This window comes from Zingiber officinale, chromosome 4A (assembly GCF_018446385.1).
Source record: "Zingiber officinale cultivar Zhangliang chromosome 4A, Zo_v1.1, whole genome shotgun sequence".
In the NCBI taxonomy this organism is placed as follows: Eukaryota; Viridiplantae; Streptophyta; class Magnoliopsida; order Zingiberales; family Zingiberaceae; genus Zingiber; species Zingiber officinale.
The window spans coordinates 112,689,089-112,760,108 of NC_055992.1; the positions used below are offsets into that span (position 1 = coordinate 112,689,089).

Sequence of the window (71,020 nt, forward strand, 5' to 3'; positions counted from 1 at the left end):
TTTCCAAATTGTTTTTTTTAAAAAAAAAAATTGCAGGATTTTTTTTATACGTTTATTTTTAAAATTTATCTAGGGAGGGAAGGAATTATTATATAGGGAAATTTTCGTTTTGGTCCCCAACTTTGCCTTTTATTACATGCCCCTGATCTAATTTTTTTTTAAGAATCAAAAACACCATCACCATAGCAACAAGTTACAAGTGAATCAATCAAAGAAAGTTAGATTTAGTTGAGTAGAAGGATAAAAAAAAAAACCAGCAGCAATTCAGTTATAATTTATCGAAGAATTCTTTCGCATTATTTAGACAAAAATAATGCATCACTGTAATTCATTTGAGCTGAAAATTATTACAAAGAACAGATAATGTTTACTCGGGATTGCCATTTCCTCCTTCAGGATGAGCTCCTTCAGCTCCCAAACAAGCATCTGCACATTCGAACCATGTCATTCATCCCGAGCTTCTCAACATCTCCTCGCTTGCTCTCGAAATCAAAAACTAATGGTATGATTGCACGGTGACAGGTGCGAACTGAAGAAGGATTTCCAGGACTGTTTGTTGGTCGTCACTATCGTAAGATTCTGCATCAGATGAGTTCTTTTTCTTCGGTGAGTAGATGATTCTTGTCAAGCTCGGGCAATCTGTCCAAAAAAAACAGAAACCTAGTCTAGTACAAGAACTAGTAATTTAAGCTACAATTGAGTTGGTAATTAGTTGGCAATCTTGACTTGCTTTAACTAATGCAAAGATATGTTGAAAAAAAAAAGAAAATAAGATGTTTGCGGTCGATAAGATTACCAGGTTAGAGGTGTTTTTGTTCTTCATAGTTAATGCCACTGCCTCGGCAAAAGCCTGAGCAGCTTCTGCTTCAGCCTCTGCAGCCTCTGCTTCCCTAGCTGCTGCTTCGGCCTCTGCCATGGCTGCTTCTGCCTCGGCGACAGCTTGAGCAGCAACGGCCGCAGCCTGCTGCGCCGTCATGCTTCGCATCCGTGCCAATTCAGTGTCAACTTGAAATCTTGAGGAAGGTTTTAGATCATCCCTAGTTGTTCCTGAAGGCTCAGTTTGTCTAACTTCTGCGTTCAGAAATTTAGATGTTTTTCCTCTTGGAAAAGCTGAAGTTGGTGCTATCCTATACTTGCGCTTCACCTAGAAAAAAAACGATTGAGAAAATAAACAATTGAAAAACACCATCTAGTGCAAAAAAATTGATTCTTTTAGAAACATAAAACTGTAACTTTGGCATTGAGACAATGATGTATAATTTTCAGCTAACCAAACAAAATGAAACAAACCGAAGATTCATAAACAATCAGGCCACAATTAAACAAAGTTCAAAAACCATTGGTTGAGAAAATTTAAGTAGAAAATATAAGTATCAAGGGCAAAGGACTACTACCCTAATCAATCTCCCGGTAGCAGTCAACTCCTTCAACTTATCTGATAAGAGTTCTGCAAATTCTGGTGGAGGCCAATATTGGTCCTGCATGATGCGGAAATATAAACAATTGTGATAAATCCAATAACAAATATATGATTAAAACTTTTTCAAATGCTTCTTTCAGGCCTAAACATCCAAATATGGCTACAACTCCAAAAGCTTGAAGAGACAAATTGAATTATTTTTGCAAGCTTATAAGTTCCTGAAATGTGTGAAAATCTGAATGTAGTATAGATATCATGAACTCATAGTCTCTTGTATGAGCTTTAGCTAGATGAGTGATATAATTAACAAAGAGTTCAGAATGATCAAACAAACTAAGGAATTGAGTCAAAGGAATGATGCCAACCTCTATATAAGTGGCAATAGCTGTCTTGTTAGATCCAGTGGCCTCCTTCAGGTCTGCTATGGCTTCCAATATCAGGTTGTCTATCCTACACAAAGGAAAACAAAATTAATCCAAAATCACTATCATCCAAACAGAAATCACTATGAACTAGTAAAACTAATGAAGAACAGTAGCACCAATGAGTCTCCAGAAAAGGTTAAAAAACTACTAAAAGTTAAGTTATACATTAAAAGGGTAGCTATATTGTTATCGCTTCCAGCATCGGGTTGTCTATCCTCTACAGTCTTCACACTTTCCTTAAGCCACTCTTTCATAACTTGCCAAACCCCATGAAATAGAAAACTGAATCAGTTCAGTGCTACATGTCTTTGCCAATCTTCGACTAGTATCATCCATAGTTAAATTTCAAATTGCCATATTAAATTGCTCGCTCTAGAAACAATCCAGAATATATAAATTTCTTCATAATGAGATATTAATATTTTCCTAAATATTGGTAACCTTGAATGCAGATTACAAGTGCGAAAACAGATACTGATAATAGAAAAAATAATCAAGTCCACACTGTTTTTCTAGGAAAAATTAAGGTTCATAATAGTGAATAAAAACACAAACATAAAAGATATAAGGACGCGAATAAACAACAACACACATGACAAATGAATGCAGATTTAGTATAGAAGAACTGAAATTCACTAAACTTTTGGAATAAAAAATAAATCACTCTAATGACTAATCTGGAGAAAGACCTCTTTTCACTAGTTGTGGCAAGAGACTTGCTTTCCATTAGTTCGGCATCAACATCTTCATACATTGCACCAACAGCCTTTGAGCTACCATCGTGTTTGAGAGTTTGTCGGCTCCTTTTAGAGGCTCTAGCCTTCTCTCGGGATCCCCAACCATTTGCATTGACACTCAAGTTACGCCACTTATCCTGTCCATCAAAGATTCATCAGCTACAAAAACAAAAGATCATAATTTTAGCATTCATTCTTCATTTAGTTTGATCTTAATACAAACAACCATGATTCCCAAGTCAGTATGTTGCAGAAAAACATTTGTCAGAAAATCCTCCAGTAATATATCTGATTAAAGAACCTTTTGTCAGCAAAAGTGCATTAGCACTAACTATAGAATTTGAGATAAACTTTACCTTCAGGTCCACATTTGACCTCAAACATAATACACCACTAAATTCTGGATCTTTCAATATTGTGCACCATTTTCCAGCACCATGCTTCACAACTCCAGCTTTGAGAGCCGCCTCCTCTTCTGCTGTCCATTTTTGCTTGGGAGCACCCATTTACAAGCAATAAAAGCTTTCTGCAGTGTAACCTGGTATTCACTTATCAATCAACTACTGGATCTGAAAATCAAACAAAAAACAAAGCTGAGTTGCAAACACTAAATCTAGTTTCATTGGTTAACTTTATGAGTCCTGGTAAAAAAAAAAATCCCAAACAAAATAAAAAGTATGAGAATTAGTGTCTGGGTACCAAATCATTGTTTAACTTCATGGAGGCCAGGTAAAAAACAAATATGGTAAGACAAATTTTTTTAAAAGAATTAAAATTTGTGTCCAGATATCAAATTCTTCTAGATGAGCATGAAAGGAAAAGGAAATGAAATATGCACAATCCATAGAACTATTTAGATTGCTCCTAATAAATCTTAGATTTTGATGCAAAAAGTGTAAACTCCAAATTTTCAGATTTACAAATATAAGAGACCTGAGGAAAATCTATATTCATTAGATTATTTAGAATGCAGGGAAGATATAGCAAATGACTTAGGACAGAAACACGTAAAAAGAAGTTGACATCATCGTGCCAGCTCAGGGATCAAATTCTTCCAATTAAAAACAAGAAAAAAATGGCAAAATTCAGACAATTGAAACTGAGATCAAATACAAATTTCATTTTTTCCTCGTAAAAATACATCAGACAAAACAATTAGGCCCATCAACTACAATCAACAGTAAACCCAATTTAAAGGCGAAGAAAGACCAATTCAAAAAAGGTCAAACACGGAAAGTTCTCACAGAACTAGAAGAAGAAGAAGATTTCACGTAATTCAGCGAAAACCCAATTGGAAAGAAGAAAATATAGCAAAAAGAAGTAACCTGTTGCAAGAAATCTTAAATATTCAGACAAATCAAAGAAAAATTAGCCCTTACTCAACCATAATCAAAGCAAGGGAGTTACTAGGCGAAGAGGAATTAGACAAAGAGCAGGCCAACCTCCGTCTTCATAGTCACCTTTGGGATGGGTTTTGGTAGGTCAATCAGAGGATTTTCAATCCGACAAGAAGACAAGAGGGAGATGAACAACGAACCCTAACCCTAAGTTGATGTATTACAAGATTAGGAAAGCCCATTGATCGAAGTTCAAACCCGGCCCGGACGAAGACAACCGGTTTGGTTAAACCAAACCTAAATTGCGGTACACATCCAGTTCAAATGATAATCCACCACCCTCAAACCCAACAAAGCTGACACGTCAGATCCGAACAATATCTTATCTGAGTGGCTTACACTAACCAGAATCCGCCACGTCAGAACTCAGAATCTAAATATTATCCAGGTGAGAGTACCTCAGTCCACAAACCCCGTGTGTGGTCTAGAGCACAAAGGCTTCTCCTTTCCTTGTTTTAAAGATGTCCCATCCATTGAAGACATTAGGAAGAGGGCATCACTTGAATTCGATCCTGTTTCTGCTGCAGCAGCACAAGCCATGGCCACCAAGCTCGCCTCTCCGGCCGCCGCCATGACCGCTCTCCCGCATTTCAGCGGCCTTAAGGCCCTGCCGTCTTCAAGAGTGAGATAGAACCTTCAAACGTTTGTTTTCCTTCTTCAAAATTCAGAAATTTAGTAAGTTTCACGAATCAAGAAGAGCACCTCTGTGAACAGGTGACGATGCTTCCGAAGATCCGGCGAGGAGGGAACGGCGGAGGCGCCCTTGGGGCTCGCTGCGATGGCTTCATCGGCTCGCCGACGAACTTGGTAAGTCTCACTCACACACATTGTTGCGCATGCTGAGAGAGATGAATGACGGTTGAGCTCTGTTTAGATAATGGTGACATGCACGACCTTGATGTTGTTCGCCGGGAGGTTTGGGCTGGCGCCGTCGGCGAACAGGAAGGCCACCGCAGGGCTACGGTTGGAGGTGCGTGACTCCGGTCTGCAGTCCGGCGACCCTGCCGGGTTCACCTTGGCTGATACTTTGGCCTGCGGCGTCGTCGGGCACATCTTCGGCGTTGGAATTGTCTTGGGCCTCAAGAGCTTGGGCGTCATATAAGAAGAAACAACTGTTTCTTTATCGCTGCCTGTGTTGTGATGTCCCTGTTGTGTAGTAGCTGATTTCTTATATATTCTCCTGCATTGTAAAATTCAATCTCAAGAATAGAAGCTGAACTGAAGCAGAATGAAATTGCTTTTTTACAAGTACATGTTCAAGACGAACTATAATATTTTTCAAGCATCAAAGAAACATCAAAACAAGAGACTATGTTGTGAATGAGACATTAGTCTCACTAAAAGTTTCAAAATATTGAGGTTGATTTATAATGTATGCAAGCATTGCAGTGTTAATGAACAATATATATTAGTGAATAATATTTATGAATTATATTCATTAATAAAATTTTTATCATTCAAGAAATTTTTAAAATGAATATACAAGTTTGAATTATTAATCTAAAAAAACTAAGCTCAACCCAAGTTCAAGTTTTCAAAAATAAACTAAGGTCGAACAATCATTTTAATGATTTGGCTTAGCTCATTTTAGGCTCATTTTGACTTGACTTTGTTACCTTATCAAATAAGTTTAAATACCTCAAACCTTGGTTTGTTTACAACCCTACGCGCAAGGGTGCAAATCTAAGACTTGGATTATATTAAACCAAAGGTGATTATGCGCAAGGGTGCAAATCTAGGAAGTGTCGACTGTCTGACCATAAAATCGATTTTCAACGGAATGAAAAAGACATATCTAGTAGAATCGTAACTATAAAATACAACCCTAATCGAAATACATACATTTGTCTCATACATTATAGGGATGGTGAGAAGAGATATATTTTACATCCTAGAGGGCTATAATGGGAGATGTCATTATTTATGGTATAGAAGTTCCTATATCAATGGGAAATATCCTATCTTTGAGTGCGATTTGAACTATTGATTTATGTAATTACGACTCTCTGACCGATCAAAGTAAATTTGCCAAAGTAGATCAATTCAACCATTGATGGTCGATGACTAACATTCGAGCTGGGTGAGTAATGACCTTTATTCGGCAAGCTCGTATATAAGAATGTTGATCGACTCGGGAAACCTTCCACGTACTCGATAGTTGGGCGGCTTGGCATCTTGACTTGGTGCTCATCTACACACTTGGGGCACTCGATGGCAGCTTCGCTAACTCGAGAGTTAGCTAGTTGGGTGCTCGACGACACAGGCAAGTCGCTATTTACCATTTGACCCTCCCAACTCAACAGCTTGGTAGTCGGGTTGCTCGGCTGACTAGCTAGGACATCGACACTACTTCCCAATAGGATAACTTGAAGCTCAGACGAACTAATCCTATTTTAGCAGCTTGAGAGTATCAACTTAGCCATCAAACAGATAACAGATAAGATTGAATTTTGATTCTATAATTCCAAATTAATCGGACGAAGATTGTATACCTGCCTTATTGTGGTTGTGCCGAGTGTCTATATTCTCAAATACGACAACATCACAACAATATACTGTGAGATGCAACAATTTGTGACTGTTTTCTTTCCAACATTTTCCAGACAGCAAATCTCACTGAATCTGTTCCTGTTACCAACTTTTGACATGAGTAGGCGCTACTCGCAGTCGTTCTTGTGTATTTTTCTAGAGCAAAAAACTTGTTTCGATTGAATGCCGATTGCCTTTCCATCTCAAACTTGCATTAAAAGCTTTCAAAAGCAACTCAACAACAATCCTTGCAAGAACAAGACTCGTCTGTAAAATGGCACGGAGTTCCAAGCACCTTGCGCGCGGTCCCGAACAACCCTCATACCGAGTAAAAGTGGGCGTGGGTGTTCCGAACGAAGAGGGAGACGACTGATGGAGACAATGAAGAAGAGGAGGTGAGAGAGTACTGATCTCATCCGGAAGTTGAGTCAGACGAAGGACGATGACGATGATTGGAATGTTGACTGAGGGAGGACTATAAGGTATCACAGGCTCGTGCGCTAACCGCCTTGAAAAGAAGGGAGGGAGAGGGTCCTCGTCGAAGGTACCACGTGTTAGTACCCCATAGTAGTTTTGATATGATCAACCAAGTTAAGTTAGGTTCTGTTATGTTTTGATCCCCTGTGTTTCAGTGTGCAGAAACTTATGAGCACAGGAGGTCGAGCGAAAGATGCAGCTAGCGAGAAGGATGACACGGGAGAGAGCCGACGGGCTCAGTGCGCCTGAGGGACAAAGCACTGCGGAAGAGTATGTTGGCGGACAAGCAGAAAGCGCGAAGCAGTTCTGAGGGACGAGAAGCTGGAGAGGAAGGACGCTCGAGAAAATCAGAAAATGGGTTCGGATGAACCCTATTCCAGATGGTCGAAATCACCCAAGCGAGCGGAGCTAGAGCTGAAGTCCCGGAGGAAAAGTCAACCGGAAGTCCGGGCGCTTGGACCGCCCGTACCCAGGGTGCCCCAGGCTCGCGCCCAGCCCTAGTTGAGCCGGTTCAGCCCGGTCCGGGCGCTTGGAGTGGGTCCAAACGCCCAGACCAGAAACTTTATCAAAATACCAACTGTCGCGATTCGTTGCGATGATAATAAAATTGTATTCCCTCCAGGCGCCTGGAACCCTTCCAGGCGTCCCGTAAGGGCTATAAATACAGGTTTGATCCCAGAAGCTAAAAATAACATTTGTAAACGATTCCATTTGAATTTATCTTTGTAATTGTGAGCTTTGATTACTATAAAAGGATCGATTCTCTGCCTGAAAGAGACTTTAGTGGACTTTTCAACTTCTTGGATTAGTAATCCCCTGATTGCAAACCAAGTGAAATCTCCGTGCCTTTAAATTTTTTTAATTAGTTTCTTAATTCATTTTATACAAGTGTTTATTTTAATCAAGCTGTAAAGTTCAAGAAATGTTTTGTTTGTTTTATTTTGTGCAGGGCAATTCACTCCCCTCTTGCCGACCGTAAGGCACCAACAATTAGTATCAGAGCTAGGACGCTTTAAGAGGACTAACTGCGGATTGAAGCACAAGAGATGACCTGACCCAACATCTATCCACCGAAGTTCAAGGGGAATTTGTGACCTGGAAGAAAAAGATGGAGATATTCTTTAAGACAGATTTTGATTTATTACTAATTATGAAATTTGATTTTGTAGCATCAGAGGGTAAAGAAGAATACCAATGGACAAAAAAAAGAGCAAGTCAACTTCGTGGCAAACGACAAAGCAGAGTTTCGTCTGTTTAGCATTTTACCACCTCAAGAAGTCAATCGGATTGGAGCCTACGAGTTAGCCAAGGAGTTCTGGGAGAAATTTCTAGAACTACACGAAGGGACGGGATCTGTGTTGGTGCAATATCCCTCAGGTCAAGGTTGACCTGGGTAACCAAGCTGAGTCTTGGTTTGGGTTTAGATGTTTGACAATAAGATATTGATTGAAGAAGAGTCAAGTAGGTCAAGGTTGACTGGATACTTGACTGGGAAGTCCTAACTGGGATGTTAGGCAAAATGAAAGACCTAGTGAGTGAAGCTAGGCAGTATGAAAGTCCTGGTGAGTGAAGCCAGGCAGAATGGAAGTCCTGGTAAGTGAAGCCAGGCAGAAGGAAAGTCCTGGTAAGTGAAGCCAGGCAGAAGAAAAGTCCTGGTGAGTGAAGCCAGGCAGATGGAAATCCTGGTGAGTGAAGCCAGGTGAAAGTCCTAGTGAGTGAAGCTAGGCAGATGGAAATCCTGGTGAGTGAAGCCAGGTGAAAGTCCTAGTGAGTGAAGCTAGGCAGATGGAAATCCTGGTGAGTGAAGCCAGGTGAAAGTCCTAGTGAGTGAAGCTAGGCAGATGGAAAACCCTAGTGAGTGAAGCTAGGTGAAAGTCCTGGTGAGTGAAGCCAGGCAAGGGAAAATCCAGATGGATCAAGGATGATCGGACATCTGGTGCTGGGAAGTCCAAGTAGGTCAAAGGATTGACTGGATACTTGGCATGAAAGAAAAGTCCAAGTAGGTCAAAGGGATTGACCGGATACTTGGCACAGAGAAAAGTCCAAGTGGGTCAAAGGGATTGACCGGACACTTGGTAAGAGAGTCCTAGCAGGTCAAGGGAGTGACTAGATGCTAGGCATGACATACCAACAGGTCAAGGTTGACCGGATGTTGGTTTGGGAGGTTTGGGACTTGGTTTTGGACAAAAATCAAGTGCTGGATCGATCAGTGGATCGATCCAGACCTGTCCCAGCGAACAGAGAGCCTCTGGATCGATCCGTGGATCGATCCAGAGGTCCCAATCGATCAGTGGATCGATTGGGACGCGGCTGCTTCGCGCGATAAGCGCTGGATCGATCCGTGGATCGATCCAGGCGCGTTTCCAGAGCACAGAGGCGCTCTGGATCGATCCGTGGATCGATCCAAAGCCTCCCCGATCGATTGGGAATATTCGAATCGATCGGGATCCGACCGTTGGCGTCGTTTATAGCTGCAGGCGTGTGATGGCTGCGGCATCGCTTCTCCAATTCACTCCAGATTACTCGCCAGCTCCTCCACAGCGCTCTCAAAGATCAGATCGCCAGTTCTTGAAGGATCTTGGAAGCTTTCCAAGTCAAGAGGCGGATCAAAGGCAAGAAGAGAAGCTAGAGTTAGGGTTTATACTCATTGTAAGCTTGTATTTCTTGTATCCTTTCCCTCTCTTCTTGTATTGAGTCTTGTAGGGCTTCTCCGCCCTTGGTAGTTACCATAAAGGAGAGTTTTATTTAGTGGAGGGTGTGTGTGTTGGTGTGGATCCTTGGATTAGTCACCTCTTGTGAGGTGGATACCAAGTAAAACCAACCGTGTTAGCGTTGTGTGTTTGTTTCTGTATTTTCCGCTGCACATCTTTGAAGGAACAAGCAACGCCGAGCACCGAGCGAACGCGACGAGCTATTCACCCCCCCCCCCTCTAGCTACTTTTGGTCCTAACAATCTGCTCCGGAACCCGATCAACAACCTCCGATTAGAAGAAGACGAAATTGTTGCACACCTTCACTCAAGGATCAAGGAACTCATCACCGGACTCACGAATCTCGGAGAAAAGATAATCAATTTGTTAGACTGCATTGGCCGGCTAGAAGGGGGGTTGAATAGCCTGCACAAAAATAAAACTACCCTTCTCGAACTTTCAAAATAACATTTGCATAATAAAGTAAACAAATAAAACTAAAAGAAGAGGCAAAGGGATTTTACTTGGTTACAACCGGGGAGATTGTTAATTCAAGGAATGAGTTGCACTAGAATCTCCTTCAGGCGGAGAAGCCTCTTACAGCAATGACATACAAACAAATAGAAGCTAAACTACTAAAAGTAAGTGCACAAGTGTTGAGTACACAATTCTTGAATTGATGAAAAGCTTCTGGACCAAAGTTGTATTTATAGCCTTGGTCGGGGCGCCTGGAAGGGTTCCAGGCGCCTGGAAAGGGATAAAGTTTTATCCCCAATGCAACGGTCAATGTCTATGTCGCAGTTGATAAATTTTTGGTTCCGAGTGGCCAGAAGGATTTCGGGCCCCCACTGCTGGGGGCGCCCGGACCCAACCGTCAACCTTTGTTGACTTTTTTGGTCCGAGCCCTTTGCTCCAGTTCAGCTCACCTCGGTCCAAGTCTTTCGCTCTGGCTCCGCTTGCTTGGGTGATCTCGGCCATCCGGAATAGGGCTCACCCGAACCCAACTTCCAGTCTTCTCGAGCAACCTTCCGCTCCGGCATCTTGTCTCTCGGAAACGCCGAGCGCCTCCTTCTCGTCCACCCGCGTACTCTTCCGCAGCACCTCGTCCCTCGGACACACCGAGCCCGTCGACTCTCTCCCGTGCCGTCCTTCTCGCTAGTTGCATCTTTTGCTCGACTCCTTGTACTCCTAAGCTCCTGCACACTTAGACACAAAGTTAAAACACCACAGAACATAACTTAACTTGTTGATCACATCAAAACAACCCTGGGGTTCCAACAATCTCTTCTTTTTGATGTGAGCAACCTAAGTTAAGCTAGGGTAAATAGACAAAAAAATGAAATAACTAATATTACAATAAAGTGCAAAAAGATAGAAAAAATTAAAAAATTGTAGTCTACCTCCCCCTAGACTAATACTTTTCCTTCTCCCCCTTTGATCACATAAAAAAAACGGGATTCCATGAAAACTCTAAGGGAATAATTTTGAAAACTTTGAAAAAAAATTCTAAGTAAAACAAAATTCTAAGTTAGAGAATTTTGCAAGAAAATTATTTTTGAAAATAAGTAAAAAAAATTGAGTAAAATTTTTAAGTTCAGAAAAAATTCTACCTTTAGTCAAATTTTTTAAAAAAATATTTTTGAGAGATTTCCACAATGTTTAAAAAAACTTTTTAAAGCATTTATCTAGTTTTAATGTTTTATCAGAAAGTTAATTAAACATTTCATTTCAATATTTTGACTTCCAGACAGTGGCAAGACACTAGGCCTTCTTAGTTATTAGAGCAACAACCACTTTCTTAGACAAAGCCTCATAAAGAAATTTAACGTTTAATTTTTTTCGCTGAAAGTGCTAAGTCTAATTTTAAATTTTAAGTTAGACACGACTTTGGAACCCAATATAGGTTCCAGCCAACTTGATTAACTAAGAATTTCTTAGGGATGTATTTCTTTGAAATATTTCTAATCTGTCCGACTGTCCCTTATGATATCTAAAATATTAATTTAAATTATTAAATTTTCTAAAATTTGTTTTATTTGAACATGCATGATTCTTCAAGTCATTTACATGTCTTTTCAAAATTTCATTTTCTACTTTTAATTTGTTTAACTCTTCTAATGGACAAGACTTAGCTAAAATTACTTTTAAATTTTAAATTTCTTTTTCAAATTTACAGCAATCCTTAGTTGATAATTTAACAAATTTAAATAATTTGTCGGGAGGAAGAGATCGTACCTGACTTACCTTGTCGATCTCATTATTTGAGTCTCCCCCTGAATTGCTTCTTTCTTCTGACGTAGCTCCCCCTTCATCGATGCTCTCGATGCTCATTTTGGACGAGCTTGAATCATAGTCCTCGTCTTGATGACTTGCCATTAGTCCAAGTCCGGAGAAAGCCTCAACTTCTGATTCGGACGACGTATCATCCCACGTCGCCTTTAAGATCTTGTGTTTTTGGACAGACTTCTTTCCTTTGTCTCTGTCCTTGTTCCGTAGCTTGGGGCAGTTGTCCTTAACGTGCCCTTCTTCGTTACAGTGGTAGCATCGGATCGTCCTTTTCTTTCTACCCTACGGGTGGTTAGTTTTTCTAGATTTATTAAGTTTCTTAAAACGTCTTACCATCATAACCATTTCTTCATCGTCGAGAGAGGACTCTGACTCAGGTTCGTCTCTCAATGCTTTGAGGGCAATGTTGTGCTCTGGCTCCTTCGTACCTGCACATCTTGATTCATGCACTTCAAATGTGAAAAATAATTTCTCTAATGAAATAATTTCTAAATCCTTAGAAATATAAAACGCGTCTATTAGTGACGCTCATTTTGAATTTCTAGGAAAAGAATTGAGTGCGTACCTCAGCGAATCTCGGTTACTTACCTTTTCTCCGATATTTGAAAGTCCGGTGATGATTTCCTTAATTCTCGAGTGCAGATACGCAATTGTTTCATCTTCTTCAAGTCGCAGGTTGGTGAGCTAGTTGAGAAGTAAATCCCGTCTTGCAAGCTTGGTTTCAGACGTCCCTTCATGCAGCTCAAGGAACTTTTCCCACAGTTCCTTTGTTGAGTCGTAGTTGCCGATCCGGTTGACTTCTTATGGTGGAAGGACGCTCAACTGATGAAATTCTGCTTTGTTGTTTGTCACGTAGTCGACCTACTCCTTTTTCATCCACTGATATTTTTCTTTACCTTCTGGTGCTATAAAACCGAAATCCATTATTAATAATAAATCAAAATCGGTTTTAAAAAATATTTGCATTCACTTTTCTAGCTAGCGAATTCTCCTTTGAATTTTGGCAGGTAGATGCTTGGTCCGACCATTAATTTGGTGCTTCGTTCGGCGGCTAGTCCTCCTGAAGCGTCCTGGCTCTGATACCACTTGTTAGACCGCGTTGGCCAGCTAGAAGGGGGGTTGAATAACCTGCACAAAAAGAAAACTACCCTTCTCGAACTTTCAAAATAACACTTGCATAAATAAAGTAAACAAAAAAAACTAAAAGAAGAGGCAAAGGGATTGTTACTTGGTTACAATCGAGGAGGTTGTTAATCCAAGGAATAAGTCGCATTAGAATCTCCTTCAGGCGGAGAAGCCACTTACAGCAATGATGTACAAACAAATAGAAGCTAAACTACTAAAAGTAAGTGCACAAGTGTTGAGTACACAATTCTTGAATTGATGAAAAGTTTCTAGACCAAGGCTGTATTTATAGCCTTGGTCGGGAGGCCTGGAAGGGTTCCAAACGCCTGAAAAGGGATAAAGTTTTATCCTCGATGCAACGGTTAACGTCCATGTCACAGTTGATAAATTTTCGGTTCCGTGCGCTCGGAAGGGTTCCGGGCGCCCGGAGTCAGGGCCCCCCACTACTGGAGGCGCCCCTAGTCGGAGCGCCTGGACCCAACAGTAAACCTTTGTTGACTTTTTTGATCCGGACCCTCTGCTCCGGTTCAGCTCACCTCAGTCTGGGTCTTCTGCTCCGGCTCTGCTTGCTTGGGTGATTTCGGCCATCCAGAATAGGGCTCACCCGAACCCAACTTCCAGCCTTCTCGAGCAACCTTCCGCTTCGGCTTCTCGTCCATCGGAAACGATGCACGCCTCCTTCTCATCCACTCGTATACTCTTCCGCAGCACCTCGTCCCTCGAACGCACCGAACCCGTCGACTCTCTCCCGTGCCGTCCTTCTCACTAGCTGCGTCTTTTGCTCGACTCCCTGTGCTCCTAAGCTCCCGCACACTTAGACACAAGGTTAAAACACTACATGACCTAACTTAACTTGTTGATCTCATCAAAACAACCTTGGGGTTCCAACACAATTGAGATTCACTAAGGTACGCAATTAACACGTTTCCTAGGACTTCTGAATGGGCATCCTTAGTAGATGTCTATTACATCTCTAAGGATCTAGAGATAAGTACTTTAGAAGAGTTATTTTCTACATTTGAAGTTTATGAAACTAGATGTGCAGATATAAAAAAGGAGTCGAAACACAACATTGCCTTAAAGGCAAAAATGGATGAACCAGAATCTGAAACGTCCCTCGACGATGATGAAACGACATTCATGGTAAGAAAATTTAAAAAGTTCTTTAAAACAAATAATTTTAATCAAGTGCAGGGTAAAAGAAGGAAAAGAAGAGTAAGATACTACCACTACAATGAAGAAGGATGCATGAAAGACAACTGCCCAAAACTAAAGAATAAGGACACAAGCAAAGACAAGATACCAATAAAAAAAAACACAATAATCTAAAGGCAACGTAGAATGAAACTTCATTAGAATAAAAAATCGAAGCCTACGTCGGACTTGCGCTGATGGCAAGCTACCAACAAGAAGAAGCTGAAGCAAGCTCTTCCACAATGAACATCGAAAGCATTGATGAAGGGAGAGCAACGTCAGAAGAGAGCAGCTCTACAGGGGGAGTATTAGATGATGAGATTGACAGGTAAGTCAGGTACGATTCTGCTGCCTGATAAGTTATTTAAGTTTATAAAAATTCTGTCTAAAACTTCTTGTAAATTAGAAATTGAGAATAAAAAATTATTAAAAGAAAATAATGATTTAAAAGGAACCCTAGCACCATCTTGTTGATTAGAAAATTTTGACAAAATGATAATAGAAAATGAAAATTTAAAAGAACAAATACAAAAATTGGAAAATTTTGCATGTTAAATTGGCATTTTAGACACCATAAAGATAAAATTAGAAAATTATCACGTAAATATGTTCCTAGAAAATTTTTGATCAATCCAGTAGATAGAAACTTATATTGGATTTCAAAATCATTCTTATATTAAATGCATGCCTTATTTTTAAATTAAATTAAAAGTTTTTTTTCAAATATTTTCAAATAAATGGCTTTGTATGATTTCTATTAAAAATTAATTATTTCGAGAAACAGGATTTACTCATCTGTAGAAAAAGTTTCATAATTTTTTGAACACTATATTATTTTTTATGATTTTTCTAACAAAAATTGTATTCTTCAATTTAAAATCATTTTGTTGAGTTATTTTTTGTAATTTTTTAAACTCTTATCATGTTATTGATCAAAGGAGAAATTTTTGAATTTTTTGGCCATTGCAATATTTTTCTATAATTTTTCTTACAAAAATTATATTTTAAATATTAAAAATTCAATTTTCGTTCAATTTTCAAAAAATAATTTCTCTCTTTTTTTGTTACATCTTCAAAAAAAATTTCCCAATTTTTTGAGCCTGAAAAGTATCATTAAACGTTTTTTTTTCTAAAATTAATTTCTTTTGGAAATAATTTATTCCTTATTAAATTAATTTCATAATTTTGTGAAAGTTTTTTTCACGGCTTTTGATATTTCTACTTCACTGTTCAAAAAAATTTTCAAATTTTTTTTGAACAATTAAACATAATTCTAATGTTTTTTAATGAAAATTGTCTATAAATTTTCAGATTTTTTAAATTCAAACTTGATATTTTTTCTAGATGAAAGTCACTAACTTTTTAATCCTTAGACTTTTTTTTCAAATTTATTTCTAAAGTCATTTTATGTTTACCCCTATTTTTAATGTGATCAAGGAGGGAGAATGAGAGCTTAAGTCTGTTGGTGCAATCGACCTCCAAGATTTTAATGTCAGACAAATATGTTTAAGTATGTTTAGTATGGAGCTTGATCAAGGGAAGTCCTAGTTGTAGGCTAGGCATGGAAAGTCCTAGTTGTAGGCTAGGCAAGGGGAATCTCAGTAGATCGTGGAAGCCAGATGGATAGGTCTAGAGGACCTGATCCCTGGGTAGCCGAATACTGAGTGTTGGAAAGTCCTAGTTGTAGGCTAAGTAAGGGAAATTTCGGTAGATCGTGGAAGTCAGGTGAATAGGTCTGGAGGACCTGATCACTGGGTAGCCGAATACTGAGTCTTGGTGAGTGAAGCCAGGTGGAGAAAACCCTAGAGGGTGATAACCTTAGGTAACGGGAAGTCTTGGAGGAGTGAACTCCAAGCAAGGTTGATCGGATGGTTTCCAATCGCCCGCGCGCGGTCGGCCGGACCAGTGGATCTCAGTAAATCTAAGTTTAGGTTTATCATTGTATTATGCATTATTATTGTTGTTGGCTAATATAGTATTGCAAGAAAAGTCTTAGTAGATCAGACGATCAGAGACTAAGCAGGCAAAGTCCAAACTGTTGGAACCCCAAGGTTGTTTTGGTGTGATCAATAAGTTAAGTTAGGTCCTGCGTTGTTTCTAACCTTGTATCTTAGTGTGCAGGAGCTTAGGAGCACAGGTACTCGAGTGGAAGACGCAGCTAGCGAGAAGGACGACATGCGGTGCGTCCGAGGGACGAGGCGCTGCGGAAGAGTACCCCGGTGGACGAGAAGGAAGCATGCGGTGGTTCCGAGGGACGAAAGCCGAAGCGGAAGATTGCTCGGAGAGTAAGAGACGCAGCTAGCGAGAAGGTCGGCACAAGGTGCGACCGAGGGACGAAGACTGCAGATGAGTATGCTAGTGGACGAGAAGGAAACACACGACGATTCCGAGGGACGAGAAGCCGGAGCGGAAGGCTGCTCGAGAAGACCGGAAGTTGGGTTCGGGTGAGCCCTATTCCGGATGGCAGAGATCACCCAAGCGAGCGGAACCGGAGTTGAAGACCCGAACCGAGGCGAAAGAAGACAACCGGAGTTGACTTAGGGTCCGGGGCGCCCGGAATTGTCCGGGGCGCTCGGAATTGTCCGGGGCGCCCTGAGCAGCCCGGGGCGCCCGGAACTTGAATTTTGACCAGAACGCATATAATGCGTTCTGAACATTGGTGGATAAAGTTTTATCCCCCTAGGGCGCCCGGAACCCTTCCAGGCGCCCCGACTAAGGCTATAAATAAACCCTTGGTCCAGAAGCTTTAAAACGAACTCTGAATTGTAATTCCAACGCTTGTAAGCTTTAGTCTAGAGTTGAGCTTCTGTTTTCTGCGCTTCGACATTGTACGAGGCTTCTCCGCCTAAAGGAGTTTTTAGTGAGCTTAATCTTCCTTGGATTAACAACCACATCGGTTGTAACCAAGTAAATCCTTGTGCCTCGCTTTTTCTTTATGCTTTTTATTTATCTGCTTACTTTATATATACAAGTGTTAGCTTAAAGAGTTCGAGGAAGGGTTGTTTGCTTTTTCATTTGACAGGACTATCCAAAAACCCCCTTCTAGCCGGCCGCAACGGTCCTACAAGTGGTATCAGAGCTGAGACGCCTCAGAAGGACTAATCGTTGTCTGAAGCAACAAAACGATGGCCGGAGATAGCGACTACCCACCTACATTTGAGGGGGAGTTTTCCGTCTGGAAACAAAAAATGGAGGTATACCTTAATTCAGATTTTGGTATTTCTTTAATAATGAAATTTGGTTATGAAGAACCGAAGAACGCGTACAGAGAAGAAATCGATAAACGTCTCTGGACTCACAAGCAATGTGAGGAGTTTATGGCAAACACGCGAGCTAAATTTCACATTCTAACCGTAATACCAAAAGAAGATCTCGACAGAATCGGAGAATACAAGAACGCAAAAGAACTTTGGGAAAAGTTCTTGAAGATCTACGAAGAACCAGCTGAAACCGAATCCGACTCCTTGATGGACACCGAGCCGCCGATAGAACAGTCCGAGAATGAGGAAACTGCCGACATAGTCGATCTCCATCCCGAGAACACAGAAAGCTCATTCCAGGTGAGCATAAATGAAGGGGGAGAGATATTGGAAGAAAGCAACTCAACAGGGGGAGAATCAACCGCTGACAAGGTAAGTCAGGTATGGTCTTCACCTTCTGAGAAATTGGATAAATTTATTGAAACATTGCCTAAAAATGAAAAGTTGATTGGAAATTTTTGCGAGTTAAAAATCGAATCATTGAAAGAGTTTTTTGGTTTACCAATAATTTCGAAAGAATTATGCAAATTAGAAATGTTGTCGAAACTTTCTTCAAATATTTTTTCGAATTACAAATTACTTTCTTGAAAAAGTTTTGCGAATTTGAAATTGAGTCATCGAAAAAGTTTTTCGGATTAAGAAATCTGTTATTAATAGATTCCTGCAAATTAGAATTTTTGTTAAAAAATTCTTGCAAATTACAAAATATTTCTTCAAACGAATTTTGCACAAAATATTTCTTCAAGTTAGAATTTAAGTTATTGAAATATTTTTATGAAGTAGAAAATCAAAAAATAATAGAAAATGACATGTTAAAAGATCGAATAAAATTTTTAGCATGTTTAATATTTGTTGCCTTAAATCTGAAAAATTATGATTTAAGAAGTTATGATAAATTAAAATAGAAATTTAAAACATTTTGATAAAATTATGAGAATTAAAAATTAAATAAATGCATAGAATTTTTTTTTTATTTTTCTAAATATTCTCAAAAATTGTTTTAAAATTTTATTGCCTAAAGTTTTCAGCTTAGAAAGTTTTTTCTTAATAACGAATGCTTAGAAATTTTTCAAAAGTTAATTTTGACTTAGAAAATTTTCTTGACTTAGATATTTTCCAGAAAATCATTGAAATAGATTCTTATAAAATTTCTAAGTGTCAACCCTTAGATTTTTCTTACAACCCCATTTTTTTATGATCAAAGGGGAAGAAGGAAAGTATAAGTCTAGGGGGAGGTAGAAATTGAAAATTTTCGAAATTTAAAATTTTCTATCTTGTTGCACATTATTGCAATAACTTGTTTTAATTTTATGTCTAGTTTTGACCCTAGCTTAACTTGGGTTGATCACACCAAAAAGGGGGAGATTGTTGGAACCCCAAGGTTATTTTCTTGTGATCAACAAGTTAAGTTAGGTCCTGCGTTGTTTCTAACCTTGTGTCTAAGTGTGCAGGAGCTTAGGAGCACAGGTACTCGAGCGGAAGACGCAGCTAGCGAGAAGGACGGCACGCGGTGCATCCGAGGGACGAGGCGCTGCGGAAGAGTATCCCGGTGGACGAGAAGGAAGCGTGCGGTGGTTCCGAGGGACGAAAGCCAGAGCGGAAGATTGCTCGGGGAGCAAGAGACGCAGCTAGCGAGAAGGTCGGCATGAGGTGCGACCGAGGGACGAAGACTGCGGATGAGTGTGCTGGTGGACAAGAAGGAAACACGCGGCGATTCCGAGGGACGAGAAGCCAGAGCGGAAGGCTGCTCGAGAAGACCGGAAGTTGGGTTCGGGTGAGCCTTATTCCGGATGGTAGAGATCACCCAAACGAGTAGAACTGGAGTTGAAGACCCGGACCGAGGTGAAAGAAGTCAACCGGAGTTGACTTAGGGTCCCGGGCGACCGGAACTGTCCGGGGCGCCCGGAGCAGCCCGGGGCGCCCGAAACCCTTCCGAGTGCCTGGAACTTGAATTTTGACCAGAACGTGTCTAATGCGTTCTGAACGTTGGGGGATAAAGTTTTATCCCCACAGAGCGCCCGGAACCCTTCCAGGCGCCCCGACCAAGGCTATAAATATAGCCTTGGTCCAGAAGTTTTAAAACGAACTCTGAATTGTAATTCCAACGCTTGTAAGCTTTAGTCTAGAGTTGAGCTTCTGTTTTCTGCGCTTCAACGTTGTACGAGGCTTCTCCGCCTGAAGGAGTTTTTAGTGAGCTTAATCTTCCTTCTCCGCCTGAAGTAAATCCTTGTGCCTCGCTTTTTCTTTATGCTTTTTATTTATCCGCTTACTTTATATATACAAGTGTTAGCTTAAAGAGTTCGAGGAAGGGTTGTTTGCTTTTTCATTTTACAGGACTATCCAACAACCCTCTTCTAGCCGGTCACAACGGTCCTACACAAACATGTCTGGAGGACCATGTTTGGCAGGTAAGTTGAGGTATGCAACTGGAGGAGTGACAGTGAGGTCGTATTTATGAAAAGAACAACTTAAAGTTGCTGATCCAACTGAAGAAACCGGGAAGGTTTCCAAGTTGAGATCAAAATAGTTCTACTGTCTAATATTACTCATGCATTATATTACTGTGCTAACTTTGTTTTGCAGGAATATTATTATTATATCGAACTAACTTTGTGTTGCAGAATTGTTGTGCAAAGAGAGGGTAATACCTCTCAACCTTTCTGAACCGCGGAAGAAGAGGAAGAGAGAAAAGAGATCGTGCGGAGCAACAAGACAAAGACGCACAAAAGAGAGCAAACACCAGGAAGGAGAAGAAGAAGAGAAAGAAAAAGAGTTACCGTGGTTCGGCGACTTGCCTACTCCACAAAACGGCCGAAGCTTTATTAGAATTCTCTTCTACACAAGAGAATCACATCTAATGATTCTTGTGTTGTCTGATCTACAATGGGTTTACAATGATCCCTATAAATACTGCTAAACCCCCAGACCCGGTAAAAACGTAACAGAATTTGTTATGAAAAATATAACAAAATTCTGTTATATAAAATCTTAACAGAATTTTATTACGAAAAATCTTAACAGATTTTTCTTCCATGACATCCCTTCATCCAAATATGAGCCACTCGTCAACAATCTCCACCTTGGCGAATATTCACCCTTCGAAGAATACGAATATCTGGACAAAACTCCATCTGGATCTCTGGGTCTGGGCTTCCTTCCTCTAGCATCTAGAGATATGGATCAAGTTCAAGCAATGCTTAAACTTCTCTGTGGTCACCGGCTTTGTCAGCATATCTGCAGTGTGGACCTTCTCAAGTTGAATTTCCCCGGAAGCAATCAACTCTCTGATCTTGTGAAACCTCACATCAATGTGTTTGGTTCTCGCATGATACACCTGATTCTTCGCCAAATAGATAGCACTCTGACTATCGCATAACAACTTGACTCCACCTTGCTGAACACCCAGTTCTCTGACCAACCCTGTAAGCCATAAAGCTTCCTTCGCTGCTTCAGCTGCTGCCATGTACTCGGATTCCGTAGTAGACAATGCAACAATAGATTGTATCATAGATTTCCAACAAATAGGTCCTCCTACCACAATGAATACGTATCCTGTAGTAGACCTCCTGTTATCTAAATCTCCTGCATAGTCTACATCTACGTACCCAGCAACTAAAGGATCTTCCGGTTGTCTACTGAACATGATGCCATAATTAGTTGTATTTCTCAAGTATCTGAAAATCCATTTCACTGCATCCCAATGTGGTCGACCAGGATTTGAGAGAAACTTACTTACCATACTAACTGCTTGCGCCAAATCTGGTCTCGTGCAAACCATGGCATACATCAGACAACCAACTGCACTGGCATAAGGAACCTTTGACATCTCTTGGATCTCGTCATCCGTCTTTGGACACTGTGTACTGGATAACTTGAAGTGATGCACCAGGGGTGTGCTCACCGACTTTGCATTCTTCATGTTGAACCTATCCAACACCTTCTCCACATAGCTACGTTGAGACAACCATAATCTCCCTGCAACTCTATTCCTGTGAATCTCCATCCCAAGAATCTTCTTGGTCTCTCCCAAATCTTTCATGTCAAATTCCTTGCTCAGTAGCCTCTTCAATTTGTCAACCTCTCTCATCTTCTTCGCAACAATGAGCATGTCATCTACGTATAGTAGTAAGAAAATCAGTGATTCATCTTCAAGGCCCTTCACATATATGCAGCAGTCATACTCGCATCTCCTATATCCGTTTTGAATCATGTATGAATCAAAACGTTTGTACCATTGCCTAGGAGATTGTTTCAGTCCATAGAGCGATTTCTTCAACTTACAAACCAACTGCTCTTGTCCGGACTGACTAAATCCCTCAGGTTGTGACATAAAAATCTGCTCCTCCAAATTTCCATGAAGAAATGCCGTCTTCACATCCATTTGCTCCAAATACAAATCGTGATGTGCCACCAAAGCCAATACCGCTCTAATTGACGTATGTCTTACCACTGGAGAGAAAATTTCTTCATAGTCAATCCCCTTTCTTTGTGAATACCCCTTTGCTACCAACCGAGCCTTAAACTTCACTTCTTCTCCCTCTGACATTGTTTCTTTCTTCTTGAATATCCACTTGCACCCTATAGCTTTCTCTCCTTCAGGAAGTTCCACTAGATCCCACGTTTGGTTCTTATGCAACGACTCCATCTCCTCTGCCATAACACCCGTCCACCTGTCCTTCTCAGAGCTATGTATTGCCTCCTGAAAAGATGTAGGGTCTCCGCTACTAGTGGTAAGTGCATAAGATACCATGTCTTCGAATCTGTATCTAGTGGGTGGTTTTACGACTCGTCTCGTTCTACCACTAGCTATAGTGTGATGCTTCGTGTGCTTTGAACTAGAATCATCTGAATCATGAATCTCTAGCTCCACCTGCACAACATCTTTATCCATGTTGCTCTGTGGTGTTTCCTTTCCTTTTTCTTGAGTACAATGTAGCATAGCTTTCTCGTCAAACACCACATCTCTATTGATCACCACTTTGTTTGCCTCAGGATTCCAAAGCTTGAACCCTTTAACTCCTTTATGATACCCCATAAAAATACACTGCTTTGACTTTGCATTCAGCTTTGATCTTTCCCCACTAGATTTGTGCATATAGGTTGGACATCTAAAAACTTAAATTGAGAACAATCTACTTGATTTCCTGTTCATATTTCCTCTGATATTTTACCTTCTAATGCTGCCCTTGGTGATTTGTTAATGAGACAATATGTCATATTAACTGCTTCCACGTAGAAATTCTTTACTAACCCTACATTCAGCCTGAGACATCTTGCCTTCTCAATGATTGTCCTGTTCAACCTTTCCACTACCCCATTTTGGAGGTGTCCTGTGAACAGAAGTGCCTCATTATCCCATGTTGCTCATAGAATTTCTGAAACTTTGAAGTGTACTCAGTCCCATTATCGACCTAAGGCATTTGATCTTCCTTCCAGTCTGGTTCTCTACTTGATTTCCACAATTTAAACTTTGCAAAAGTTTCGACTTGTGACGCATGAAGTATACCCATACTTTCGTGAGAAATCATCAGTAAAACTCACAAAATACAAGTGCCCTCCACGTGATGCTACACTGGCTGGTCCCCAGAGATCCGTATGTACGTAGTCCGGAATCCTCCGTCTTGTTTGTTGCCGTCTTAAATTGCACTTTGCTCTGTTTCCCAAGAACACAGAATTTGTAGAACTCAAGCTTGCACGTTTTGACACCCTTCAACAAATCTCTCTTGTGAAGTTCTAGCATCCCACGCTCACCCATATGCCCTAGCCGCATATGCCACAAGACAGTACTATCTCGATTCAGACTCCACTGAGGCGACTCCACCTACAACTGTAGTCCCTATCAACTTGTAGATGTTTCCTGCTACCTTTTGTCCTTTCATTACCGTCGAGCTCCCTTGCTGACTTTCATCACCCCGCTCACCGATTTGTAATTACAACCAATACCATCCAGTGTGCCTAGTGAGATCAAGTTCTTCCTTAGCTCTGGTATATATCTGACATCACATAAAGTTCTGATCACACCATCAAACATCTTGATTCTGACATTCCCTATGCCGATAACCTTGCATGATGCATCGTTTCCCATCAACACTGAACCATAATCCACTGCCCTATAGGTGTCAAACCAATCCTTGTTTGGAGTCATGTGATATGAACATGCAGAGTCTAAAATCCATGCATCCGTCAGCTGCTCCGAACTTGACATAACTGATAGCATATCTCCATCACCGCTTTCTGAATTTTCTTCTTCAACTATGTTTGCAGACTTTGCCGAACTACTTTTGTTCTCTGCAACATATTTCTTTATCTCTGGACAATTTCTCTTGATATGACCTTTACCTCCACATTTGTAGCACGTGATCACCTTCTTCCTTCTCGACTTAGAACGAGTCTTGTTGTTGTTGTCATATCCATGTCGAGATTTGCTCCTACCACGCTCTTGGTTGCTATTTACCACAAGTCCTTCTCCTTGAGAAATTTCATCGCTTGTTTTCTTCCTTTGGTGAAAACCTAGCAACGCACTTGTGATCTCCTCCAATTTGAGAGTTTCCTTACCCCACATCAAAGTAGTAACCAAATTCTCGTACGTAGGAGATGAAGGTAGAGAATTCAACAACATCAGCGCCTTGTCTTCGTCTTCGATCTTCACATCAATCCGCTTCAGATCACTTACAATCTGGTTGAATACGTTGATGTGCTGGCTCAGATCGGTTCCTTCTGTCATCTTCAGCCCGAATAATTTCTGCTTGAGATACAGCTTGTTTGTCAATGATTTTGACATGTACCGGCTTTCCAGCTTTTGCCAAACTGTCACCGGTGACTCCTCGTCCATGACATGGTACATCACGTCATCCGTAAGACAAAGCTTGATTGTTGCTACTGCCTTCGCCTGAAGTTCTTCCCAATCTGATTTCTCCATGCTTTCCGGTTTTCTTTCTCCTAGCGCCTTCACCATGCCTTGTTGCACCAACAAGTCCTTGACCCTTCTCTGCCATAATCCAAAGTTTCCGGTTCCGTCAAACTTCACCATATCAAACTTCGCAGAAGTCGTCCCCGACATGTTGAAGAAATCTGCCAAAAACCTGGAGCTCTGATACCAATTGTTGTGCAAAGAGAGGGCAATACCTCTCAACCTTTCTGAACCGCGGAAGAAGAGGAAGAGAGAAAAGAGATCGCGCGGAGCAACAAGACAAAGACGCACAAAAGAGAGCAAACACCAGGAAGGAGAAGAAGAAGAGAAAGAAAAAGAGTTACCGTGGTTCGACGACTTGCCTACTCCACAAAACGGCCGAAGCTTTATTAGAATTCTCTTCTACACAAGAGAATCACATCTAATGATTCTTGTGTTGTCTGATCTACAATGGGTTTACAATGATCCATATAAATACTGCTAAACCCCCAGATCCGGTAAAAACGTAACAGAATTTGTTATGAAAAACATAACAAAATTCTGTTATATAAAATCTTAACAGAATTTTATTACGAAAAATCTTAACAGATTTTTCTTCCATGACATCCCTTCATCCAAATATGAGCCACTCGTCAACAAGAATCATATGACCCCTTGAACTTCAAAGGGTCATAACTTTTGACTCAGAACTCAAAATTAGAATCTGTCTGTGGCCACGCGTCCAACACTCAGAAACCTTCGTTTGACGAAGGGTTCAGTTGACTGAAAAAGACATTTTATCAGTCGACGAAAAAATGTTCGGTCGACCGAACAGGCAAAATTGGCAAAACAGATCAAGCTTGCGAACATGGTATCACAGTATGATTGATCTACCAAAAATAAGGTTCGATCGACTGAACAATAAAAGCATTAATCGAGCATTAAGTGTGAATCTCGGCGAGAAGGGAAGTTCACCATTCGGTCGACCGAACAAGCACTACAAGAAAATAGGGTATCAGAAATAGAATTTTAAAACAGAAATAAAATCCGTTTTAAATTTTAATAAATTATAAACGGATTTACTACGGAATTATTATTTTGTTTAACTTTAAAAAAAATATATATATATATATATATATATAAATTTAAAACGGATTTTAAAATAAATTAGAAACAAAATTTATAACTTAATTTTTATAAACAAAAATAAATACGAATTATCAACGAAATTTGATACAAAATTTTTTTTTTGTTTGTAAATCAGTTTAAAGTTGTTTTAAACCGAAAATAAATCTGTTTATAAAGTATAAAATATGAGAAATAGTTTATTTAAGTAATTATAAATATATTTTCTTTTAAATAATAAAAAAGCGCTAAACCCAGATTAAGTTCACGTTTCTCTCCCAAATCCCGCACACGCGATTTCTCTTCGTCGGCGCACGATTTCTTCTTCGTCGGCGCACACGCGATTTCTTCTCCGGCTGCAGGCACGCAATTTCTTCTTCGGCTTGCACGTGATCTTCTTCTCCGGTCCCAAATCATGCACAGCTCTAAGGGCTCTGACTTAAGGGGCAAGAGATCTTCTTCTCTAGCTCCAAATCACGCACGACTCTAAGGTGAGCAACCCTCCGGCTTAAGGCGCACGCGATCTTCTTCTCCGGCATTCTTCCCACGATCCACCGAACAAGCTTAAGCTCAGGTAATCCTAATCTTCTTTTCCAGCCTTCTTCTCTGTTCTAGAACGCGCAACACCAGTTACGTCCTACTCATGCGATCGAGGTCATTCGTGTGACCTAATCGTGCGGTGGCTGACATAAAATATAATTGGTCTATGATTTAATCTTAATTAACATTGCTAGAGCTACTAGGTTAAAGAAGTTATTGTAATGGGTTTTCTCACACATTGAAGCCAAATGGATGAGCTACCAGAACATTGCTGTACTATGGAACAGGTTATCCTTAAAATCAAGAACAATACAATTTTAAAACATCCCACTTAACAGATATGAGCATTAGTATATAGGGCATCAAGTATACTAATTTGAAAATTGAATACTTATATAATATAGCAGTTACGTTTTGATCTCAACACTAATGAAACTAATATTGGCTAATGTGCTTGTTTCAGGAACAAAGCTCTTAGATAATCCTTTTTAAGGAAGCATCTTAGGCAATATTCCTTATTATATTGGTATGGATAGCAACGGTAAAGTAGGTGCCTATGAAGACCCTTCATGGAGAACTTTGTGATGTGTAAGGCAGGGGTGCACCTGACATAAAAAAAGCTGAACTACAATTGTAGTCAAACTTTTTTGTACTAATTTAAGCTCTTGTATTGCTGCTCAATTAGCTAAAATTTAAGCTATTGTATTACTACTTCAATGTTGCTCAATTAGCTAAAATTTAAGCTCTTGTATTACTACTTCAATGCTTCTCAATTAGCTAAAAGTTAAGCTCTTGTATTGCTACTTCAATGCTGCTCCATTAGCTAAATTTTAAGCTCTTGTATTGCTGCTCAATTAGCTAAAATTTAAGCTCTTGTATTGCTACTTCAATGCTGCTCAATTAACTAAAATTTAAGCTCTTGTATTGCTGCTCAATTAGCTAAAATTTAAGCTCTTGTATTGCTACTTCAATACTGCTCAATTAGCTAAAATTTAAGCTCTTGTATTGCATTAGCACCTTGATGAAATTGATTTAAATGTAAATTTTCTTATTTATTTGAAAATCACAATGGTAAGGTTAATATCCATGGTTAAACATTGAACTAAATTTTCTTATTTATTTGTCATAGGATGAGGTGGGAAGATAAATTTCAGATGATAACGTGATTAATGATGCAAGCTGCGAAGAAGATAGTTCATTCGACGAAGAGGACCTAATCAAGGGTCTCAAATTCCAACCAATATTGATGGACGGACTAAAATAAATGTGGTTATGAATAAGTAAGTCATATGACCTTTTAAATTTATTAAGTTTTGATATTTTTGTATTAAATTAATTTTGTTGTTATAATATTCATAATTTTGTTATCTTTAGATTTGTCGAAAATAAAGTTCTTCGTGAAATTACAAATGATATCAAAGGAGTGATTAAAGGAGTATGGTCAACGTGGAAAAAGGTGCCTAGTGATATTAAAGATTTACTTTGGAAAAATTTTAAGGTAAGTAATATATTTTTTAATTGGATACTTTTTTTTTGGCAAAGTGATAGAATTAATGAGAAGATTTACTTTGAAAAAAAATTCTTATGTTAATTATACAACTCTGCCTAATGAGTTCATGTATCATGTGTTTAAGACCCAAAGAAAGTTACACAACATCTTAAACCCATATTTTAACTATATGTCAGGTCAAAGTTCGGTTTTGAGTTTATTGATGGTATATGTATAAATGATTAGTCAATTGCATATGTGCCATTTGAGTCATTTTGGTTGCATGTGTGCCGAGATGATTTCCTTTAGCTTAGAGAACCTTGGATAGCTGGGTTCTTTTTATTGATTTAATTTATTTAATTATTTATTTGTATGTTCTAATATGCGAGCTTGGACTATATCTGGTGTAGTTAGAGCAGCCATTGATTATTTATTCACATATGATATTATATATAATCTTGATTATTTATTTGTTTTGATGCAGTTGAGATATAATTGGGATAATTTTATCGACAGAGAAATGAAAAAGGTATGGAATGAAAATTCAAGTGAGAGATACAGGGCATCCATTCATTTGGCTAAGAAAGCAACATTATCATCTGCACAAGAAGATTTAGGAAGGAAACCAGACATTTTAGATATGATAGGTAGAGGACCTGATTGGATGGAAGCTAATATATGGAATGACTTGGTTAATATTCATTGGAATAAACCAGATCACAAGATCAAATGTGAAATTGCACGGAAGAATAAAATGACAGCGAAGGATGGGTCTACTATCAAACATACTGGGAGTTCAATTTCTTTTGTAGCACACCGTGAGAGAATGGTAAACCTCCTTTCTAACATGTTTATTCCAATAATTTACACATCTGATAAATTTATTAAATATTTGACATTTACATATAAATTCAATGTATCTCATTTGTTTTATTTTATATTGACATATATTATATATGATTGTAGAAAAAAGATTTGGGACGAGATGTGGATGAATTTGAGGTTTTTGAACGAATGCATAAAAGAAAGTAAGGTACTGGAGAGTTTGTGGATAACAAATCGGTTGTTAGTGTAAGTCAACATAATTAGTTATTCATTAATTTTCTATTAGCTTATACTAATTCTTACTTGTTGGTTTTTATATTTGTTAAACTAATATAAGCCCTTGTAATATGGACAGGAACAATATAAAGAGAGACAAAATGTTGATGATCAGTCTACTCGACCTTCATTCAATCTCAAATCATGGTGTGATGTGGTGGGCGATCCATGTAAGAGGAGGGTGTACGGATTTGGACGCAATCAATATTTTAGAAGATCATGCAATGGAAGTTCCAATGAAATGTGCTCTCATGAGAAGAACAATGAATTATCATAAGAAATTGAATGTTGGAACCCCAAGGTGTTTTGATGTGATCAAACAAGCTAAGTTAGGTCCTGCGTTTGTTTAACCTTGTGTCTAAGTGTGCAGGAGCTTAGGAACACAGGAAGTCGAGCAGAAGACGCGGCTAGCGAAAAGGACGGCACGGGAGAGAGCCGACGGGCTCGGTGCGTCCGAGGGACAAGGTGTCCGCGGAAGAGTACACCGGTGGACGAGAAGAGCGTGCGCGATGCTCGAGGGACGAGAAACCGGGAAGGAAGGCTGCTCGAGGAGAAGACCGGAACATGGGTTCGGGTGAGACCTATTCCAGAAGGCCGAGATCACCCAAGCTAGCGGAGCCGGAGCGAACAGACCCAGATCGAGACTGGGACTTAACGGAGAAATGATCCCGGACAAAAAGTCAACCGTAGTTGACTTTTTGTCCGGGCGCCCGGAACATGATTTTGACCAGGATCGCGATTTTCGCAATCTGATCGTTGGGGGATAAAATTTATCCCCCCGGGGGTGCCCGGAACCACTTCCAGGTGCCCGGACCAGTACTATAAATAAAGTACCGATCCGTACATTGAAAGCAACTACTTGTAATCCAGTGCTTTCATTTGTGTTATTTCTTTCTGTGCTTTCAACGCTGTAAGAGACTACTCCGCCCAGAGGAGAATCAATTAGTGCGTCTTCTTTGCCTTGGATTAGCAATCCTCTGATTGCAAACCAAGTAATTCCTCTGTGTCTATTTTCTGTTTTAATTAGTCTCTGTCTTTTTAATTACAAGTTCTTTTAAGTTAGTTGAATATCCGAGAAGGGTTTTTGGTTTTATTTTGTAGGGCAATTCACCCCTCCCCTCTTGCCGACCTCCAAAGGGACCTACAAGTGGTATCAGAGCGAGGGCGCTTCAGGAGGACTAACCGCCGATCGAAGCAACAAGATGGCCGGACCAAGCATCGTTCCACCAAAATTCGAAGGGAACTTCGCAGACTGGAAGCGTCGTATGGAGGTATTCCTAAAAACAGATTTTGAAATTCGGTTTATTATGAAATATGGTTTTGTAGCTCCAATAGATAAAGATGGAAAAGAAAAAGAAGAGAGCGATTGGACAAAGAAGGAGCAGAATGAGTCGGTAGCAAACAGCCGTGCGGAACGTCACCTGCTGAGCGTGTTACCGCCTCAAGAGGTCAACCGCAACGGAAACTATTTATCTGCTAAAGAACTTTGGGAGAAGTTCTTGGAACTCCACGAAGGCACGTCCGAAGCAAAGCTTGCTAGAAGGGACATCCTCCGCAACAAACTGATGAACATCCGTCTGGAGAAAGGTGAGAAAGTAGCTGGTTTACACGCAAAGATAAAAGAACTAGTTACTGGTCTCGAGAACCTCAGTGAAACGGTAACAAACCGGGACACTATACGCTACGCGCTCAACGCGTTTCTAAGAACTCCAGAATGGACATCAATCGTCGACGCCTACTACATCTCAAAAGACCTGGAGGTAAGCACTTTAGAAGAGTTGTTTTCTACTCTTGAATTGCATGAAACCAGGTATGCAGGAACGACAAAGGATACAACCCAGACTATGGCGCTGAACGCAACCCAGAAGGATGAACTCGAATCAGACTCCGAAGACGATCAAGAAGCATACATGGTAAGAAATTTTAAAAAGTTTTTTAGATCTAATAAATTTAAAATGCAGAATAAAAGGAATCAAAAAGGTGGAAGAAAGGTGCGGTGCTACCAGTGTCAGAAGGAGGGACACCTAAGAGAAGACTGCCCAGAACTCAAAAAGGTCAAAAGGAAGTCTCCCAAGAAACACAACCTAAAAGCAACTTGGGACGACACTTCTTCATCCGAATCAGAAGCTCAAGAATATGCCGGAATAGCACTAATGGCAAGCTACGATAGACAAAGTATATCAGAACCTAGTATCGATGAAGGGGGAGCGACCTCGGATGAAAGCAGTGAAGCAAGGGGAGATTCAGGCTTCAAGTCCGACATGGTAAGTGAGGTATGCCTCTTACCCCCTGATCAGCTTTACTCTGGTATCAAAGCTATGACTAAATCCATGTATAAATTAGAAAATAAAAATGCCAAATTAGAAAATGAAATTTTAGAAACAAAGAGAATTTTGGCAAAATCATGTTTTATAGAGGATTTTGAAAAATTGAAAATTGAAAATGAAAAACTAAAAGAAGAAATAGAAAGATTGAAAAAATCCAATGGTTCAAATATTTCTACTTTTAGAAATTATAGAGGTTTAAATTAGTATTATAGATTTCATCAAAGTCAAATTAGAAATATATCAAAAATCTATATACCTAGAAAATACTTGGTTAACCCTGTAGGTAGGAACCTCTACTGGGTTCCAAAAACCTGTTTAACTTAAAATTAAAGTCAAACTTAGCATTTTCAGCAAGGAAATTAAACAACTAATTTCTTTATGAGGCTTTGTCTAAGGAAGTGGTTGTTGCTCCAATAACCAAGAAGGCCTAGTGCCTCGCTACGACCTGGAAGTCAAGTATTGAAATGAAAAGTTTAATTGACTAACCTGAAAAAGAATTAATTTAAATTATTTAATGCTTTAAAAAGAGTTATTCAATTTATGTTAGAAAACATTTTAAAAAAAATTTTGAAATTTTTTGTCTTAGAAATTTTTATGAAAGTTAACTTAGAATTTTTTTTCCTCCTTATAATTTTGCTTAAAATTGACTTAGAATTGTTTCTTATGAATATTAACTTAGATTTTTTTTTTTATATTAAGTTTCAAACTTAAAATTTTGTTTATCTGAAGAGTGTTTTTACTTAAATATTTTTACACTCAAAAGTTTTGTTTGCATTAACCTTAGACTTGTTTATAACCCCAATTTTTATGTGATCAAAGGGGGAGAAGTATGTTAAGTCTAGGGGGAGGTAATATAATTTTTTGAAAAATACTTGGACTTATTTGAATATAAATTATTTTTATTTCATATGTTTACCCTAACTTAACTTGGGTTGCTCACATCAAAAAGGGGGAGATTGTTGGAACCCCAAGGTGTTTTGATGTGATCAAACAAGTTAAGTTAGGTCCTGCGTTTGTTTAACCCTTGTATCTAAGTGTGCAGGAGCTTAGGAACACAGGAAGTCGAGCAGAAGACGCGGCTAGCGAGAAGGACGACACGGGAGAGAGCCGACGGGCTCGGTGCGTCCGAGGGACGAGGTGTCCGCGGAAGAGTACACCGGTGGACGAGAAGAGCGTGCGCGACGCTCGAGGGACGAGAAACCGGGAAGGAAGGCTGCTCGAGGAGAAGGCCGGAACATGGGCTCGGGTGAGCCCTATTCCGGAAGGCCGAGATCACCCAAGCTAGCGGAGCCGGAGCGAACAGACCCGGACCGAGACTGGGACTTAACGGAGAAATGATCCCGAACAAAAAGTCAACCGCAGTTGACTTTTTGCTCCGGGGCGCCCAGAATGCTTCCGGGCGCCCGGAACATGATTTTGACCAGGATCGCGATTTTCGCAATCTGATCGTTGGGGGATAAAATTTATCCCCCCGGGGGCGCCCGGAACCACTTCCAGGCGCCCGAACCAGTACTATAAATAAAGTACTGATCCGTACATTGAAAGCAACTACTTGTAATCCAGTGCTTTCATTTGTGTTATTTCTTTCTGTGCTTTCAACGCTGTAAGAGGCTACTCCGCCCAGAGGAGAATCAATTAGTGCGCCTTCTTTGCCTTGGATTAGCAATCCTCTGATTGCAAACCAAGTAATTCCTCTGTGTCTATTTTCTGTTTTAATTAGTCTCTGCCTTTTTAATTACAAGTTCTGTTAAGTTAGTTGAATATCCGAGAAGGGTTTTTGGTTTTATTTTGTAGGGCAATTCACCCCTCCCCTCTTGCCGGCCTCCAAAGGGACCTACATTGAAGACATGCGTGCTATTAGCAAGAGGATGGAGGAAGAAATTACTGAAAGCAAAAATAAATTGGAACTCATTATCAAAGAAAATAGACAGAGGGAAGAACAACTTATCGAGGAAGGTAGGCAAAGAGAAGAAAATCTAAAAGAGATGGTTTGTAAAATGATTCAAGAGGCGGGATATACAAATCATTTAAGCGAAATAAAGATTAAATTACTTTATCTTTGATTAATGGTTAAATGTATTTAGATGATGTGAATATTTACTTATTTCAATATTAATTTTATGATACTTTTGTATTAGAAATTAATTGTTTTAAAAATTATAAATTTGTTTGAAATGTGTGCTTGTTAAAAGTATCATGTAGATGATAAATTTAAATAATAATATAAATTTAGTGATAAATTTAATTTAAAAATAAAAATTTAAATTAATGATGGGTTTAAAACAAATTTTGAGACAGAATTTATAAACAGAATTATAAATGAATTTATAAACAAATCAAAATTATATTTTTTATGTAATTTGAAACAGACTAATAACGGATTTAAAACAAAATTAAAAACAGAATTTATATTTTCAATTAATTTCATTTAGTCAAATAAAAACAGATTCATAAACAATTTTTTAATTTGTTTTTGATATTTGAGACGGAATATGTCCGTTTCAAATTTAGCTACGGGGGTTTCACTAATGGATATTTGAAACGGAATATTCCATCTCAAATATTCTTTAGAGACGGAAAAATGACTTTCAGAGACGGAATTTTTCGTCTCTGAAGCCCTGTTTTCTTGTAGTGAAGGTTATCGGTCGACTGAACCATTAAAGATCAATTAGTGCCAAAGATCGAATCAGCATCAGATCTCAGCCAGGAAGGAAGGAAGTTGGTTCAGTCGACAGAACATCAACGATCTTATAAAAAGTAGCTCAAGGTCTGAGGCTGGGTACAACACTTTCTGATCGGCTCCAAGTTTCATCCCTGCGCAAGCTACTCGTGATACAAGACTTCTACGTATTCTCAAGCAAGCTACTCCATCCGGCCGACCGAGCTTCATCTTCTACTCTTGTCGGTAAAATTTATTTAATAGCTTGCATTGTAATTGATTTAAAAGAAGATAGTAGTCTGTTACTATCTTCTAGTTGCATCTGTACGATCTGTTTCTTTCCGAGGATTTCGGAAAGAAGGGTTATAGTGGATTGTCCATCGGTGCGGTCAAGGATCGCGGGCCTTAGAGTAGAAGTCGACCTAGACTTCGAACCAAGTAACCGAAGGAGTCCTTCATTTTACTTTCCGCTGCACGACTCTGTTTTCTAAAGTAAAAGAAAAGTTTTAAAAGCGCTATATTCACCCCCCCCTCTATCGCACTCATCCGATCCAACAATTGGTATCAGAGTCTGGTAGCTCTGAAATTACTTAACCATTTTTCGAGCAACTTTTAAAAACTTTTTCTTTTTCTTTTAAAATTTTTTAACTCTTAATCCCGCACTACTAATCCCAAGACGAAAGTTTTGGAAATTTGTTTTAAATTTCTTTTCTTGCAAGAATGTAAACATCCTATCAAAAAGGGAGAAGCATCTATAAACCTCCGCCATACGATAAAATCTACTTCAATTCCTGGAGGCAAATGATGGAATGCTTCATTGGAAGCAACAATTTCAACAACTAGATTGCACTAAGACAACCTTCTCGAAACTCAGAGTCGAACACAAAGGTAATAAATATGTTGATAGATATTTTGCCTAATGAAGTCTTGTGTCAATTAGAAGGTTACAAGAACGCATTCGAGTTATGGATAAAATTAATCGAGCTTCACGCGACTCTGTCGAGGCTAGAAGATCAAGACGAAAGTGAGCTCAAATTAGAGTTTGAATTTGGAGAGCTATCCTCAGAGCCAGGCCTAGAAGAACAAGACCAAATCAACTTCATTGCACTAGTGGTTGAGGAGGAGGCTAATGGATCTGAACTCGAGTCAGAACATGTGTCCAAACCTGAACCTAAGTCCGACCAAATGCTCGAGCCTGAATACGAAATGGCAATGGTCAAGGGGGAGAATCCTAATGAGGATTCAAAAGGTAATATTATAAATACAAAATTTAAAAAACACATAACACGTTTTAATTATAGTGAAAAGGGACACACTACAAAAATAAATGCTTGATGAATCGATCCGCACAACCGGAGGCAAAGGAGGAACCGATGCCTAGAGTCCGGAAAAGGAAGGACCACATCAAATGCTTCAAGTGCAAAAAGATGGGACACTACAAATCTCAATGTTCGGAGAGAAGATCCAAAGATCTAGGGGAGCAATTAAGGTAAAACAATTTATATTATATGAAAAATTATATGCTTTAGATCCTTCTTGTTTGAATTGTACTATGAATTTAAAAAGCATGAAAAATCCTACATTACTTAACAAAACTAATTTAATTAATAAAAATTTAAATAATTCAAATGTAATTAAAATTGATCAAATCAACCCAAACCTTAATCAAGACCCAGATCTGGTTAATCCAAATTTATTTATTCAAGATAATTTGAATTTAAATCAAAATAATAATTTTCTAAAATTAATTAACAATAAACAAAATTTAACTAAAATTTAAAAAAATAAAAAACTAAATTATAAATTAAATACAAAATCAAATTTTAGAAAACTATAAAAACTAAATAATGTTTTAAAAAATAAAATTGATAAATTAGAAAACATTATTAATAATTTTATCAACTCACAAAATCTAGATTTAAGTTATAAATCAAAACCAAATCTAAAACAAAATTTCCGCAAAACTAATTATAATCATGTACCCTTTAATTATGAAACTAATCAATATTAATAATAATAACAAAGTAATAATAAACAATAATAATAACAATAATAACAATAATAATAATAAATAATAATAACAAAATAACAACAACTATAACAAAACAATAATAAACAATAATAATAACAACAATACCAACAATAACAATAATAATAATAATAATAATAATAATAATAATAATAATAATAATAATAACAACAACAACAAAACAATATTAAACAATAATAACAATAATAATAACAACAATAATAACAATAATAAATAAAAATAATAATGATAACAACAATAACAATATAATACAACAACAATAATAATATGACTTATTTGAATTGATTAACTTGCTATGATCATGCATATTTATCTGTTATATACAATGTCATGCATCTTCTCTTTATGCTGTTAGTTTAATTAGAATGGTTAGTTACAAAAGGTTTACTAAACCCTAACAACATAGCATCAGAATGGATTAAGATAATAATACGTCAAAGAAACTTTGTCGAAGACATATCTAGGCTGAATCCTGTGTATTCTACTTAGTGTACTAGACTTAGTGGATTTGACCGAAGCTACCCCAATCAAACATGGGCTAGTTAGACCAAAACCTAGTATTAAGTTTTTTGGACAGGACTATTTTGGAAAGTATTCAGCAAGTAGTCCACCGTTGATATACAAGAAGGTCATATGCCTCGCCACTAAACTGAAAACTTATCCTTAGGAAGCCTGCTTGATTAACCCAAAGCTAAGTTTAATCTAATATGGGTTTAATAATCTTTTTCAATTTTAACTAAAAACTTAATTAAAATAATTTTAAAAAACTTTAATTTAATTCAAATATTAAACCTGATTATGAAAACCAAATTTAATTTAAATTTAAAATAAAATGTAAAAACATAACTTAAAATTTAAAATTAATTATAACTTTAAATTAATCAAAATTTAATTAAAACTTCATTAAAACTCAAATTAAATTAATAAAACTGAAATAAACTTAATTTAAACTAAACGTAAACTTAAATTAAGTGTACTTTAAAAAGCAAAATAAAACAACTTTAAAATAAAACTAAATTAATTATTAATTGATTAACTCTAATCAATAATTAATTTACCTTAATTGACATAATTAATCTTTAATGACTTTAATCAATAATTAATAACTTTAACTTAATTAATCATTAACTTTACACTTAATTAATTCGAATTTCAACTTGAAATCTTAACTTTAATCATCAAAAAGTACTTTACCTTAAACAAAATTAATTAAAACTAATTCTAAAATCTTTACCTAATTAATTCCTAAGAAACTAATTAAATTAATAATAATTCATAATAAATTAATCCATAACTATTAATTATGAAACTTATAATCAACCTTAATTGAAATAAGCAATAATTAATCTAAAAATTATATATCAAAATTTTAATATTAAAAATAAATAATCATACTAAATTAAACTCAATTAAAAAACTAAATAATGTTTTAAAAAATAAAATTGATAAATTATAAAACATTATTAATAATTTTTTCAACTCACAAAGATTTAAGTTATAAATCAAAATAAAATTTCCACAAAACTAATTATAATCATGTACCCTTTAATTATGAAACTAATCAATATTAATAATAATAACAAAGTAATAATAAACAATAATAATAACAATAATAACAATAACAATAATAAATAATAAATAATAATAACAAAACAACAACAACTATAACAAAACAATAATAAACAATAATAATAATAATAATAATAATAATAATAACAATAACAACAATAACAACAATAATAATAATAATTATAATAGCAAAACAATACTAAACAATAATAATAATAACAACAACAATAATATAATACAACAACAATAATAATATGACTTATTTGAATTGATTGACTTGTCATGATCAAGCATATTTATCTGCTATATACCATGTTATGCATCTTTTCTTTACGTTGTTAGTTTGGAATGATTAGTTACAAAAAAGTTTACAAAACCCTAACAACATAGCATCGGAATGGATTGAGATGATAGTACGTCAAGGAAACTTTGTCGAAGGCATGTATAGGCTGAATCCTGTATATTTTACCTGGTGCACTAGATTTAGTGGATCTGACCGAAACTACCCCAGTCAAACATGGGCTAGTTAGACCAAAACTTAGTATTAAATTTTTTGGGTAGGACTATTTTGGAAAGTATTCAGCAAGTGGTCCGCCATTTATATACAAGAAGGTCATATGTCTCGCCACTGAACTGAAAACCTATCCTTAAGAAGCCTGCTTGATTACCCAAAGTTAAGTTTGAATCTAACATGAGTTTAATTACATTTTTCAAATTTAACTAAAAACTTAATTAAAATAATTTTAAAAAACTTTAATTTAATTCAAATATTAAACCTGATTATGAAAATCAAATTTAATTTAAATGTAAAAACATAACTTAAAATCTAAAATTAATTACAACTTTAAATTAATCAAAAATTAATTCAAACTTCATTAAAACTCAAATTAAATTAATAAAACTAAAATAAAATTAAAATAAACTTAATTTAAACTAAACTTAAACTTAAATTAAGTGTACTTTAAAAAGCAAACTAAAACAACTTTAAAATAAAACTAAATTTATTATTAATTGATTAACCCTAATAAATAACTAATTTACCTTAATTGACATAATTAATCTTTAATGACTTTAATCAATAATTAATAACTTTAACTTAATTAATCATTAACTTTACACTTAATTAATTCGAATTTCAACTTGAAATCTTAACTTTAATCATCAAAAGTACTTTAACCTTAAACTAAATTAATTAAAACTAATTCTAAAATCTTTACCTAATTAATTCCTAAGAAACTAATTAAATTAATAATAATTCATAATAAATTAATCCATAACTATTAATTATGAAACTTATAATCAACCTTAATTGAAATGAGCAATAATTAATCTAAAAATTATATATCAATTTTTTAATATTAAAAATAAATAATCACACTAAATTAAATTCAATTAAAACTAACTTTTAAATTATGTTTAAATCAATCATTAATCTAACAATTAACCTATAAGCATCACTATTAAAAGCAATTCTTAACCCAATCAACTCAATTAATCCTTAATTAGTTAATTATCTTTAACAAATAACTTTAAAATCTCGAAAGTAAACATTAATATATAAATTCAAATAATGTTTCCATTAATTAATCCTAATAATTCATTTTAACCCAAAATTAACTTAACATAATCGAAGTTCAACTAAAATTCAATTTAAATTTCAACAAACTCAAAATCAATAAAGTCATCTCACACAATTATATGATTACCATACTTGAAAATTTAGAATGGGTGAGATGCTAAGAAAATTAAAATTTAAAATATTTTCTTAAAAAATTATTTTGAAAACTTATAAATCTATTTTCTTAAGAAATATTTTTCAAATTTTGATTGATTATTGATTGGGTGTATTGTATATGTAAATTATTCACCATCTATCTAAGTCTTTAGATCTTTAAGTCAACCATGACCGTTAGACACATCTAAGAATATCTTCCTTGTGGGTAACAAGGATATCTAAAAAAAGTATTTGGTTAAGAGGGAAAAACTATATTGAAGGACATATTTTTTTTAAAATATCTTTTTAAAAAATAATATATCTTCAAACAGGGTTTCAAAAGTTTTGATTTCAAGCATTTATTTTTTACTTTTTGAAAACTTTTTGATAAAATCATAGTTTAAAAAATACTTTGAAAATTCCTTTAAAGTTGTATGTTTCATACTTTAAAAAACTCTTTACAAATCTTTTCGAAAATTATTTTTATAAAATTCTTATTCCTTGACAAATATTTTTGAAAATTGCTTTCAAGAGTAACTTTTACAAAATTTATATTTCATTTTTTTAATGAAACAACCCTACTCCCATAAGCTAAAAAAAATAAGAAATTGTGAAACAATACTTGTACGCTTTTAAGTTTTCTGTTTAGTTTTCTGATTCTATGCATTCATTGTTATAAGAGGTTTCTCCGCCAAGAGGAGATTTTTAGTGTGCTTTTTCATCTGTCTTGGATTAACAACCTCTCCGGTTGTAACCAAGTAAATTCATTGAGCTTCGACTTTCTGATTCATTATTTCTTTCTATGTTTATACTAGTGTTTTAATTCAGTTATAAGTTCGAGAAAGGTCTTTTTGTTTTATTTTTGTGCTGGGCTATCCACCCCCTAGCCGGCCGCCAAGGGTCCTAACAAGAGTAACTGGAATGTAGCCGTTGTCCCTAAGTTGGTCGAGCGTCCCATCGATCGGGAGGTTAAAGAGGCGGAGAGCCCGGTTGGTAACCCTGTCATTGAAAACGTCCGAGCGGAGGTAGGCTTTCTTTTGCAGCTCAAACTTACTTGACTCAGCTCCCTGGTAAATCTCTAAGGCCGCTCGGGAGGCATCCAACTCTTCCTTCAACATAGCCAACTCTTCATCTTTTGTGTCAAACTGGGTCTTCGCGACAGTCTGCTCGGCCGATCATCCATTCCGCTCGCCCTTCAATGTGGCCTCAGCCTCCTTTAGGTTTTGGGCCAACACCCGAAACTCCTTATTTTTCATCTCCAAGTCCTCGATAGCCCGGAACTTCTTGGTGTTGGTCAAATTAAGCTTGGACTCGAAGGAATTGACCTGTTTATCAAGCTGAGCTAATTGTGCAGCCTGCTCGGCGCCTTTGCTCTTCTCCTCCTCCAGCTGCTCGGAGTTCTTACTCAGATCGGCCCTCAATTGAGCCATCTCGACACTCATTTATTCTAGTTGCGCCTGAGAAGCCGCTGCCTGGTCGCTTGGGATGCGCAGTTGTTTAACTTCTTGCTCCAAAAGGCAAGCCTTTGGTACATGGCCAGACTTTCTACCTAATACTGTGAGGAAGTGAAAAATTAATTAGGATCGAACAACAATAAATATGAACATATAAAAATACTTACCCTAGTAGACATCTGGGTATGACTGTCGACGAGCACCCCTGGAGGCATGGCCGCCGCTCGGGCCCGGGCGTCAGCCCATATCTGTGCGAGAGGCCCCTGGATAATTATTTGCTGCTCGGGGGCTCAGGATTCGATGTTGTCAGAGTCACGCCACTCGTCTGTAGGCAGATGGATGACCGCCGCTATATGACGCTGGCCACTCAGAGCGGACCGGGCTGAAGTCGCTCTGTCAGCCGATTGAGACATTGAAGCCGGTCGGATGCGAGACTGCTGAGCCTTCGGCAGTGGAGGCAGTATGAAAGCAACCAGCGATGTGCAATGGTTCCTTGTAGCAGCCCGAATAGGGAAGGCGTCTGATTGGACGACACAGACGTGTGGGGAACGACCGTCATTTTAGCAGCCATCATCGAGGTTTCACCCCATTCAGAAGGAAGGCGTGGGCTGGTCCTGGCTGGGGACCACATCATGGAGGAAGCAGATCGGGAGGTAACCTCCGCGCGGTGCCTCTTTCAGCTGATCAATAGCTTGCCAAAGGAAGTCGATTCTGAGGCCCCCTCGATCAGAATCACCGGAAGATGTTTTGGTGAAGGATTCGCTACACCAATCGCTTCGCCAGTAGCCGTTCGGCTAGCCACCCCTTCGCTCCCTTGGGTTGGCACGCCTGTGCTCTCTCCGAGTGGATCTTCGTAGGAGCCAACCGGTTGTAAGCCGTGGCTCTCCAGCTCGGCCACGGTCGTGGCATTGATGTCTGCATCCGCAATCTTACACTTGCCAGCTAGACATGCTCGCAACATGATTCGAGCTGCACAAAAGGAAGAAAAATCAGTTAGATTCAAAGGTTGGGGAAAAGAAAGAGCATACCTAGGCTGGACGGAAGCCTTTGCAGATCGGGCTCAGGCGAACACGTAGGGGATGCCCTCCAGCAACAACTTGTGGATATGGTATTTCAGACCGGCCAAGCTGGAAGCTGCATGGAGGTAATCCGATCGGTTCTTGTATTTCTTGAGCTCGGGAGGGTTCGACACCTCTAAATGCCAGCTGGTCGAAAAGTCCGGTCACTCGGGAAAGCAAACAAAGAAGTAGTAGTCCTTCTAATGTTTGTTGGAGGACGACATCTTGTCAAAGAAGACTAAACCCACTCAGGCTTGGAAGAGAAAAGTCCTCGGCTCGGACAATTTGAGATAATAGAAATAGTGGAAGAGTCAAGGAGTAAGAGAAATGTCGTGCAGGCGGAACAACACGACGACCCCGCACAGCAGCCGAAAGGAGTTCGACACTAGTTGATGGAGAGAAATACGGAAATATTTACAAATGACAAAGAAGAAGACCGACGGTGAATTGGTCCCTAAAGAAGCATACAAAATCCGAAGGCGGCTCGTTCGGGTGGTCAAAAGCCAAAGGAAGACCAATTTGATAATCGGAGGGAATTTCAAAGACAGCTCTCAAACTCTCAGCATCGCCTCCGTCAAACTTGGACTCAATAGATGTACACCAGAGCCCAGGGACGGAGACAGGGGTTGAGAGGAGCTTGCCATCGGAAATAAACGTCGACAAGAAACAATGAAGACATTCGATTGAAAGAAAGGACGCTAAGAACAACGAACAGATCCGGTCGAAGGGTACAGAAAGCTTACTAGAGAGATCGTTACGATCGTCAAAAAGGAAGAAGACTGCAGTGTCGCTAAAAAGTTCGAAGACGAAGACGTAGAGTGAGGAAGACGACGACGCACGCGAGATTTATAAATCTCATGGCCAATCGACCTCAGTCGTCCGATCCAAAGTTACGTAAACCTAGAAGCAGATCCCATCATTGATTTCAAAAGGCACACGTCTCATTGCAAGAGGATATCCGCCTATCACATCGAGCGTGCGGCGACAGTGAGGGACACGTGTCCTTCGATCATCAGATAACATTTAATGCGCTTAATTAAAAAGGTATGGCCACGTGCTCGGCCATAATTATCAGGAATTTACATGGTCTTCAAGAAATTTGGATGACATCAGCCTAAACCGAGCTCACCTGAGGACGTGCAAGGAAAAGGAAAACATGTGCCAAGTGTTGCTGCTCATCTTCCCGATCGACGCAAAGAACGGGTCACAGGGTTGAACCCGACAACTACAAAACGAAGCCAAGCGACGTTGGTTGGTAAGCCAATCGGCGATTAAAGACCAAGCATGGTCTGATTGGCCACTGAAGCATATTGACCGAACGGACCTTAAAGTTGCCGAAAACACATCCTCTTGTCCAGTCAGTCGGATTTGCAGTCTCCTTCAATTAAACTTGAGGGGGAGGCTTGTGATGCGGCGGTAAGGAAGAGCCCACCTGACACGTGTCAACGGCCATGGTGGAGGTCAAAGTTAAAACAGTCAACGTCAGGGCTCAGAGACTCAACTGCATCGCCCGAGCAATAGATCGATCGGAGGAATCACTGTCCGGTCGGGCGTCTAGATGAAACAGTATACCGTCAGCCCGATTGGCAGGAGAATGGGTCGAGCGAGCCACCCATCCAACTCAGGATATGCCATTGACAGTATAATGAATCGATATAATAAAAGAGGAAAAAACGAGCACTTAATAAGGGGAAGAGAAAATAAAAGAGAACACTCCATTTATCATTCAATGCGGAGAAGGCGAAGACAAAGATACTTTCTGTCTGCAATTAATATAATTAAGCGGGGGCATATGAATGGTCAGTAAGACTGGTATAAAAAAGTATCCTTATTATTTTCGATTTTTCTCCTTCTACTTCTAACTTGAACATCAGAAAATGGATACCAAAAACTCTTTTCCTAATTTAGTTTATTTTATAGATAAGAATTAGATCTTCATCCAGTAACTAAACCTCCGACTTTCTCGCTTCATGTCTTCGTCTAGGAACAATTATTTCCTAGATGAAAACATTGTTCGCATGTTTATTTTATTTTATTTTATTTTATTTTTTATTATTATTTTGTTTTGTAAAAAAAATAATTATGTCAATGCGAACACAGTCGGAACGTAGACAGAGAAATAATTCCAACTGTTTTCACGGGCAAGGAAAAGGAGGATCCTCGTCGTTTTCCAAGAACAATCTACACCACCTTTGTCCCCTTCGGCTCGTCGTCTTCTCCTTCTTCTCTCCCCAGTCCCTTGTGACCTTCAAGAACAACCACCACCACATTTGGCAGTGGAACACACGCGCACACTGTTATTGTTAACATCTCATTACAAAATTACAGGTTGAGTTTTTGCACGAGAACACGCATCGTCTCCCCCGAGAACTCTATATCGGAAACGGAAAGCAGAAAAAATTTCTACCCGCAGGATTGAAGATGCATTTGAGCTAAAGTTCTAATTATGATGTAAACAGAGCATACACAATGCACTAACTCCACGCCCATATCACATGCATGTGTCCTGTTCTATCCTGTTCTGGGTCAATCCAATTCCACTGCTGCTGCGTGCATGGAGATGCGGTGCTAATTCTGCTCGGGAGTCGCGAAAGAGGAGAACGGATACAGGCAATGAAGGAAATGGATGGGGAGTAAGCGAGTAGCTAGAGATTCCTAGAGTTTTAAGGAGAGATCGAGCTCTGCTCGGTCCCCGGTGGAGTCCGCCGGAAGTAGTTTCTGGGGAGGAGGATGTGAGCCCCTCCGCCAGTTTAGGAGATCAATGGTCTCGTTGCCGCTTGCGGCCAGGTCTCCGGCGGCGCACATGGCTCGGCCGCTGCTCATGGTGGCGAGCAGGGGATGGTCGGCGGCGAACCGAGGGGCTGACGGGCCGTCGAAGCGATATCTGCACGCGTGGGCGAGCGGGGGAGAGCTCAGAGACGGAGGGGGGACGGCGACGACGGCTGTTGTGGCGGCGGCGGCAGGGGTGAGGTAGAGGTACGAGCTCCACCCGAAGCTCCTCTCTTTCTTGTGGGCGTTCTGGTGCCCGCCAAGCGCCTGCGACTTGAGGAACTTCTTGTTGCAGAAGAGGCAGGGGAAGAGCTTCACGTCCTTGGCGCCGTCTCCGGAGGCGGCGGCGGAGGCGGCGGCGGCGTCGACGGCCAGGGAAAGATCCAAAGCAGGTGGCGGCGGGGGTGGCAGCCGGGGAGGAGATTCCATCTGAGTCTCTATGGAAGCGTGCCGAGGCTAAATTACTAGTTCTTCACATCTAAGCAAACCTCCTTCGGTCCTTCCTCCTCAAACGGCACAAAAGGATAAAGAAGAGTTTAAAACGCAACTGTTACGAGAGCGGAGAAGTGACCACGTTGTCTTGGAGGAAGAATCCACCAGAAGGAACAGCGACCACAGCATGGGTTATGGAATAGCAACACAACACTCCCAAACATGAGTTATATGCTTCGCTCCCTATCAATGGCAGGTTGTGCAACAAAATTAAAAGAAGAAAAACTAAAGAAGGAAGGAAATGCAAGGTGAATCCAGAAAAAGGAATATACCTTTCGGAAAAGGCTTCATTTGAGGGGGCTCCCATGGCTGACAGAACACAGCCACATGGCTGACACAGCACGAGTCACTTGCTAAAGAATCACAGTGTGGATCAACAGAGAAGCTCGGCCCCAACTTTGCAGCTTTAAGTTGCTTGAAATGCAAACTGAAATCGGTTTACAGGCACCTCAATGAATTGTTCTTTGTGCTCTTTCAGTGACCGTCTGGTCCTGCATGAGTTGTTATAATCACGTACGGGTGTGCAGTAAATTGTGTTGTTTGATATGTGTGTGTGAGCTGCAGTTATCAGACATGCCACCCACGCAGATGTTGACTCCTTGAGCAGCATCATACGCAGAGACAATGCAATAACTCGGCCAAGAGAATGAGCATGGTTCGTTTTGTCTGTCTCTTTGAGTCGGCCACGGCCAAAATATTCACTAATACTGAATTAACACTGGTAAATATCGATATGCCGTTTGTGCCGACACAGTTTGGATGGCACCCTTCGAGATAAGACATGTCCCTTTCCATGACTAATTCTTGGATTTCATCTGTACTTCCAACCAAAATGTATCGTTCAGATAGTCAACCAATACACACTATATAGGGCCAACCAGAGCAAGAAGATTGTCATGGGAAGAAGATGAGAACACTCTGAAAGATGAGAACGATACTAACTCTGCCTGAACGGAGTGGGAAGAGATGTGAAACCTTTTGCAGCAAAATGAAATCTTCTCCTTTACTCTGCCTGAACGGATAAGATCAGATAGACAATCTTGAAAAGTATCAGAAATCGCCAGCAGCGGTGGAGCCCTTGATAAAGGGTCGCATGTAGCTTTTTTAACTTCGCACGCAGGAATCATTTGTTACCAGATCACATAGCAAAACTCTCCTTGAAGAATTCTGGTTGAGAGTGTGAGTCTTTCAGTATTGTAACAGGTCAGTCAGTGTGGTTCTTTCGGGTGAGGCCCCCCGGGCCAAGCTGACAGCAAGCTGACAATGCCAAAGTTCATCAAGAAGAAAACTTATCCAGTCTCCATTCTTGCAGCCCTAATTATTTGTTGTAGACACGGAGGACAAGGAAAAAAACAAAACTTCAGGTAGGTAATCAATGTGTATTCATGACCATGGGGAATGAAGTAGATAACCATATTTAAGGAAGGAAGAAAACAAGATAAATCAAAGAAATGATAGGTCTGATATGAGATGAAATTCAAAATTAACTTTATCCAAGTTTTACTTCAATGCATGCCATGAATTGTGTGCTGAGGTGTGTCAATGCGCGCCAATAATTGGCACAGTGTCATACTCATCGATGGTTTAACCATGCCTACAACTGTGCCTTATGGTATGTAAAACTGAAGAGTGTCCAAAGAAAATGCTTAAGCTTCAGAAACCAACAAAATGGTTCCAAGAGATGTTGATAGGAGTCACGACAATAAATAATGACAATATTTAATAGGGAATGGTGACATAGAAGGTTTTGCAAATTGCCATTTTAGATCACACAGACAAGTTTGTCCAGAAAATGGCTAGTGATGGACATTGCAAATTTCCATTTTATCCTTGCATTAACACAATGTCCTAGATCTAGGTCCACCACAATTGGCCAAGTACCCCCTGCATTTGGGCAAGCAAAAAAAAATCCAATCTAACTCTAATTCAGTACTTGTTAATGTAGAATATTGTTTGCTGTTTTTACTACACTAATGAGTAAAGTAACAGCAATTAATAACTTCTAACTGAATTTTGGATCTCCTGTATAAAGGATATCTAGAACTACACTTATGATTAAATGCAATGAGGTATCGTTCTACTAGAAACGATAGCTTAGTAAGATAAATAATAAGTACCAATAAAGAAAATACTCACATGAGATCACCAAAATTCTCAGCCAAGGCTTGAGTGGTTTTGAATAGTTGCCCAGATTTAAATCATGCCAGGGCCCATTCACAAGAAACCAGACAAGACACTAGAACAGATAACAAGAAAAAGAAAGATGGTCTCATTTGCTACAAATGTTGGAAATGTGAATAGAAAAAAAAAAAGTAGAAAGAAAGAAGGAGATTTCATTATGAATGAGATTTTAGTTTCACATGGAAGATTTTAAGGTATTATTTTTTGTTTATAATGTATCATAAGGATTGATATTGTGAATATATGTACGGAAAGAGACTCTATTTCATAAGTGGACCAATAGGGGGTGCAAATTCAAAACTCGGATTACACTGAATCATAGGTGACTGGGGTGTGAACACAATCTGCGCGCATCAAATATCGGACCGGTTAGGACAAAATTTACTCAAGTGAATCAATCAATGTTTTGTCACTCTAATATTTTTGCTATTTGCTTGCTCAAGAATGGTGAATTTGTAATCTCTCGGATAGTAATAGTCAATCATTGATGATCAATGACTATCATCAACTTGGTCACTCAATGCAGTGAATGGATGAGGTTCCTATATAAGGAGGTCTTGACCACGAGCACAAGGAGAGCATGGAGATGTAGAAGCTTTTCACCTTCATTCCCCAAACTTCTCTCTGTTGTGCATTTCACTTGGCAGAATTGTCATGATAACAATCGGTACCACTCGGTACACCACAAGCAACCTGTGTTTTGTTGTATATGTGGTCTTCCTATTGTATCACAGAAAACAGACATCCATCGTAACCCCGAAACACTATTAGAGGGAGATGAATTTATTTTAAAGAAACAACATCACACACATGTCTCGATTTCTTCCTTTCCCAACTTGGCCACCTGCTTAGGAGACTTACATCTCAACTCAACAGCACTCGGCTATCCCTCTAGAGCACTTAGCACTCGGAGCACTTGGCTGACTCGACACTTAGAGCACTTGACAAACTTAGCACTCGGATAACTCAACGGCTAGGCACTCGGCTAACTCAATGACTTGGCGCTGAACTAACTCGGCAACTCAATACTCGGCTGACTCGATGCACATGGCCAGTAATAGCCAATCATTGATGGTAAGTGATTATCATCAACTTGGTCATTTAATATAACGAAGGGATGAGGTTCCTATATAAGGATGTCTTGACAATGAACACAAGGAGAGCATAGAGATGTAGAAGTTTTCCACCTTCATTCCCCAAACTTCTCTCTGTAGTGCATTTCACTCGGCAGAATCTTCATGATAACAATCAAATACCACTCGGTTCATCACGAACAACCTGTGTTTGGTTGTATATGTGGTCTTCCTGTTGTATCACAGAAAACAGACGTCCATTGTAACCCCGAAGTACTATTGGAGGGAGACGAATCTATTTTAAAGAAACAACGTCACACACATGCCTCGATTTCTTCCTTTCCTAACTTGGCCACCTGCTTAGGAGACTTGCATCCCAACTCAGCTAGCCCTTTAGAGCACTTAGCACTCAGAGCACTTGACAGACTTAGCACTTGGATAACTCAACGGCTAGGCACTCGGCTAACTCAACGACTTGGCACTCAACTAACTCGGCGATTCAGTACTCGGCTGACTCAACAGCTCGGGCACATGGCCATCTCAATACTCTTCAACTCAGTAGCTCGGTCATACAAGACAGCTCGATCATATAAGGCAGCTCAATCTTTCAGCATCTCAATCATTTCAAATGGTTCATCCTTCCTTTTTGACAGCTTAAGATTATCCATTTAAGTCATCTTGACAGATAATTCATAATTATTTTAAAATTTTAACTCAGAATATTTCTTTTAACTCCAATAAATATCTGCAAATTATGAAGTTAACTTCCAACGACAAATTCATTCAGCAGAGAACCTGTGAGTATCGAATGCTACAAGATGACTAGAGAAAGCAAGAGTGGCATTTTTGTTGGCTACAAATGGGTACTAGTCAACTAGGTCACCTCACAGTTGTTAACTTGACTTGATGCATTTATGAATCACATGGTTGCCTTTGTGGCTTACTGAAACACTGTAGCTGACACTGTCTCATTTTGTACTGCGACAACATGACTAGAGAAAGCAAGAGTGACTAACACTTCTGTTGGCTACAGATGGGTACTAGTGAACTAGGTTGCCTCACAGTTCTAACACTGTCTTGATGCATGTACGATTCACATTATTGTCATTGTCGACTCCAGACACACTGTAGCTGAAACTTTGCAGCACACTAACAAGCAGATATATAAACAACAATCATGCTGATAATGTTACCTTTTATATGTCGATTTACAAAAGAACACAATAAAATCTCAACTGCTTGAACTCAAATTCCTGTGGGAAAAAATTTCAGTCCCATAAAATATTCTTAAGAATCATAGTACGACTTCATATGTTAGGAAGGAAAAGATTGTATTCTGACTTGACAAAATTCTCAAACATGTGGTGGTCAATTTTGATTGGATATATTAAATGTCAAGCTCTGGTCAAATTCATTGTAGCTAGGCAACTCCCAATGAATTTATAAATAATTATGCAGTCAAACAAGTGAAATATTCAGAGAGCTATCAAACTATATCAGGTTGAAGTTTAACTGAACTCTGATATAAATCCTAGAAACGTTCTTGTTTGTGGAGTAAAACAGAGATGAAAGATGTTTACCCTTCAATGTCTCATTGACAAAATAGAATGTTCATGGTTCTAACAGATAGGGTGCTTTAAATCGTGACCATTAACTGTATAAACAATCAGTACCAAAAGCAAAACCACACCAGTGATTACAGTACATCAGCCTTATCTGTCGTCCAACCATATGACATGGACATGCAAGGATTATCATGGGATATTATGACTAGGTAATACGCGAGTCTGCCTTAATAAATACATTGAAATGATCTGATCAATCAATGTCCCATCAATTCCATATGCACTGTATATTTCCACGTTCATTTTACTTAAAATCATAGTTACATCCAGTCGTTGTAGTATAGTCATAAGTATTTTGACTTATCCTGCAATAATCATCAAGTCGTTGTAGTATAGTGGTGAGTATTCCCGCCTGTCACGCGGGTGACCCGGGTTCGATCCCCGGCAACGGCGATTTTTTTGCATAATTATTTAATAAAAATATTATAAATAAGTATCCTTACATTTAGTCATCACGTCGTTGTAGTATAGTGGTAAGTATTCCCGCCTGTCACGCGGGTGACCCGGGTTCGATCCCCGGCAACGGCGATTTACTTTTTTTTGCACACTTCTTTTTATAAATAAAAATATTATGAATATATATTTCCCGCATAGGGATGATCTGACGGCTGAGATCACATATACAAGATCCAACGGATACGGTTTTCTCACCTCTGACGGTGCCTCCATTTTTATAAATCCGGTCGTTCCTCCGCTTCCTCGGCAGCGCCGCTGCGGCTCTCAAACCCTAAACCGACGACCGGAGTTCGTCCTCGGAGCAATGGGTGAGGCCTCCGATCTATTTCACGATCTCAGTGTTTCTCGTTCCGTCGTTGTCACAAGTCGCCATTTTTCTTCCGGATATATTTTATTTCGGCGTCTGTTTCGGTCTTTTTTCATCGAGACATCGATTTATTGTCCTTGGATTTCTTGTAGGGGCTTACAAGTACGTGTCGGAGTTATGGAGGAAGAAGCAATCGGATGTAATGCGGTTCTTGCAGCGGGTGAGGTGCTGGGAGTATCGCCAGCTGCCATCGATTGTTCGCGTCACCAGGCCAACGCGCCCCGATAAGGCTCGCCGTCTTGGTTACAAAGCTAAGCAGGTAAACTCGAAAAAAGAGGAAATTTGTTTCATTTACTTTTTATTGCACATGAAAATGCTACATATTCTGTTTGTGGTTTTGCATTGATTGGTATAGTTTTTCCTAGGATTTCTACCTTAAGATTGTTTCAGAGGTTGTCCTTGAATAGATGTAAATGAATAAGATGGATTATTATTTTTTTGTATGAACAAGTGATGATCAGCTTTCTATCTAAACTTACAATTTTGAACATATGAGTTACGAATGATCACTGCTTAAATTTATCTTTTCAAATATCCCCTTTATTTTTAGTTGTCAAAGGAACAAGTGATGCAAAAACAACCACTGTCTCTTATATCCTGATTCTTGAAACTGGCTGATGTATTAAGGTTACCTGTTCCTGGAAAATTTTATATATAATCAATAAAGATATAAATATATAGTGTCCACTTGTAGCATCTGTGTCAATATCTAACACGAGTAGTGGTAGTTGAAGAATCCAGGTATCAAAGCATAATAGCTTAATTCAGCATATAACTCATAAAATAAAAATGAGATCACTTTCATTGCGAGTGATAGAAATTTTTTTAGATATGTTGCTGATGCCAAAATCAATAAATGAAATGACAAGTGAGATCAAGACCACTAGTAAGTTGGACACCTAACAAATAGTTCTTAACACCCCAACAAAACTGTTGAACACAATCAAGCCTAGCAACAAATTTCCTTATTTTTCTCTTATACTAGACACGCTCACTCTAATGTATTGTTTCATTGAAGAGATAAGTCAAAGGGTGGATGGTCTGTTATTGGAAAAAGAAAGAGATGAGTTATTGTGTCATCATACAAGATCTTCTTTCAAAAGACATGCATCTTTGATGTATTGGGATTATCCACTGAATGATGGAAGCCCTTTCATCCAGTCTTTAGATTTATATCATCTCATTCTTTGTATGTTTTAAGAACCAATAAAAGATACATTATCAGCTAGTTGGTGCGGTATGTTTCTGATAAGAACTATGCTTCTTGGTATATGTATTGATGTTCTGATTTTCATTTTCTGAAAGCTTTTTTTTATAGTATGATCAATAGAGGAGGTCTCAATAATCAATATAAAAATGTCAAGTGTCTTGTACGAGTTGGGAAAGGATAGGTGAAGAGTTTGAAACAATAAGATTTTGATTCTCATTACGTGCAGGGATATGTTATCTATCGTGTCCGTGTTAGACGTGGTGGGAGAAAGAGGCCGGTGCCAAAGGGTATTGTATACGGAAAGCCGAAGAATCAAGGTATTACCCAGCTGAAATTCCAAAGAAACAAGAGGTCTGTTGCTGAAGAGAGAGCCGGCAGAAAGTTGGGAGGACTGAGGGTGCTCAACTCTTACTGGGTCAATGAGGTTCAAATAACTCAGCTCTTTACCTTTTTATCTTTCCTGCTATGTTCATATCCTCCCTATTCTGCATCTTTAGCATGTGCTTTGCTCTTCACAGGATTCAACCTACAAGTACTTTGAAGTCATCCTTGTCGATGCCGCTCACACCGTGATCCGAAATGATCCTAGGATCAACTGGATCTGCAAGGGCGTGCACAAGCACAGGGAGCTCCGGGGACTTACCTCCGCTGGCAAGAAGTATCGCGGCCTTCGTGGCAAAGGACATCGCCACCACAAGGTGCGGCCATCTCGCAGAGCAACCTGGAAGAGGAACCAGACGTTGTCTCTCCGACGTTATCGTTAGGTTCTTTAGCTGGCTGCCATTAGCAACCTTGAAGTGGAACTGTTACCGGTTCTATCTATCTGTCTATCTTCGTCCGAACTGAGAAAGTTGAGTTGTTAATTTTTACATGACGTTAATCAGATTCTCCATTTTTATGACAGTTGAATTCTTAATGAATTTTAATGAGATTTCTTTTTAAGTCAGTGAGTGCCATTGTTAAAATCTACCAGATTTGAGTGCTTAAATTTTAACATTTCGTATATTCTACATGCTAAAGAAGCCTCCATTTTCATGCACCTGACAATACTATCCGATGGAAGATAAAAGATTTGTTGGAGTTTCAAGTCAACTTCGTACATATTGAATTCTTGATCAAATGTCTTGAAGAAGTCTCTACTACTCAATATTTTGCTAACAATCTCCTTACAGTGCAACTTCATTGTATAAATTAAAATACGTTAAATATATTTCAAATATAAACTTGATAGTGTATTATAAAATATTTTAAATTTTTTACAAATATTATTATATTCTATTAATATGAAAATAAATGTACATTAGTATTATTAATATTTTATAAAAAAATAAATATAATAATTTTATATATTGAAATGTATTTTGTAATAATTTATAAGTTAAATGTCAATTATGTGAAAATTATTTCAATTTCAATTTATTAATTTTATAGATTTTATTTTATTAATTTTATAAAATCTAGTTTATTATTTCATTATTATATATACGGGCAAAGGCAAGAATTTATTATTTTGCAATTTATCAAAATACGTATGTGATATATTATATTTACTAAAAGGTGCATCATCATTTGGTATTTACCAAAAGGCACAGGTAAGTGATGTGTAATACCCAATATAACCCTCCCGCCAATCTCCTCTGTTCAGTCGTCATTTCCCAGGCATCCGAACCACTTTTTTGAATAACTTTGATTTTTAAAAAATAAATTCGATCATTTGTGTACCTCCCTCCTTTACATGCGAGTGCAGCTTCCTCTTGTGAAACCCTAGTTGAGTGACCTCGAGTGTTTTTCAAGCGGCATCAAGCATTTTAGTTCAATTAAAAACCAGGACTGTTCGCAAGCCACCAGTGAATGTTTCTAGGTTTTACGTCAATCATCTAGTATCATAATGGCGCAAAGACGTCGATCGGGTGTATCATCATCCTCTCTAGGTTATCATTTTACAAACTCTATGATTTTGAGAAGCTGAACTAGTATGATTTTTTTTTTTTTTTTTTATAAAGTATATGGTTCAGTTGATATTGGACAGAAACTGCATTGGAACAGTGTCCTAGGTCACTTTAAAAGTTTTTTTTCAAACATCCACGAAGAAAGGAACGCATGAAGGGTCTGTTATTTTACATGACCAACACATAGTGCTGATCAAACAGTCACCCTTTCGTATTTTTTTGGACATAGAAGATATGCAGCACATCTGTGGGATTTTATTAAATATATTTCAAAATTAGGATTCAAGTAGTCAAACCTTTAGATTCTCAAGTACAATTTATAATTTCGTATTTTAATCACAAAGTAGTTGTATGATAAAATTTAATATTTTGCTAAACCTGGGCCTGATACGATGCCGTATCAGGCACAATGTGGGCCTGATACGATGCAATAGCAGACCTAACTTGTGCTTGATATGATATCGTATCAGGTCCACGGTGTGCCTAATACTTTTGTATGTGTTGGTAGAAGTCTAATAATAATGTAACTTGGTCAGGTGTTCCGGTTGGCTTCACAAGAGGAGACGTTTCATTACTGCTTGGTATTGCAGACCGAGGAGCTTCAATTCCGATGAATTCAGCTAAAGCATCCAGTGACCTCTTTCTAACTTACTTCTCAAACAAAAAAGAAGCTACTAGATCAAGAATTGAGGAGTTGCTTAAATTTTATGACAATCGTGTTGAAGGCGAAGATGATGTTTTATTATTTTGCAAATTCTATATTTTGTATATATTTGTTTGTGTCTTATTTTATTCTAGTACATATAAGGTCCCTTTATGTCTTATAGATATAGTAGATGATTTTGAGAATCTTGATAGATTCAACTGGGTTGAAACAATCCATGAATTTATGACTCCACATTTTCATTAATTGAGACAAAACATTCTAACACCAATCTCCCTTACCTAAAGGGATTTGCTGGTCTTTTGGCAGTAAGTGTATAAATTATGTGAAATTTATTAATTTTTTAGGAACATTTATAAATGGGTAACCCTTGTGATGGTGAATCAGGCATGGTTTTTGGAGCATGTTCCAATCCAAAAACCATACAAAATAAAAGGAGCAAGAATAAATAAGTGGAGGAATATTCCTTCACATATTAGTAAGGTGACGGAATTGATTGATCAAGTCTCATCTGAAGAGGAAAATTTTGAATACTTTGACTATAGTTTGGTTAAAAAGTCTTGTTTTAACATGTGATTTAATATTCTTACAGGTTGTGATTGACCTAATCCCTAACCAAGATGAAAAATCATTGGTTGAGAACCTTGCTGGTGTTGATGACAGTCCACATGCAATGAAGGCATCACAAATTGAAGCAACTGAAGGAGGAAGGAAGATTAATAAGGAGTGTTGTAATTGCTTTATTCAAGCAAACAGAATTAAAGAGCTAACAATGGAGAACATGCAATTGAAGGAGAGGGTGAAAGAATTACTTAAAATAGTTGAAAATAAAGGCATGGAATCTCAATATAGCAAGCCTGTAGACGATCCTCAAATTGAACCTGTAGGTGTTACAACAAGAAGTAGGAGAGGACGTGACAGAAGTCGCTATGATTACAGGGATACTCCAATTGATAGTCCATTGTGGCTCAAAACTTTACCTAAGAGGCAGCGTAGAAATATACAAATAAGTGAGCCTGCAGAGAAAGTTTCATGTCTAGGAGAAGGAAAAAAAGTTGTCAAAGAATCTGATGTTGTGGGCAAGGGGAAAGGAAAAATTGATTTGGATGAAATGGAAGAAGAAATTGATATTGTACAATTGATGAAAGACAAATCTGATGAAGAGGCAGAGAAGGATGTAGATATGTTTGACAAATATGACAAAATGAGGAAACAAGCCATTGTTGTAAGACGATATTTGCAAATTTCATTGTAATTTGTTAGATTTAATGGATTATCTAATTGCCTTTTTTTGTTTATGTGCATAGTATGTGAAGAAGCAATTTAAGTCTTCCAAGAAAAAAAAACAAGACGAAGAGGTGGCGTACTTGTTAAAAGCCTCGGAAAAAATAAAGTATGTAAATTACATAGTTGATTAGTCAAGACAATTATATGCTTCTCTAATTACATAGTTGATCTAAGGTTATCAAAATTAAATTTGTAAAAATAATCTCTGATTTGTTTACTTTGTAGATTTACAAATGATATAGTTTGGGAGGAACCACCCTTTTGTTTAAATTTGTATTCCCTTTTATCTAGTGTGAATGGAGAGATGTTGACAAGAGGGGATGTAATCGACATGTATTGCAAAATTCTTTTAGGGGGGCATTCCCGTCTGGAAGCACATACAACAAATCAATAAATTGTTCAACATTCTTCACAGTAAAGAATTTATTTGAGAATAGTAAAAATTAGAATTCTTTTTATTATTTGGTTATGTATGTATGACTTTGCATATTTGTAGTCATTAATGAAATCGTCAAGTAAGTTTGCCTTCCAACACATGATAAAGACAGATAGATGAGATGAAGAGGTAAGGTATATTTTTATACCTTTGTGCAGTGATAATACACACTTCCACTTGCTAGTGGTAGACACCAAATCAATGACGTTCAATTAGTATAATTCTCTAGTAAGTGGAAGTAAATACAAATATGAATTTGAAGCAGCGGTGAGCATCTAATAATAATGTGTATAGTTGTATTCTAATATAAATGCTAGTTGATGGAAAATGGAAATTTCCTCTTCAATCTTCAGGTATCATATTTTAAACTATATAGTCGTGAGCACGTTGCTATTATTCATCCAAACTTGAAAAGACATTATCCGTTCGATAAATGAGTCCCTCGTACAATAGAATGTCCACAACAACAAGCAAGGTCGAGCACAGAGTGTGAATAGAACTTATTGATAAAAATATATTGACTATAAAAATGTTGTTATTTACAGCGTTGATTGTGGCTTCTTTGTGATGCAATACATTCGATGTCTCCTATATGATATGAAGATGGTCTTCAAACAAGGAGACATGAAAAAGATTAGAATTGATGTAATAGTATCAATTTTGAGGGATAAGTATTTTAATACATTGGATTAAATATCCATAGTATTGTAAGGCAAAAACTTGTATAGAATGTAAATGAACTTATTACGTAGTGTAGGTAGTTTAATATCTTTGTATGTAGTCTTTGTTGTATAATACAGTGGTATGTAGTCTATGAGAAGATTATAAACTGTCACTGGAATATTAATAATATTGTATAGTGATTAATCAAATATAAGTCACAATATCTAAAATGCGATGCTGGTGCTTATAAGTGGAAAGAGACATAATGTATATAAGTTATACTGCACACCATTTCTATCTTCTCAAAACTAAAAACATGGTAACGGTTGGGATTGTTTAGAAAATCAAATAGGCTCGGACCAACACTCGGTTTCAAGAGCACAAGATCGGCTTTGTTCCGTGCACTATTTCGTGCCAACTGGCACGGAACAATACCTTCTTAGACAGGGGGTATAAATATATTTTGACACCAGATATACCTTCTCCCTAGTCAGACCTTCACAGGGAACGTGATTTCAGGTAAATCCAAGTAGGGGAGGGCCATCAGTGGATGTTGGTCAAAACCCACTGATGGACCTAAACACCTCTGATTGAACCCATTTCAGTTTAATTGGGATTCTGGAGTTGCAAGGACTCCAACGCTGCTGGCAAATCCTTATTTAAAGCTCTTTAGGTGTTGGGAAAAAAATAAAATATAATCAGCCTTCGTTGGGCCTGATATGCTCTCATATCAAGCCCAACGTGGGCCTGATATGAGTGCATATCAGGCCCAATGTGGGCCTGGTATCGTATCATTTCATAAAGCTTGATTTTATCTTCCCCAAATATAAACTCCAAACATGCTAAAAGGTGTCTGATCAAAAAAATAAAATAAGATCAATTTTAAAAGGTGCTTCCATAGGGTTGAAAATAAAAGCTGTGCACTGTTCAGTGCCAACTGACACGGAGCAATAACTTCTTGGCCATGGTGTCTAAATACGTTTTGACACCAGATATACCTTCTCCCCAGTCAGACCTTCACAGGGAACATGATTTCAGGTAAATCAAAGTAGGGGAGGGCCATCAGTGGGTTTTGGTCAAAACCCACTGATGAACCTAGACACCTCTGATTGGACCCATTTCAGTTCGAGTGAGATTCTGGAGTTGCAAGGACTCCAACGCTGCTGGCAAATCCTTATTTAAAGCTCTTTAGGTGTTGGGGAAAAAATAAAATATAATCAGCCTCCCTATCAGTGGGTTTTGGTTAAAACTCATTGATGGACCTAGACACCTCTGATTGGACCCATTTCAGTTCGAGTAAGATTCTGGAGTTGCAAGGACTCCAACGCTGCTGGCAAATCCTTATTTAAAACTCTTTAGGTGTTAGGAAAAAAATAAAATATAATCAGCCTTCGTTGGGCCTGATATGCTCTCATATAAGGCCCAACGTGGGCCTGATATGGTATCGTTTCATAAAGCTTGATTCTATCTCCCACCAATATAAACTCCAAACATGCTAAAAGGGGCCTGATCAAAAAAATAAAATAAGATCAATTTTAAAAGGTGCTTCCATAGGGTTAAAAAGAAAAGCTGTGCACAGTTCCGTGCCAACTGGCATGGGGCAATAACTTCTTGCCCATGCTGTATAAATACGTTTGGACACCAGATATACCTTATCCCCATTCAGATCTTCACAGAGAATGTGATTTCAGGTAAATCCAAGTAATGGAGGGCCATCAGTGGATTTTGGTCAAAACCCACTGATGGATCTAGACACCTCTGATTGGACCCATTTCAGTTCGACTGGGATTCTGAAGTTGCAAGGACTCCAAATCTGCTGGCAAATCCTTATTTAAAGCTCTACAGGTGTTGGAAAAAAAATAAAATATAATCAGCCTCCGTTGAACCTGATATGCTCTTATATCAGGCCCAACTTGGGCCTAATATGCTCTCCTATCAGGACCAACGTGGGCCTGATATGAGTGCATATCAGGCCCAACGTGGGCTTGGTATGGTATCATTTCATAAACCTTGATTCTATCTCCCCCTAATATAAATTCAGATAATACAAGAGTACTAATGTATATATATATATATATATATATATATATATATATATATATATATATATCATTGAAAAGAAAAGCTGTGCATTGTTCCGTGCCAACTGGCACGGAGCAATAACTTCTTGGCCATGGTGTCAAAATACGTTTGGACACAAGATATACCTTATCCCCATTCAGACCTTCACAGGGAACGTGATTTCAGTTAAATCCAAGTAGGGGAGGGCTATTAGTGGATTTTGGTCAAAACCCACTGATAGACCTAGACACCTCTGATTGTACCCATTTCAGTTCTACTGGGATTCTGGAGTTGCAAGGACTCCAAATCTGCTGGTAAATCCTTTTATAAAGCTCTACAAGTGTTGGGAAAAAAATTAAAATATAATTAGCTTCCTTTGGGCCTGATATACTCTCATATCAGACCCAATGTGGGCCTGATATGAGTGCATATCAGGCCCAATGCGGACCTGGTATGGTATCATTTCATAAAACTTGATTCTATCTCCCACCAATATAAACTCCAAACATGCTAAAAGTGTTGGTTGCTACTCGGAAAACCTAGAGGTTCCACTGTACAAAAATTTTGTACAAAGGTCTGAACCTTTTCCTAGCTACCATGTGTTCTTTTAAATTAAATTTTGGATCGCCTGCGGAACTTAACACGTTTGATCCAAAACTTAATCTATTCGTTCTTTTAGGTTTTGACTTGGGTCTCCTGCGGAACTTAACACGTTCGACCCAAATCACCTTAAGTTATTAATTCCATTAAATATTAATTTCCATAATTGGTTCCCAGTACTGACGTGGCGAGGCACATGGCCTTCTTGGATATGGGAGCAACCACCACCGACTAGACAAAACCTTTTATGGAAAACTAATATTTAATTTCCTAAAATAACTTTAGGTTAACCGAAAAGAACAATCAAATCACAAGGAAAAAAAATAAAACAAAAGAACACAACATCGAAAAACATATTCGAAATACTAGAATCGCATGCCTCTTGTATTTGGTATTATTTCCAAAAATAACTAGTATGATGCGGAAAGGAAAAATACTAGTTATACCTTTTAGAAAGACCTCTTGATCTTCTACCGTATTCCTCTTCTAACCTCGGACGTTGTGTGGGCAACGATCTTCCGAGATGAGAACCACCAAGCACCTTCTTCTTCCTTACAAGTTTCGGCCATCAAAACTTCTCCTAGGATGAAGAGGTTCGGCCACCACCACCATGCTCCAAGGGATGCTAGAAAAGAGGCTTCTTTTCTCTCCTTCTTCTCCTTCTTAGATCCGACCACCAAAGCTATCTCCACCATGAGAAGGTTTCGGCCACACAAAGGAGAGGAGAGGAAAGAAAGGGCCGGCAACACCCAAGGAAGAAAAGAGGGAGAAAAATAATAGAGTTGTTCATCTTCTGAAGCCTCCTCTACCCCCTCTTTTATAATCCTTGGTCTTGGCAAATAAGGAAAATTTAATAAAAACTTCCTTAATTCTTTTGCCATTGAAAAGGAAAATTTATTTAATTAAAAATAATTTTCTTTTCATCATGTTAATGGCCGGCCACCTTTAATCCCTTTAATCAAGGAAATTTTAATTCACACAAGAATTAAAACTTCCTAATTTGCTTCCGAAAATTTATAAAAATTTCTCAAATAATTTTTCCCTTCATGGTGGTTAATAAAAAGGAAATTTTATAAATTAAAATATTTCTTTTAAACATGTGGATAAAAATAAAGTTATCTCTAAAAATTAAAATCTCTTTTAATCTACAAATAAGGAAAGATATCAAATCTTTTCTTAATCTTTTGTAGAAACTTATAAAAGAGAATATTTAATTTTAAACTCTCTTTTAAATCATGAACATGATTAAAAAGGAAAGTTTTCTTAAAATTTAAAATCCTCCTTTAATCAGCAAATAAGGAAAGATTTCAAATTTTAAACCCTCTTTTAAACATGTAGATGATTTACAAATAAGGAAAGTTTTTACCAAAAAATTAAAACCATCCTTTTAAACTACAAATAAGGAAAGAGATTAATCTCTTCTCTTAATCTTTTGTAGAAAGCTATAAAAGGAAATTTTTAATTTTTTTTAAACTCTCTTTTAAAAACATGATATCCACATAAGAAATAATTTTAATAAAAATCTTTTTTAATATTCTAGTGGCCAGCCACCTAAGCTTGGGACCCAAGCTTTGGCCGGCCACCTACATGGCTCATCCACTTAGTCTTGGCCGGCCCTAGCTTGGGTTCCAAGCTAGCTTGGCCGGCCCCATTGGATGGGTAAGAAGGTGGGTATGCGGTTGGTATAAATCTCTATATACTAGAGGCTACGATAGAGACCGAGAGGAGGAATTGGTTTTGGTCTCCCGATGAAATTAAGCATCCCGTGTTCGCCCCGAACACACAACTTAATTTCATCAATAATAATTCATTCCACTAAAGAACTATTATTGAACTACCGCACCAATCCCAAATTATATTTTGGGCTCCTTCTTATTATGAGTGTGTTAGTCTCCCTGTATTTAAGATAACAAATGTCCACTAATTAAGTAAGTTACTAATGTTGGAGGATCGGTGGCCGGCTTGAAGGGGGGTTGGATAGACGGCACCCCCAAATCGTTAGCTTCCTACACTATTGTTAGCTTGCGCAGCGGAAATACAAATACTAAAGCAATGAATGCGAAAGCTAAAGACAAAGAAAAGAACTAGCAAACCAATACACGTTCGTTTAACGTGGTTCGGAGATGATGCTCCTACTCCACGGCTGTCCGTAAGGTGGACGATCCCGATCCTTCGGTGGATTAGCCCCCGGAAACTCCGGCTATCTCAAGTCGCTCCTTGTGGGTGGAGAAACCTCACCACAACACACCAAGACCTCTTGTATTCCACAAACACTTGAGCACTTGTAGACTACTAATTAGACCTTAACCAAGTCTAATTTCGTCGCCTTGGCCGGCCATACCAAGTTCCTTCTTATAGAGCTTGGAACAAATCAGAACCTGATTTGCGGTTACCCGATCGGTCCTTGCACGATCGGTGATGCCACCAACGGCTATCTCAGCGGCTCTACGATTGCATCGATCGTGGTCCATACACCGATCATTGCTCTGACGCTTCTGAATGGCGCTACGATGCGCTACTGATCACATAAAACCCTAAAACTAGGATTTTACTCCGAGTACAATCTCTCATGCACTCGCCCTCACGACTCATTTGACTCTTCTTTGCAGCCTTGACCTCTTGCCTTCAAGCCTACTTCCTTTGGCTCTCGTCCCTCGGATGCATCCAAGCCCGCGGCTTGTCTCCAATGCCATCCTTCGCGTATGCCTCGAAGTCGCTTCCCTCGGCCCTTGTCCTTGCTGCCTTGTCCACGGTCCCTCGGATGCTCCATCCTTCACCGGACCCGAAGCCGTCAACCTGAGTCACATGTGTCACCTGCAGTCCTGCACAACTCAAGTACACATATCAAATAACAAGGGTAAACCTAACTTAAACCCTTTGCCCAAACACCAAAACACATGGTCCCACGAACCATTGGGATTGCTCCAACAATCTCCCCCTTTTTGGTGTTTGGCAATACGTTTAAGTTAGGGAAAACAAATAGCAAAACAATATGCTAAAACAAATGGACTTACGATGCCAAGGCTACACACTTAGACTTACAACGCCGAATGGACTTACGATGCCAAGGCTACACACTTGGACTTATAATGCCGAATGGACTTACATTGCCAAGGCTACACACTTGGCAACCGCCGAAACAATGCACCAAGCATTGGAACCTATCACAAGGCTCCCCCTACACCTATGCTCCCCATTGAGCTAGGATTTTTATCACAGGGCTTTTTAAGAACCTATCCCAAGGCTCCCCCTATACAAAGGCACTTAAGGTTTTCCCTATTTAAACCTTACTTCTCCCCCTTTGCCTAACATCCAAAAAGTTCTCCAACAATATCCCAATTGTTGAAAACTTATCATCTAACTGACCCTAAACTCATGTATTAATCCCCCTTGGATCTCATACATCTAGGTGAGTTGACATGGTCAAGAACAGCGCTGAAAAACACTTTCAGGCTGGTATCAGTCGACTGCCCCAAGTGCCAGTCGACTGCACCCTTCGACACAACCTTACAGAACCATTCTGTGGTCGAAAAACACTGTTACCAGTCGACTGGTATCATCACCAGTCGACTGGTATCGACAAAATGAGCTTACAGAGACATTCTGTGCTCAAAAACACTGTTACCAGTCGACTGGCACCCTATTTCTGAAAAAATTAGCCTTTTCAGGCCAACTTCAGAAATGCACCAGAAATTCCCTAGACCTCCAAAAATTCCCAAATTTTGTGGAGAGGTCTATTGTACCCTTGTCTACTTGGGAAAAATATATTAAAAAATATATCTATCACCAATCCCAAGATTGACACAAAATCCAAAACTAGCTAAATGGTTCAATTGAACCTTGACCTAAAGTCCTAGTTTTGGCTTCCTTTTGATGTATTTGCCCATACCAACCCACAATGCATCCCTAGCATTGGTTTATATGACATCTATACATCCAAAACCAATTATCATGCTATATGACCCCAAATGTCATATTTCTTGCATGAAACACAATCCATGTGTGCCAAATCCCTAGGTTTGAGACTCAAATCCATCTCCAAACCATTTGACACACTCCATGGCTCCTCTAGACTACCAAGTAGAACCCACCTGAGATCCATTGGCCATGGGTCCCAAATTGACTCTTGGATCTCCCCCTAGAGCTCTTTACCTTAGTCACCTCCCTAGGTGACTCATCTATTGTGACCAAACCACAATGATGTCCCTTAGAAGATCTCCTTATCTTCTTGATCTTGGACACATCATCCTTGCCATAATCATATGCAACCCTAGCATATTTCTTCTCATTGGCTTTAGATGACTCTCCCTTGCCCTCATCATGTGCCACCTTAGCACATGGTCTCCTTTTGGCCTTGGAGACACTAGATCGGTATCCCAAACCCGATCTATCATTTTTGGGTTTTTGACTACCCAACACCATACTTAATCCCTTAGATCCAATAGTGAATCTCTTAAGGAATTTCTCTAAACCATCAAGCTTTGCCTTCAAAGCTTGATTCTCCCTTTCTAGGTTCCTAACCCTAGAGTCAACATGTCCACCTTGGACATTCCTAGACCTACCCTTTCTAGGCATATGTCTCCCCTTCTTGGGATTAATGCCTTGGGCCTCCTTAGGTCTACCATTCCTAGGTTTTTCATGAATTGGCCTCCTAGGGTTTTGATCTACATTAACCCTATTCCTATCATGATATCTAAAACCAAAATTTTGCATGGGCATATAATGATTAACATTATTTTTCTTAGCATGCATGGAGGAATTTAAATTTGACTTCAAATTTAAATTAGGGTTTACCTTACCCTTTACCTTTGGAGCTCCCCCTTGACTCGAGCCTCCATTCTTCCTCCACTTCTTTTCCCACATCTTCAAATGCGCCAACTTCTTGAGCTCTTTCTTCTTTGGGCATTTGGTGTGGTAGTGCCCTATTTCACCACAAGTGAAGCATCTAATGTGCTTCTTCTCCTTCTTCTTCTTGGCACCATCATTTCTACAACCCACATTAGTATTCAAATCAACTTGAATGAGTTTAGAATTTACCTCTTTCTTACCCATAGGACATCTACTCTTGTAGTGCCCTTTTTCATTGCAACCGAAGCAAATGATATGGTCCTTTGACTTGACTTCGGTGGAGGTGCTCACTAGGTTGACCTCCAAGACCTCTTCTTCATCCATCTTGGATTCTTCTTCAACCCTTGAGTATGTTGATGATGCTTCATCTTCCTTCTCCTCCTCTGATGTTGAGCATGAGTTAACTTCCGGTTGCTCCTCCTCTTCTTCTTGAGCCATTAAAACCATCTCCTTGGGCTCCACATCCGATTGGTCCTTCTTCTCCTCTTGGACCACTCCATCACTTTCTTCGGATTTTTCTTCTTCTTCTTGTGTAGGCAAAATTCCTCCCATGGAAATTTCTTCACTTTGCTCCACAATTCATGGGCGTTCTCATATTTACCTACACCACTTATCACATTAGGAGGCAATAAATCAATTAAAATTGCTATTACCTTTGAGTTTGCCTCCGATCGTGAGGTTTGCTCCTCCGTCCAATGTCGTGTTCGGAGCTTCTTTCCTTTCTTGTCCTTTGGGACTTTGAACGGTTCATTTACCACCATCATGGTGTCCCAATCCGTGTTGAAGAAGATCTCCATCTTCTTCATCCAATAGGTGATGTCCCCAAGGCTTCCACCTTCAAATTTTGGAGGGACAATCAACCCGGCCATCTTATGCTTCCTTGGCGGTTAGTCCAACGGAGAGCGTCCTCGCTCTGATACCACTTGTTGGAGGATCGGTGGCCGGCTTGAAGGGGGGTTGGATAGACGGCACCCCCAAATCGTTAGCTTCCTACACTATTGTTAGCTTGCGCAGCGGAAATACAAATACTAAAGCAATGAATGCGAAAGCTAAAGACAAAGAAAAGAACTAGCAAACCAATACACGTTCGTTTAACGTGGTTCGGAGATGATGCTCCTACTCCACGGCTGTCCGTAAGGTGGACGATCCCGATCCTTCGGTGGATTAGCCCCCGGAAACTCCGGCTATCTCAAGTCGCTCCTTGTGGGTGGAGAAACCTCACCACAACACACCAAGACCTCTTGTATTCCACAAACACTTGAGCACTTGTAGACTACTAATTAGACCTTAACCAAGTCTAATTTCGTCGCCTTGGCCGGCCATACCAAGCTCCTTCTTATAGAGCTTGGGGAAATCAGCCTTGCTGATTTGCCCGTTACCAGTCGACTGGTCCTTGCACCAGTCGACTGGTGCCAGCCCAACGGCACTCCAACGGCTATCTACCAATCGACTGGTCCATACAGTACGCTACAGTAACTGCTACAGTGCGCTACAGTGCCGCTACAGTAAAACCCTAAAACTAGGATTTTACTCCGAGTACAATCTCTCATGCACTCGTACCCTCACGACTCATTTGACTCTTCTTTGCAGCCTTGACCTCTTGCCTTCAAGCCTACTTCCTTTGGCTCTCGTCCCTCGGATGCATCCAAGCCCGCGGCTTGTCTCCAATGCCATCCTTCGCGTATGCCTCGAAGTCGCTTCCCTCGGCCCTTGTCCTTGCTGCCTTGTCCACGGTCCCTCGGATGCTCCATCCTTCACCGGACCCGAAGCCGTCAACCTGAGTCACATGTGTCACCTGCAGTCCTGCACAACTCAAGTACACATATCAAATAACAAGGGTAAACCTAACTTAAACCCTTTGCCCAAACACCAAAACACATGGTCCCACGAACCATTGGGATTGCTCCAACAACTAACAACTCACTTAATTAATATCTAGCTCCAAGAGTAGTACCACTCAACTTTATCGTCATGTCGGACTAAGTCCACCTGCAGGGTTTAACATGACAATCCTTATGAGCTCCTCTTGGGGACATTCTCAACCTAGATTACTAGGACACAGTTTCCTTCTATAATCAACAACACACACTATAAGTGATATCATTTCCCAACTTATCGGACTTATTGATTCATCGAACTAAATCTCACCCATTGATAAATTAAAGAAATAAATATCAAATATATGTGCTTGTTATTATATTAGGATTAAGAGCACACACTTCCATAATAACTGAGGTCTTTGTCCCTTTATAAAGTCAGTATAAACGAAACGACCTCTAATGGTCCTACTCAATACACTCTTAGTGTACTAGTGTAATTATATAGTTAAGATAAACTAACACCTAATTACACTACGACCTCCAATGGTTTGTTCCTTTCCATCATGGTCGTGAGTTACTGTTTATAATTTATAAGGTACTGATAACATGATCTTCTGTGTGTGACACCACACACCATATTATCTACAATATAAATTAATTGAACAACTACATTTATCACAAATGTAGACATTTGACTAATGTGATTCTTATTTCTAGATGAATGTTTATACCAAAAGCTAGGCTTTTAGTATACACTCTAACAATCTCCCACTTATACTAAAAGACTAAGCTGCCATATCTGCTGCCATACATCTGATTCCCATGCCTTTCAAAAAGCTCTTGCCTTAAGGACCTTAGGTTATCATCTGATGCAATCTAGGCGGCAACAACTTCTCCCCGTTATACAATTTCTCGTATTGGGTAGTACTTGCGCTCTATTGTGTTTACTAGACTCATGATTTCTTCGAGTTTGTTACTGCACCATTATTATTACAATAAATTGTAATAATCTTTGGACAAACTAGAAATCATATCTAAGTCTATCTTGAGGTAATTAAGTCATTCAGCTTTTATGGCTACCTCAAAGGCTTGCCATATACTCAGCTTCTATGGTGGAGTCTAGAAAAACACCTATGCTTATCACTCTTCCATAGTTATGACATTTCCTTCTAAAGTAAACACAAAACTCCGAGGTCGACTTATTATTGTCCCTATCCGATTGGAAGTCAAAATCCGTGTAACCCACAGGGTCCAAATTAATTGCCTTGTAAGCTAGCATATAATCTCTAGCACCTCTAAGGTACTTTAATATATGTTTTACTGCAGTCCAATGTCCTTGTCTAGGGTTACTTTGATATCTGCTAACTATGCCCTTGGCAAAACAGATTTCTGATTTCGTGCATAGCATACATTAGGTTGTCTAACTGCCGAAGCATAAAGAACTGCCTACATGTCCTCAATCTCCTTTGATGTCATCGGAGACATCTCTTTAGATAAAGACACTCCATGCTTAAAAGGTAAGAAACCTTTCGAGGAGTTTTGCATGCTTAAAACGAGCAAGGATTTTTCGATGTATCAAGCTTGGGATAAGTAAAATATATTTTTTCTTTCGATCCCTTATTATTTTGATCTCAAAAATATATACATTCTCCCAAGTCCTTTATATCGAATTATTTGGACAACCATACCCTTACTTCTGACAACATTTTGATATTGTTTCCAACTACCAAAAATGTTATCTACGTATGGTACAAGAAATACCACCACGTTTCCATCACACCTTTTGTATACACAAGACTTATCCGTTTACTCAATAAATCCATAGGTCTGGATTACTTTGATAAACCGGATGTTCCAAGACCTTAAAGCTTTGCCTCAGTCCATGACTGATTGAGCTTGCACACAAGATGCTCTTAGCCCTTTGCAATGAACCCTTCTGGTTGCTTTATATGGATGCTTTCATCAAGACTTCCATTAAGGAATGCTGTCTTGACATCCACTTGCCAAATAGATAAAAGAATCCGGATAGACTTAAGCATGGCTACCAGTGAAAAAGTTTCCTTTTTCATCAAGCCTTGCTTTGAAAGTTACTACCTTCCTTTCTATCCCTCTTTTCCTATTATAGACCTTTTTACACCCAAAGGCTTGTACACCATTTGGTGGTTCTACAAGCTTCCAGATTTTATTAGAATACATATATTCTAATTCTGTTATTCATTACTCTTTGCCAAGATGTTGCATCTTTATCTTGGAGTGTTTCGTCATATGTCCGGAGATCAGGTTTATGTCCTCCAAGGATTGAGTCCAAAAACTTTCCCAAAACATGAATCTTTTTAGGTTGCCTAACAACCCTCCCACTACGACAAAGCACTTTCTGTAATTGTGTATCATTTGTGATACGTGTTGCAGTTTCCTTGTGGTATCTCATCTTGTACAGTTGGTACTAGATTATACATGCCTTTTATTATTTTCTTAAGAACAAATTTTCTTATGGGCACATGGTTTATTACATAGTCCTTTTCTAAAAATCAATCATTGATGCTAACAATGACCTTCTGATTTTTAAGACTATAAACCTACTTTCATTTTACTAGGATAACCCACAAACAAGTGAATTCCTGTGCAACTTATCATTGTCTCTCTTCTGCATATGTGCTGGACTACCCGAATCCGAATATGCTTCGAAATAGGCTTACGCCTATTCAGCAATTCTATATGAGTAGAGAGTTCTGACTTTAGAAGGTACTATATTCACTCCCGTTTCCAGAGTATATCCTTAAAATGATTTTGATAATATTCTTAATAACTCATCAATCTACTTATTTCCATAAGAGTCCTATACCTTCCTTTTCCTACACCATTCTGTTGGGGTGTACCAGGTGCAGTTAGTTGGGATTGAATCCCTACTTCTGATAAATGACTCCTAAATTCTCCCAAGAGGAACTTGCCACTACGATCTTACCGTAGTGTCTTGATACTTTTACATTGTCGTTTCTCCACATCAGCCTCGTACTCTTTGAACTATTCAAAGCACTTAGACTTGTGGCACATCAAGTAAATATATCCGTATCTCAAATAGTTGTCTATAAAATAGATGAAATATTTGAAACAACCTCTTGCCTGGATGCTCATAGGATCACACAAATCAGAATGAACCAATTCCAATATATCTTTGACTCCATACCCCTTAGACTTAAAAGCTTCTTGGTTATTTTTCCTTCCAAGTAAGACTCGTAGGTTGGAAAGATTTCCACTACTAATGAACCCAAAAGTTCATCAGCTACCAATGAATCCTACTCAAGTTAATATAACCTAGCCTTAGAAGCCAAAGATATAATTGGTTCATTTTCGAAGGTTACTTTCTCTTAAAGTTAGAAGATGTGTTACTAATTTCCATTTGTTGTATCGTGAGAGTTATTGGATTTATAAATTGCCAACCAACGTATCAGAACAGATAACTTCCCTCTTTTTCTTAATAACAACTTTGTTATTAAAAGAGGCAGAATATCAAGTTCTTTGAATAGTTTAGAGACTGAAAACTAGTTCTTTCTAAACTTGGTGCGTAAAGACAATTACTCAAAAATCCATGTTTTATTCTTATCAAAAGATAAACATCTCCCACTGTAACAGCTACCATTTTTACAGTAATGCCCATGTAGACGGTGTTTTAATTTTCATTTAGTTGTCGGGTTTCCTGGAACCCTACAATGAATTGCGGACATGATTAATGGCATCTGTATCTACACTCCAGGTTCTGGTAGATAACACCACTAAACATGTTTCAACTAATGAATTAAATACACCTATATTGTTCTTAGTTCTAAGAAGACAGTTTACCTTAATGTCCAAGTCCTATTTCCAATTATTACAATTGGGATTACTAAGTCTTTCTTATAGTATGATTACTAGGGGATTGACAATCATTTTAAATCCTAAGAATCACAAAAATACTTGGTCAAGATCAACTCCTTAAAAATCCCCATGAATTTTGTATGCCACGATAGTGTGGACGTATACAAAATCGAAGAGGAGATTTTATTCATTAATTTTATTATCTCGTCAACTTTACTTTATGACGAATAAAATTAATAGTTGATCTGTCTTTGATCAAATATTTGGTCAAAAACTTTTGAATTTTTAAAAAATATTGATTCCTCAAACAATATTATTTAAATTCACCAACACCTCAAACACCGTGAATTTTGCATGCCACGTTAGTGTGGACGTATACAAATTCAACATTTGTAAAAGGATGATTTTAACCCATTAATTTTATTATCTTGTCAACCTAACTTTTTGACAAATAAAATTAATAGTTGGTATCATTTGGTCACACAAATAATAGCAGTGACTCCGATGGGGAGGATACTATTAGATGTGTCTAAGTGTATACCATTACTTGACACTAAGTCCATTAATAAGATTATGCCCCTTCCGTTGGGGAAGATCACACGCTCTTAATTAACTTCCTATAGTCATCCAAAAATGGAAGTCTATTCTAGTGATCCACAAACAAGCTCATCCGTTATGGAGGAAGGCACTCAGAGCCAACGCGCAAGCTTGTCTGCATCACTTACAAACCAGTAATGGAGACCATGAGATTTTCTTAAAAATCCCTCTCCCACTTAATTATTTATAAATGAGGAATTTTAACTATGCTAGCCTACTAAATATGTAAACTAACATGCACACACAGCACAATATAAAAGCAATAAATAGAAAATCTAATTTTCAACTATTATGGCTTTTATCTCTTGTTGTCCTCCGTGTGTTGTCATCCCAAGCTGCTGCCATATTTGGCCACTGCCACCGGGTCTAGCTGTCACATCCATCTTGCTCCTAGTTCCGCTGCGCCTCTGGTCCTTAGAAGGTTCCACGCTTTGCAAGATTCGATCCGCGACATAAATAGAATTTTACATTTTGATCCTATATTCCTCGAAGGAATGTACATGTAAACTAGATCGAGCATAAAATAAAATTTACATCCATCGATCCTATATTCTA

The 71,020-nt window shown here is 38.6% G+C and overlaps 5 protein-coding genes, 1 long non-coding RNA gene and 2 other non-coding genes across 14 annotated transcripts; 6 read left to right on the top strand and 2 right to left on the bottom strand.

The window, feature by feature from the left end:
* Positions 1–200: 200 nt before the first annotated feature.
* LOC121970608 (single myb histone 6-like) lies at positions 201–4,188 on the bottom strand. 6 transcript variants are annotated; one of them, XM_042521421.1, is made up of 7 exons: positions 3,990–4,188; positions 2,939–3,120; positions 2,535–2,719; positions 1,786–1,870; positions 1,395–1,478; positions 797–1,144; positions 201–639 (listed from the first exon to the last, which is right to left on the bottom strand). In XM_042521421.1, exons 2-7 carry the CDS (start codon positions 3,086–3,088, stop codon positions 625–627), a joined length of 867 nt encoding a protein of 288 aa, XP_042377355.1. In that variant the 5' UTR covers positions 3,089–3,120; positions 3,990–4,188; the 3' UTR covers positions 201–624. The 6 variants fall into 6 exon arrangements, with proteins under 6 accessions (XP_042377355.1, XP_042377354.1, XP_042377352.1 ...); XM_042521420.1 differs by having other exon boundaries at positions 3,962–4,188; XM_042521418.1 differs by having other exon boundaries at positions 2,939–3,151; positions 4,025–4,187.
* Positions 4,189–4,444: 256 nt separating this feature from the next.
* Positions 4,445–5,227, top strand: LOC121973563 (photosystem I reaction center subunit psaK, chloroplastic-like). Its single transcript, XM_042524968.1, has 3 exons — positions 4,445–4,601; positions 4,694–4,786; positions 4,854–5,227. The coding sequence occupies exons 1-3, from the start codon at positions 4,518–4,520 to the stop codon at positions 5,079–5,081; spliced, it is 405 nt and encodes a 134-aa protein (XP_042380902.1). The 5' UTR covers positions 4,445–4,517; the 3' UTR covers positions 5,082–5,227.
* Positions 5,228–26,048: 20,821 nt separating this feature from the next.
* Positions 26,049–27,482, top strand: LOC121973564. The gene is made up of 3 exons (XR_006109659.1): positions 26,049–26,128; positions 27,224–27,374; positions 27,469–27,482. It is a non-coding gene; the product is annotated as an uncharacterized LOC121973564 (long non-coding RNA).
* Positions 27,483–27,590: 108 nt separating this feature from the next.
* LOC121973565 lies at positions 27,591–28,882 on the top strand. 2 transcript variants are annotated; one of them, XR_006109660.1, is made up of 3 exons: positions 27,634–28,412; positions 28,550–28,616; positions 28,764–28,882. XR_006109660.1 is itself a non-coding variant. In XM_042524969.1 (2 exons), exons 1-2 carry the CDS (start codon positions 27,966–27,968, stop codon positions 28,613–28,615), a joined length of 513 nt encoding a protein of 170 aa, XP_042380903.1. In that variant the 5' UTR covers positions 27,591–27,965; the 3' UTR covers positions 28,616–28,634. The 2 variants fall into 2 exon arrangements, 1 of the variants encoding a protein (XP_042380903.1); XM_042524969.1 differs by lacking the exon at positions 28,764–28,882 and having other exon boundaries at positions 27,591–28,412; positions 28,550–28,634.
* A 15,059-nt stretch (positions 28,883–43,941) lies between these two features.
* On the bottom strand, positions 43,942–45,846 carry LOC121970609 (protein LATE FLOWERING-like). The gene is made up of 2 exons (XM_042521422.1): positions 45,049–45,846; positions 43,942–44,959 (listed from the first exon to the last, which is right to left on the bottom strand). The coding sequence occupies exon 2, from the start codon at positions 44,711–44,713 to the stop codon at positions 44,171–44,173; it is 543 nt and encodes a 180-aa protein (XP_042377356.1). The 5' UTR covers positions 44,714–44,959; positions 45,049–45,846; the 3' UTR covers positions 43,942–44,170.
* A 4,130-nt stretch (positions 45,847–49,976) lies between these two features.
* On the top strand, positions 49,977–50,048 carry TRNAD-GUC. The gene has a single exon. It is a non-coding gene; the product is annotated as a tRNA-Asp (tRNA).
* A 63-nt stretch (positions 50,049–50,111) lies between these two features.
* TRNAD-GUC lies at positions 50,112–50,183 on the top strand. The gene has a single exon. It is a non-coding gene; the product is annotated as a tRNA-Asp (tRNA).
* A 101-nt stretch (positions 50,184–50,284) lies between these two features.
* Positions 50,285–52,634, top strand: LOC121973566 (60S ribosomal protein L15-2-like). The gene is made up of 4 exons (XM_042524970.1): positions 50,285–50,419; positions 50,571–50,737; positions 51,915–52,112; positions 52,207–52,634. Exons 1-4 carry the CDS (start codon positions 50,416–50,418, stop codon positions 52,450–52,452), a joined length of 615 nt encoding a protein of 204 aa, XP_042380904.1. The 5' UTR covers positions 50,285–50,415; the 3' UTR covers positions 52,453–52,634.
* Positions 52,635–71,020: the final 18,386 nt, after the last annotated feature.

Bases quoted from the DNA above. Each gene is read 5' to 3' on its own strand.
- LOC121970608 (XM_042521421.1), bottom strand. From the start codon at position 3,088: ATGGGTGCTCCCAAGCAAAAATGGACAGCAGAAGAGGAGGCGGCTCTC. The intron at 1,871-2,534 runs GTCTTTCTCCAG...TCCTTTGTGTAG, and splicing joins GCCACAACTAGTGAAAAGAG to GATAGACAACCTGATATTGG. The intron at 1,145-1,394 runs GTAGTAGTCCTT...TTTTTTTTCTAG, and splicing joins CTACCGGGAGATTGATTAGG to GTGAAGCGCAAGTATAGGAT.
- LOC121970609 (XM_042521422.1), bottom strand. From the start codon at position 44,713: ATGGAATCTCCTCCCCGGCTGCCACCCCCGCCGCCACCTGCTTTGGAT.
- LOC121973563 (XM_042524968.1), top strand. From the start codon at position 4,518: ATGGCCACCAAGCTCGCCTCTCCGGCCGCCGCCATGACCGCTCTCCCG. The intron at 4,602-4,693 runs GTGAGATAGAAC...CTCTGTGAACAG, and splicing joins AGGCCCTGCCGTCTTCAAGA to GTGACGATGCTTCCGAAGAT. The intron at 4,787-4,853 runs GTAAGTCTCACT...AGCTCTGTTTAG, and splicing joins TCGGCTCGCCGACGAACTTG to ATAATGGTGACATGCACGAC.
- LOC121973565 (XM_042524969.1), top strand. From the start codon at position 27,966: ATGCGAGCTTGGACTATATCTGGTGTAGTTAGAGCAGCCATTGATTAT. The intron at 28,413-28,549 runs GTAAACCTCCTT...ATATGATTGTAG, and splicing joins TAGCACACCGTGAGAGAATG to AAAAAAGATTTGGGACGAGA.
- LOC121973566 (XM_042524970.1), top strand. The intron at 50,738-51,914 runs GTAAACTCGAAA...CATTACGTGCAG, and splicing joins TTGGTTACAAAGCTAAGCAG to GGATATGTTATCTATCGTGT. The intron at 52,113-52,206 runs GTTCAAATAACT...TGCTCTTCACAG, and splicing joins ACTCTTACTGGGTCAATGAG to GATTCAACCTACAAGTACTT.